Source organism: Mixophyes fleayi, chromosome 4, assembly GCF_038048845.1.
Source record: "Mixophyes fleayi isolate aMixFle1 chromosome 4, aMixFle1.hap1, whole genome shotgun sequence".
NCBI classification, from domain to species: Eukaryota; Metazoa; Chordata; class Amphibia; order Anura; family Limnodynastidae; genus Mixophyes; species Mixophyes fleayi.
Window position 1 is genome coordinate 309,302,619 of NC_134405.1, and position 66,812 is coordinate 309,369,430.

General features: G+C 41.1%; 1 protein-coding gene across 1 annotated transcript; it reads left to right on the top strand.

Moving 5' to 3' along the window:
* Positions 1–6,099: 6,099 nt before the first annotated feature.
* Positions 6,100–59,068, top strand: MAML1 (mastermind like transcriptional coactivator 1). The gene is made up of 5 exons (XM_075210017.1): positions 6,100–6,486; positions 49,809–51,242; positions 52,634–52,906; positions 54,205–54,319; positions 57,371–59,068. The coding sequence occupies exons 1-5, from the start codon at positions 6,157–6,159 to the stop codon at positions 58,366–58,368; spliced, it is 3,150 nt and encodes a 1,049-aa protein (XP_075066118.1). The 5' UTR covers positions 6,100–6,156; the 3' UTR covers positions 58,369–59,068.
* The last annotated feature ends 7,744 nt before the right edge of the window (positions 59,069–66,812 follow it).

Here is a 66,812-nt window from a genome sequence, read left to right on the forward strand (position 1 = left end):
CACGGAGGGGGCAGCAATGAGAGAGACACGGAGGGGGCAGCAATGAGAGAGACACGGAGGGGGCAGCAATGAGAGAGACACGGAGGGGGCAGCAATGAGAGAGACGCGGAGGATACAGCAATGAGAGTCACAGACAGAGGACAGCAATGAGAGAGACACGGAGGAGATAGCAATGAGAGAGACACGGAGGAGACAACAATGAGAGAGACATGGAGGAGACAGCAATGAGAGAGACACGGAGGAGACAGTAATGATTGAGACATGGAGGAGACAGCAATGAGAGACACAGACAGAGGACAGCAATGAGAGAGACGCGGAGGAGACAGCAATGAGAGAGACACGGAGGAGACAGCAATGAGAGAGACACGGAGGAGACAGCATTGAGAGAGGCGCGGAGGAGACAGCAATGAGAGAGATGCGGAGGAGACAGCAATGAGAGAGACACAGAGGGGGCAGCAATGAGAGAGACACGGAGGAGACAGCAATGAGAGAGGCGCGGAGGAGACAGCAATGAGAGAGATGTGGAGGAGACAGCAATGAGAGAGACACAGAGGGGGCAGCAATGAGAGACACACGGAGGAGGCAGCAATGAGAGAGACACGGAGGAGACAGCAATGAGAGAGGCGCGGAGGAGACAGCATTGAGAGACACGCGGAGGAGACAGCAATGAGAGAGATGCGGAGGAGACAGCAATGAGAGAGACACGGAGGAGACAGCAATGAGAGAGGCGCAGAGGAGACAACAATGAGAGAGACGCGGAGGGGACAGCAATGAGAGAGACACGGAGGGGGCAGCAAAGAGAGAGACACCGAGGAGACAGCAATGAGACAGACACGGAGGAGACAGCAATGAGAGAGGCGCGGAGGAGACAGCAATGAGAGAGACACGGAGGAGACAGCAATGAGAGAGACACGGAGGGGGCAGCAATGAGAGAGACACGGAGGATACAGCAATGAGAGAGACATTGAGGAGACAACAATGAGAGAGACGCGAAGGAGACAGCAATGAGAGAGACACGGAGGAGACAGCAATGAGAGAGACGTGGAGGAGACAGCAATGAGAGAGAAGCGGAGGAGACAGCAATGAGAGAGACGCGGAGGAGACAGCAATAAGAGAGACGCGGACGGGACAGCAATGAGAGAGACACGGAGGGGACAGCAATGAGAGAGACACAGAGGAGACAGCAATGAGAGAGACGCGGAGGAGACAGCAATGAGAGAGACGCGGAGAAGACAGCAATGAGAGAGAGACACGGAGGAGGCAGCAATGAGAGAGACACGGAGTGGGCAGCAATGAGAGAGACACGGAGGAGACAGCAATGAGAGAGACGCGGAGGAGACAGCAATGAGAGAGATGCGGAGGGGACAGCAATGAGAGAGACACGGAGGAGACAGCAATGACAGAGACACTGAGAATACAGCAATGAGAGAGACACGGAGGAGACAGCAATGAGAGAGAGACACGGAGGGGGCAGCAATGAGAGAGACACGGAGGGGGCAGCAATGAGAGAGACACGGAGGGGGCAGCAATGAGAGAGACGCGGAGGATACAGCAATGAGAGACACAGACAGAGGACAGCAATGAGAGAGACACGGAGGAGATAGCAATGAGAGAGACACGGAGGAGACAACAATGAGAGAGACATGGAGGAGACAGCAATGAGAGAGACACGGAGGAGACAGTAATGATTGAGACATGGAGGAGACAGCAATGAGAGAGACACGGAGGAGACAGCAATGAGAGAGGCGCAGGGGGAGACAGCAATGAGAGAGACGCGGAGGAGACAGCAATGAGAGAGACACAGACAGAGGACAGCAATGAGAGAGACGCGGAGGAGACAGCAATGAGAGAGACACGGAGGAGACAGCAATGAGAGAGACACGGAGGAGACAGCAATGAGAGAGGCGCGGAGGAGACAGCAATGAGAGAGACGCGGAGGAGACAGCAATGAGAGAGACACAGAGGGGGCAGCAATGAGAGAGACGCGGAGGAGACAGCAATGAGAGAGACACGGAGGAGATAGCAATGAGAGACACAGACAGAGGACAGCAATGAGAGAGACATGGAGGAGACAGCAATGAGAGAGACACGAAGGGGACAGCAATGAGAGAGACACGGTGGGGGCAGCAATGAGAGAGACACGCAGGAGACAGCAATGAGAGAGACGCGGAGGAGACAGCAATGAGAGAGCCATGGAGGAGACGGCAATGAGAGAGACACGGAGGAGACAGCAATGAGAGAGACGCGGAGGAGATAGCAATGAGAGAGACACGGAGGAGACAGCAATGAAAGACACAGACAGAGGACAGCAGTGAGAGAGACATGGAGGAGACAGCAATGAGAGAGACATTGAGGAGACAGCAATAAAAGACACAGACAGAGGACAGCAATGAGAGAGACATGGAGGAGACAGCAATGAGAGAGACATTGAGGAGACAACAATGCGAGAGACATGGAGGGGGCAGCAATGAGAGAGACTCTGAGTAGACAGCAATGAGAGAAACACAGAGGGGGCAGCAATGAGAGAGACACAGAGGGAGAGCAATTAGAGAGACATTGAGGAGACAGCAAAGAGAGACACAACGAGGGACGGCAAAGAGAGACACGGAGAGACAGCAATGAGTGAGACACGGAGGAGACAACAATGACAGAGACACGGAGGAGACAGCAATAAGAGAGACGCGGAAGAGACAGCATTGAGAGAGACACGCAGGAGACAGCAATGAGAGAGACACGGAGGAGACAGCAATGAGAGAGACGCGGAGGAGACAGCAATGAGAGAGACGCGGAGGAGACAGCAATGAGAGAGACGCGGAGGAGACAGCAATGAGAGAGACGCGGAGGAGACAGCAATGAGAGACACAGACAGAGAACAGCAATGAGAGAGACGCGGAGACAGCAATGAGAGAGATGCGGAGGAGACAGCAATGAGAGAGACGCGGAAGAGACAGCAATGAGAGAGACGCGGAGGAGACAGCAATGAGAGAGACGCGGAGGAGACAGCAATGAGAGAGACACGGAGGGGGTAGCAATGAGAGAGACACGGAGGAGACAGCAATGAGAGAGACATTGAGGAGACAGCAATGAGAGAGACACAGAGGAGACAGCAATGAAAGAGACATGGAGGAGACAGCAATGAAAGAGACATGGAGGAGACAGCAATGAGAGAGACATTGAGGATACAGCAATGAGAGAGACATTGAGGAGACAGCAATGAAAGAGACATGGAGGAGACAGCAATGAGAGAGACACGGAGGGACAGCAAAGAGAGACACAGAGGGGGTAGCAATGAGAGAGACAAGGAGGGAAAAGCAATGTGAGAGACACTGAGGGAGCAGCAATGAGAGAGACAGGGAGTAGACAGCAATGAGAGACACAGAGAGAGGACAGCAATGAGAGAGCCACGGAGGAGACAGCAATGAGAGATGCATGGAGGAGACAGCAATGAGAGAGACACGGAGGGGGCAGCAATGAAAGAGACATGGAGGAGACAGCAATGAGAGAGACACTGAGGGGGCAGCAATGAGAGAGACACAGAGCTGACAGCAATGAGAGAGACACGGAGTGGACAGCATAGAGAGAGATACGGAGGGGACAGCAATGAGACAGATAATGAGGGACAGCAATGAGAGAGACATAGAGAGATGTAATGAGAGAGGCATTTAGCGGTAATAAGAGAATAAGAGAGACACAGAATGGGCTGCAATGAGAGAGACACCTTGTGGGCTGCAATGAGAGAGACTGAGGGGGCTGTCATGAGAGAGACGCAGAGAGTGCTGCAATGAAGGAAACATGGAAAGGGAATTAGAGAGACATGAGTATAACAACAGAGTTTTTCTCTGTTGTGAATGATGATATGATGATACTATGCCCTTAATTTTAGACAATGGTGCCCCCCCCCCTTTCATTAGAGCCCTAGGCCCCCAAAGCCCTATTTCAGCTCTGGGTTCAGAACATGACGCATCTTGAGATGCCTACGACTCAGCCTATGGACGTAAATACGTTTTATCGGTAGCATTTTTTAGAGTAAATTATGCTCAACATGTATTCAACACAGTGTTAGGTTCTGAATGGCCAGCTGGGAGAGAGTATAACTGTTAATCATCGTATTACTGGCCATATTACTGTGCATATAACTAGTCATGGTACTCCTACTGTGTATATTACTCAGCACCACATATTACTGCAATTATTACTACTGCCAGCCATTTTACTGACTATATTATTACCACTGACCATATTACTAGAAATGGGCATTTAAACTGTTGGAATTCATGATCATTTTCAGGTACAAGCTCAAGATTTAAAGAATGTTCTCTGGAATTTATTTGCTTCCAACAATGTATTTCTTTTTGAATACTTACCAACAATACTGTACACGTTGGGGTAGATTTTTCCAAAACTTCTAAAAACTAAAAGTGCAGGTGTTGTCCATAGCAACCAATCAGATGCTTGCTATTGTTTTTTAGGTAAATGATAGCTAGAATCAGTTTGGTTGCTATGGGAATCACCTCCACTTTGACTTTTTAGAAGTTTTAGTAGATCAACCCCCTTGTCTGTGTATATACGTATGTATGTATATATGTAAATTGAATGTAATTTTAATACCTCTATTAAGTCTCTAGACTATATAACAATTTAATGAAGAAGGGACTAGTTTGCAACTATTATAGAGGTTTTCATTTTAAAAATTGATGTTCTACCTAAAGGAAAAGGCATTTTCAGAGGCAAGTTCTATAATTGTAGGAATCTGTGGAAAATAAGTTATACAAGGATGGATATGAAAGGACACAACCACTAAATAGGGGCCTAGAGATGGAAAAAGTTGTGGCAAAATATATGAATTGAGTTTCATGCTGTAACAGGCTGGAAAACTGAGGTACCAAATTCTGGTGCTACCATTTTTCGAGTTAGTTTTTGCGACATCATGTAATGCCATTTGCAAATTGTGTTTCTAAATTTGCATCCGTTTAATATATAATCTATGGATATAGACTATAAATCCCTCTAGACTGCAAACTCCCACGAGCAGGACTATTTCTACCCTATGTTTCGTGTCCGCTAAAACTTTGTCTATTTGTATTTGTGTGATTTGTATGCTGGCTGCCCAGCACTGCAGAATTTGTGGTGCCTTACACATAAATGTAGATGATGATGATACAGGGCTAGATTTACTAAGCTGCGGGTTTTAAAAAAATGGGGATGTTGCCTGTAGCAACCAATCAGATTCTAGCTGTCATTTTGTAGAAGGTACTAAATAAATGAAAGCTAAAATCTGATTGGTTGCTACAGGCAACATCCCCACTTTTTCAAACCCGCAGCTTAGTAAATCTAGCCCATAGTTGGGATGATGACAGTCAATTCATTCTGTGTGGTTGGTTGAAGCAAATCTGGGAACACTTAAGACCACTGGGTGAGTGCGTGAAATTTTGAGGCCAAAAAATGTATAACAAGAATATTTCACAAAACAGTTTTAAAAAAATTAGCTCATCTCTACAGGAGCCTAATGTTGAATGGAATTAGTGTGTCAGGGAAAGGGAACATAAATGATATCCAGCTAAAAATAGCTGCTGTTTTATATTGTGTGGTGCTCAGTTTGCTAATCAGAAGGAGCTGCCCTTCCTACTATTTTTAGAGCCTAAGCAGAATCTGAACTTTGTTCCAAAAAGGAAAAAAAAAAAAAAAGTTAAAGAAATAAACCACTTGTTTTGTTTTCAGCGAGGAAACTGCAACAACTTGTGGGAGGAGACAAGCTTGTCAATCAACCCGTAAAGTCACCGCCCACACGAGAAGGGCGTCAATCCTCCTCACAGAATCTTCTGATAGGCTGCAGAATGCAAATTCCCTGTTGACTCCTCCTCCTTTTTTCTCCAACACCGCCTCCCCGGCTAACAATTACGTTTACAAAACACAACGTCACTAGGTCGGTCACGCCCACGTTGGCGCCTATTGGTTGGGCGCCGAGAATGTCTCCCATGACGTCACAGTCCAGTACTGAGAGGAAAAAAAAAAAAAAAAAAAGGGGAAAAAAAAAGAAAAGCAGTTTCAAGATGGCGGCTGCGCAGATAACAATGGCGAGCGGCCGAAGAGGGTCTGGGGGATTGTTGTGAGGCGGGAGGGGTGGGGGGGAGAACAGGTTGCTCTCATATTCCCCAGATGGCGGATTTTGTGGTTCCCCGGCACAGCGCGGTGATGGAGCGCCTCCGCCGGCGGATAGAGCTGTGCCGGCGACACCACGGTAACTGTGAGTCCCGCTACGACGCGGTGGCCGGGGAGAGGCTGGAGATAGAGCGGCAGCAGACCATCCATCTGCACCAGCGCTGCCTGCAGGCCAAGGCCAAGAGAGCTGGCAAGCAGAGGCAGCAGCCCCCGCCGCCTGCCAGCACCGACGCCGCCAGGGGCAGTCAGGCCGGCACCGGCACCATGGACTCGGGTGACGGCGCCAGCAGCAACGGGGAGCAGTGCAGGAACAGCACCCTGATCGCGGTAAGAGCCCCTGTCTCTGCTCTTTGTTATCCCCGGAGGGAACCCCGGTGGAGGTGGTAACAGTCGGTGTGTTTCTGAGGCTGGAAGATATTTTACTTTTCTCAGGCTTTGTTGTGATCCAGTGGAAAGTGTATTCAGGTAGCTGATGTAGGCTACCTGTGGGCTCTCCATTGGTGGGGGAACTACAGGTCTCAGCTTGCCATTCCTGCTGACAGGACTTGCTTGGACTTGTAGTTCCACAACTGCCTAAGAACCACTAGTTGCTGAAACTTGTGTCCAGGACTTTTCAATCAGGATTGTGTGTTATTTCTGTAAGCCATGAGACATTGTTGTTATATAATATCAACTAATATTTGCATTATACAGTCCTTTGTAATTATGGTGGTTAAGAAACATGTTCATGTACAACAGTATAAAAAAAGGAACTTGTTAGCTCTTCAGCTGTTGCCTCACTACATACAACCCCTGTGTGGCCAATCCTGCTTTGTGTATTTGCTGAAATGTACAGAGAGCCACAGGTTGTCTGAGCCTGTTGTACAGCTGTGATGATGGGGAGACTGTGGGCACAGTATGTGTCTTTTTTAGTGCTAAGTTTAAAACAGAAAAGCCAGCTGAACCTTTTTGGATGTCCTCTTTAGTGATCAAACTGTCACCTCCTTAGTTTGGAAAACTTCTGAAACTCCCCTTCACTTTTATTTTGGTCACCCACATGCTTAGGACTATTTTAGCTGCCTTTTGCTTCTGATAGTGTAAGTAAGCCATCAGCGAGCGATGCCAATATTTGTTGTTTAGGGGGTGTAGCTTGCTTTTGTGACGTGCATTAATAGTTAATTCATTGTCAACAGCTCGTTAATTCGTTTAATACGGTTACTATGGTATTACTAAATATTTTGTTCAGTCATTATGGACAACCGTCATTACTGCTTTTTCCTGTCCAGGTCTGTATAACCACTTGTAGCACTCTTGAGTTATGTTGGTTGTAGATCATGGGATGGTACAAGTTGTCAAAGATTGCTAGATGCCTGCCTTTCTGCTCATGTTTACTTGCTCAGTGTGCTGGTGTAGCTGATCATTTTTACTTGCGCTTACCATTGATTGCACCAGTGTTATATGTAGTTAAATTCTGGTGCTGTTATTTATCCTTTCTGTATATAAAGCAGAACTGAACTTCCTGAAATTGTGCTGAAAGGCATCTCCGGGTGGGCGGTGAGCATTAAACTACTCATTCATAGCACAGAAAGAGTTAATATCTGATATTTTTTTTTGATGGCACTGGTGTTGAGTCAGTGCTTTGTAGCACCGAGGAAATGAGTGAAGTTTACAGTAAAGTAGCATCAGTCATTGTCTTGGTTCTGAAGGGTTAAACCAGTCATGATGTGTCAGATAACGCAGCGCAGTGAATGATTCACACACTAGGAAGTTGCACCATAGGGGTACTCCAGAGCAGGAGTGCACAGCAGCTGACAGGCCAAGTTATCAGCGTCCACCAACATTTTTTTGGTCGCGTAACGACTTTGTAGAAAATACCCAATGGTCTTTGAAATAAACCTTTTTTTTTTTTTGTTACCTTCTAATTTTTTTACTTTTTCGTGACGCTAATTAAGGTATTTAAAGCTTACTTAGGGGTTTCATTTACCAATACACATGTTTTCACACTCTGCGTGTTCAAATTTACCTGTTGACAGAATGCATTTTCCTAACACATGTCTTATCTGTTACAGCAGTATTCTCTGCCTGGCTGCTTTTTTTTCCTGTCTGAATGTATCCTGAAACCTTTTTGAATGAATGATTGTGATTCAGTGGAATATATGCACTGCCATAAGTCTCTGTAAACGTTAGTAAGATATGCTATTGAGAGTTCAGACCGATTGAGTCAGTTATTTTTGAATGTTACAGCGTGGGGCAGTGAAACAACAAGTTTCCTCCACACATTCTATATTTACAGTAAAAACAATCCACTTGATCATTTGTAACAGATCACTGACAAGCCAACATCTGTGTTTAGTATCACTTGCTGGGCCACTTTAACTCACGCGTACCTCTAAAATAAGTCTTGATGGTGTAAAATTTTATATGTTGTTCCCCAGTGTCGTTTCGTTACACACATGGCTGGTGTCACACGAATAAGTTTCGCTCCACAAGTAAAGCGCAGGGTCTAATAGCAACAAATTGAAATAATATTTATGAGTAAAACAGAGAGGATGTTGCAAACTCTTTTTTAATATACTGACAGCAGTGCTTTGGATAAGTTTTTAAAGAGCGCAATAAAAATCGTCTCCATTTAAAGTACATTATATTTAGCAGACCATATTACACAGAACATTTTAAGTGCTCCTTGTAAGCTGTGAGATGGAAAGAATCTGACACCACCCTATAATGTATAAGATCTTGTGCTTCCTTGAAACCTATCAATCAGGACTGTACACCATGTAGACACCTGTATTTGGTACAGTAGTACAATTACATTTTGTAAGTCCATATTGTCAGAGTATATACAAGTAACTACCTGGCATCAGATATTTTATCCCCTTGCAGTATCAGTCATATGTCTAAAATCTACCTGTCCTATTTTATTTACCTGTCTATTAAATATATACTTTCTTAGTGGCTAAAGTGTGTATTGGGGAAATCCCTCCCCACTTAAGATTTTTTAAGGTATACCTGACACTTGCATAAAGTGACAGAACCAATATTAAGGCCTCGGTGGTATCACTAGGTCTTGGTGGGACATAGACTACAGTCTCGTGTATATTGGTTTAGACCAGGGGTAGGCAACCTGCGGCTCTCCAGGTGTTGTGAAACTACAAATCCCAGCATGCCTTGCCACCTATCTGCTGGTTATCTACTGGCAAAGCATGCTGGGATTTGTAGTTTCACAAACACCTGGAGAGCCGCAGGTTGCCTACCCTTGGTTTAGACCATAAATGTCTGCTTCCACTGCAAGTGACTGCCACATTGTAAGACAGTCATTTGTAGCAGGTGTCTATCCAATGTAGCACAAGTAAATGCAATCAGATGTTGTAACCCTTATCAGCCAATCAGGTGTTTGTTTACATGTCTTCAATTGTACTAGGAAATTATAGAAAGTGAATTGTTGCTATAGGTTACACCACTGAATTTTTGCATGGTCACAAGTTTTTACAAATGTGTAACTCCTAGAATAGAGGTGGGCAACGGGTGTTTCTGAGCTGCTCCTGATCTGCCTAATTCCCTGCTTTGTTATAATGCAGGGAATAAGACTGAATGGGAGTAGCTGGCTTCTGTGTCATGCAACCACCCCTATACACTGCAGGGAGATTATGTAGCACACAGGAGTTGTTGGTGCAATGCATTCTGCACCATGTGTTCTCCCTCCTTGCTCTGCACAGGCAATCGTGGAGATCTGAGCTTGTGGTGGAATTTTGGAGCATGCTTGTGGGTGTGCTTCTTAGGGATGAGTGATGTGAGGTGGTGCTGGGGTTTTTTAAATTCTTGAATTTAAAGGTAATGTGCAGCACTTTTTATTTCCGGGTTGGAGGGCTGCACATACAGGTCCTTTGTCGGATTGACCATCACTGCTTTAGAATCTTTATTCAGCTACCAGTAATCTCATGGCTTATGATATTGAGGTTAACAGTAACTGTATACAGTATATTGGAGACCACCCAAGTCCAAATTAAGGTCATATTTGCAGCTTCTTCCTTTTCCCCCCCCTTTTTTTTTTTTTTACCTTTTGTTAATTTTTAATAGAAATCAAGTCTATTGAAATATGCCTGTTCGTTTTATTTCTTCTTCCATATTGATATCAGACTGGATCACATATTAGTAATGTCCCATGACAGCAGGCCTCTGCTACCCTTCTGTTTCTTTCAGAATGACTTGGCAGCCGGACCAGGCTTACATGTCTGTGTGTATGCTGGCCATCGTGTGTGATAAATGTGCCTGGGTAGACATCTTTTTGAGTGGCTGTCAGCTGTAAAGCCATGAGGTTTGTTTGCATTGGATTGGCACAGCCGGAGTTTGGCAGAGAAGCAGAGGTCTGTCTGCCCAGCATCGTTAGCAGGCTTTTCAGCTACAGCCGGACATGTAACTCATCTCAACTATCTCCTGCGAAGTTAACGAGAGTCTTGAAATGCTGGCATGGCTGCTATAAGTTGCTAGACCGCTAGATTTTGTAAACACCACCCTCCCTCTACCCCCATCATTTCATTCCCCACCTATAAATCTACTCCACTGTCGCTGGGCTGTGAATGTATTTCATTTAATAGTCTAGTTTTGTACATTTTTTAGTATAAACTTGTTGTGTTACCTAAAATGTCACATTTGAAGCTGAAGAGGAAGTTGTGTATGTTTATACTCCTGCCATGCATGTATGGAAAGTTTCTTCTGGATGCTGTGAGCCTCGCCTTCTTTACAACCTCTGACACTGTAAAAGGAAAATTAACCCTTCTCTGTATAGCCGACAGTGAGGAAATGGGTCACTTGTGTGCTTATTGCTTCATTCTGGAGCTGGTTTGGTTCATAGGCATGGAAACTCCCATTTGAGTCACCAGGAGTTTGTGTGGTCAGAAATGTTACTGTCATGATTTCCCTGATGCTTAATCCAGCCAATATGCAGAGCATTTTGGGAGTCTTTAAGAACAAGTGCTGCAAAATGATTACAAAAGTCAGGGACCTGATTAAATTGGTCATCATACCCACTACATTATGCATCGGCCTGCACCCCTCAAAAAAGAAATTAAGAAATTACAGTCCAACACCTTTCTAGTAACTAACTTTTGCAACCGCGATCAGCCTTGCTAAATGCTATTACTATAGACACTTTATTTCTGGTAGGAGTAGCTGTATTTGTTAATGAACACTATTACTATTGCCGTGTTATAGCGAAGTGCTGGGTCTGATTTTGATTGGTCCTGACAGGTGCACTGACGATGGGGCTGATCTCCGGAGAAAAGATGGACTTTCTCCGATTGCTAGGGTGCATTTTTAGTTGCTGTGGCAACCAGTATTTGTCCAGCCCTGCTCGTTGTCTGCAGAGGCAGCAATTTTGTGGCTTAACTGATATTTCTGAGCATGAAGCTTAATAATTTAGTAGTAGCCTGTCCCCTTTTAATATTGGTCATGGAGGTTTTCCCTGGCTAGTTGCATTATTTTGAATGTTTGTTAAGCCCAAAAGGGACTGCTTCTGCTGTGTGTAGGAAACATGTGCTCTTTAGACCATAGGTGTGCAACATGTGAGTCTAGGTCCCAGACTGTTTCGGGGTCCCGTGATTGTCATATATGCAGTACATTCTATTAGGAACTGCCTTTCTCGCATCCTAAAACAGTAATAAACTGACACTTAAGTTTAGAGATTAACAAAAAAGTTAGATTAAAGTTTGGGTACCATTAATTTCACTTTGTTCCCTAAAATTGTTATGTTGTATATGGCTGGAAAAATTATAGCAGTTATTTGTTGTTCTCCCCTTATTGTTCAACAATTTCAGTAGTCGTGCGAGTTCAGCATTATTTTATTTCATGTGATAGTGAGAGTTAATTCCAAGCTGTGCTGCTTGATCAACTGTACTAGAACTACTTCATATCGGATGTATAGCTTGTTCACCCGTACTAATGCTTATTCGTGTAAAGGAAACTGTCTGTACCAGTAGAGGAAGCATATGGCACAGATTTTCAGTTAGCATTAACCCTTCCATCAGCTGAATGCTGTAAATGCTGCCTTGGTGCTGTCCGTGATTAGCTTCAATTTCTCTGACAGCCATAAAATCTGTTCCTATTCCTGTAGGTGGTTAAGTGAGCATCTGGGTCAGGTTTGTGGTCCACCATACGGATTTGCCATTGATGAGGTGATGGTGTTCAGATCACCTGTAGACATAATCTCCTCTCTTCATGGTGTTATGCAGTGCTGTGGTTATAAGGGGTCAGGAGAACAGAACTTTTGTCAAGACAATCTTCTGCGCCCCCCCCCCCCCCAAAAAAATAAATAATACAATATAGTCAGAAAAGAAGAGATTGGAATTGCTGTTTTCCATAAGGGATGACCTCATCCGATGCACACCTAACTTCCTGTAGAACAGGAAATCCTTTTGTAAGGCTATGGAAGAGAGCAGAAAGAGGCCCAGGAGAACATGGTATAGAATAGTCAACTAAGACTACTCGCACACTTGGTAAAACAATAGCATTTTACCTTAGGTGCAGTTTAACTGTATGTTATACGTGTCCTCTGTACGCACCTGAGTATGGAGTCTGCTATTGCCACAGATATTAATGTCTCTGCAATGACATGCCTTCTAGTAACTGCAACATAATGCATTCAACTGCTGGGAGATTTTTGTTTTGTTTGTGTTTTTATTCCTTTCTTTTTTTTCCCCATTACCTAGGGTGTATCGTAAACCTGGTCAGACACATACAAAGATTTGATTCACCAAAAGACCCTACTATTACAGTTTGTGGCTTCACCCTGACAAATCGGCATTTGATTCATTCAGATGAGAATTGTTCTATCAGGATAGTAATGTGTGTGAGGTTATTAATGTGTTAGTGAAGGTGAGACCACAGAGACCAGATGCAGAGTGCAGTTAGCTGTCAGCAGAACTAAGAGCTGTGTGGTAAAACATCAATGCCATAGGACAGCAAGGATAATGTGGCCCATACGGGATTATGGTGGCTTGTTTGTGGCATTCAGTTCTGACTATCCCTGAAATAACTTATTCCTAAGTGTGTACTGCCACCAGTGCTCACAAAATATTCTTTCGTTTGGGGTCCATTCCTACAAATTGCAAGTATTGAAATTCTTCTCCATCACACAGTGGGATCTTCATGGCATGAGGTCTGGCTGTGTCTCTCTTCTGAGGAACATGGTGTTCCTCTTGGTTTTAATATCTTTTGATGTTTTCTAAATGATGCCTCTGGGTTATTTCCGTGGCAAGACGGCGTGAGGATACATACTGATGATCTTGCCGTGACGATGGGAAGTGGGATTTAATTTATGTAAGTAGATTTAGTCACTTCTAACTTTGAAAACTAAGCACCTTTAAAATGATAAACAAATACCTGCTAATGTGTGTGATAGATAGATAGATAGATAGATAGATATATATATATATATATATATCTATCACACACAGTTGTTTAGTACAAAAGTGCATGTGTGCTATAATAGTAGCAACTAGATATTTATTTTCATTGTCTAACGTTGATTGGTTGATGTGTACTACTGTCCTTTTCATGTGTTTGTTTTACTTATTGCACAGCCTGTTTGGTTTATACACTTCAATATCCCATTGAATATGTTGCAGAAATGTAAAAACTAGCATGATGAATTTTAATGATTAGCCTTCTCTGTATTGTCCAGTGTAGATATATTGGGGCAGCATGGTGGCTAAGTGGTTAGCTCTTCTGCCTCACAGCGCAGGGGTCTTGAGTACAATTCCCAACCATGGCCTTATCTGTGTGGAGTTTGTATGTTTCTCCCCGTGTTTGCGTGGGTTTGCTCCGGGTGCTCCGGTTTCCTCCCACACTCCAAAAACATACTGGTTGGCTAATTGGCTGCTATTAAAATTTACTCAAGTCTGTGTGTGTGTGTGTGTGTGTGTGTGTTAGGAATTTTAGACTGGGGCAGGGACTCATGTGAATGATTTCTCTGTACAGCGCTGCGGAATCAGTGGCGCTATATAAATAAATGATGATGTTCCTCAGAACAGGTTTTTTTCCCCTTTTGGGTCTGATAGCAATCATAAGGGAAACAAGAATCTGTAATTTTTCCTTTCCACAAAATAGAGCTCGGAATAATTAAGGGCTTCTTGAATCCTTCTTAATTAACACAGTGGTACGTAGAGTAACCCTCCTATGTGTCAGGAATTCACCATTTAATAGGATCTGACAAGCGCCAAAGCCCCAAACATCTGCTAGGGCTGCCGCTTTTAACATTATGCTTGCTGGTGTGTGGTGTGTTCGCTGCCATTGCTTGTTTGCCCAGTCTGCAAAACCCTCTCCAACATGTGTCATCGTTAGGATAAAGGATAGGCTTCTAAAGTTGCCTTGTGTCCTTATATCAACCCCTCACTGCACTAGGCACAGGCCCAGTACGCATTCCAGAGCTCCATGTAATCATTCATTCTCCACTGCTAAGCTTTGCTGTTAAAGGTACAGCTCCCACAGGGGACCAAAAAGGAAGCATCAGCAGTATTTATGGTGATCCGTTTTACCACTTAGAAACATTCTGGCACCCTAAAGAGTTAAATATTGCATTTGGTGTGTGGACTCTCTCCATCTCTGTGCTGAACTTGACTTACAGATAAATAAAAATATACTTTTTTTTTTTTCTTCTTTTTTGAAGGTGTCTCCCAGCGCTGATCTCTAGCCACAAACTGCTGGGATCTGATTGCGGAACCTAATTTTTTATTTGCATTTAAAAAAAAATGTATATTATTGTACAGTATAATACTATACTGAAACTATTAGGGCTCATTCAGACGTGCTCTGGGAAAAGGGCCAAACGCATGAAAACAAACGCTTTAGAATCATTTTAGTGACAGGTTTTTGACAAGTCTTCCCTGCGCTTTTAATGCTTTGCATTTTTACCAATATAATTCGGTGGGCTCCCCAGAAAATGTTGCAGCCAGGTGGCTGGATGGAGGTAGTGTAAAACTTTGCAATAATATTGAAAAATGTTGGTGGTTATTGCTCACTCCTGCCAGGACTGGTCTAAAGCTAGGTACACACTACAGAAATTTCAACCAACTTTTTATGCCGATCGACTACATGCGATCGATGGTCCGATCGCTCGGTCCATGGACTGCATACACACTAGCCTTGTTTAGGACGATAAAGGGAAGAGCGGACGTCCCTTTAGCGACTTTTTACAGCCATGTTGTCCTGAGCAATGACTGTAATTTCGTACTCACTGTTGTGGATCGGTCGGAAGTTTATACACACTACACAACGGAAACGAGATTGGAACGAAAATATTAAACGGTACGACCAACCAAATGAAGCGACAATCGTCCATTTGGGCAGACTTTCGACCATCGTGTCACTGCACACACTGACCTGACTTTTGAACGAGCGGTCGTATGTCGTATTTAGCCGATTATTGGATGAAAACTGTGTAGTGTGTACCTAGCTTAACACACACTGCTGGCTGTAGTGTTCACATGCTGCCTGTTCTAATAGGAGAAACAATGGTTTCTTCTATTATAATAGGACTCTGCTAGGCTCCAGGAGCCGGGTGACTAGTAAAAACAGCCGGGTGGAGCACCCGGGAAATAGCTGCTGGGGAATACACTGTAATTTGCAGCGAGAGTGCGCCTTAAAGATGAGAAAAAGGTTTCGTCTTGTTCTAAAACTTGAAACGTGTTGTTAAAATTTTAGTACACAATGGTGGGAACGAGCCCATAAAAACCATTCATCTGACCTTAAATGCACTTTTCAGGCATTAGTGGCTAACTAGCACATTAACAGGGGATAGGTGTGAATGAACCCTTAAAGTCCACAGGACTATTACTAATTTTCAGTAAAATATATATTTCCATTGGCATTATATAGGTAAAATACAACTTGATTCACTATAAAACTCTGTTTTTCATATTCCATTACATATTTAGTTAAGTAATGAATGCAGTATCCTAAACTAAGGAGATGTTTAGCTTCCATTTTTGCCTAGAAAAATAGCCTTCTATATGGAACACTTGCATTCAGAGCTCTAACAAGATTTTAAATAATTTGGTGTTGCTAATTTTATTCCTTTTATTTCTAATAAACTTTAATTTAGGTGTAACTTTCTGTATTCAGTAATGGTTTTCTGAATTTAGCGTATAAATGGTCCCAGGTGGCACTTGGGAATCACAATGAAAGTACAAACAAAATGTATCCAGCAGTATGAGGCAAACATGGATGCTACGTAGCTATAAAATACTCGCCCATAATGACAATATTTTTCTTCCCTCTTCTGTCAATTGTTGTGGATCGGGAGCCATAGCATGTGAGGTCCTTGCTAAAAATTCTCTAAGAGCAAATGAGACTGCTTGGTCTCTCAGATCTCCCTCCTGACACAAAGCTATATGAATTTTGCATTCTTAGACTGCAATAGAAGATAAACCTTTTTCCCATGCTCCGAAAAGTCTTTACAGCAGAGTGAAGAAACTTGTGTAACTGAGACCTTCTAAGAAAGTTCACCTTTAAAGATGTTTGCTGTAACAATTTAGACCCCTCGGCAAAGTCTTCCATGTGAAGAAGCCCAAGGCAAATAGACATACCAGCTGTAATCCAACCTATGTGTTGGTGTGCTGAAAGTCTCTATCGGGCAGTTCACACGTTTATTCTTTGTTTACACCTTCTGCTGTCTCTATTATGTCGTAAGTCAAACATCTGGCTTCAAGCTATTGTGAGCACATGGTTGTCTTCCATATTGCTCCTTTAACAGTTCTGTTACCAGATGAAAACTGGGACAGCCCTTCAGTTTCAGAGCCTGAATAACACCCACTCACCAGTGGGAAATGCCGTGCATATCTTCATAGCTGCTCACTAGCTTTGTCTTCTCTGTGGCTGGCGATCAGGTCAGTATTTTTTATTTATTTTTGTCTGAATCCTTAAGATCTTTAGAAGTCTTTCTCTCATTGGGACAGTAATCTCTATGTGGTTTCCTTTCTTTTGTTTATCCTTTTCCAGTTGTTGTTTTTTACTATTGTTCTGCATTTGTTTTAAGATGTTTATCTGATCCTTTCTTCCTGGCTGTGAAAGGTGTGTCACAGCCCAGAAAGGGTACCTATGTGCCGGGACAGCATCATACCTGTACAACATATTATGGGACACTAATAATGCTCTGATTATTGTGAATTGAAAAGCTAGGGCATCCATGCTATATGTAGTTTGTTCATAGGCCATAAAATCTCTCCCATACTTTCCTTTGACAGCCAAATCAAGTAAACGACAATAAGGACGTTTGAGAACATCAAGTACTAGATTTACTAAGCTGTGGGTTTGAAAAAGTGGGGATGTTGCCTATAGCAACCAATCAGATTATAGCTGTCATTTTGTAGAAGGTACTAAATAAATGAAAGCTAGAATCTGGTTGCTATAGGCAACATCCCCACTTTTTCAAACCCGCAGCTTAGTAAATCTAGCCCCAAGAGTCTGAATTGTGGAGAAAAATGTGAGCTTAAGTGCAAAGTAAACCGGCCCGTCTAGTAAAAACCAAGACCTGTGGGAGCACTAAAGGCTAGTACAATATGGACTGTAGGGGTTTGGAGTGTTTCTGTTAATCAGTGATAGACAGCCTGGTAGTTTTTATGGGTCTTCTATGTTGTCTTTTGCCATTCAATGTCTTTTATATTACATTTGATAGAAAAATAAAGGAGGTTTTCAAAGACCCTGTGGTTACTGGCTTTTGATATTACCCCATTATGCATAGCCATATAAGAGTAACATCCTCATACAACCAAAGCAAACAGGTCAGTGCGTGGTGCTCATTGAGCAAGAAAACAACACCATCCTTTTACAGAACAGACTATGTAAATGTACCATGCAGGCACTTATATGTCTGTAAATGAGCATTGTTTTTCAGTAGGGTCACGGGTGGACCCCTCTTTAGGGGCGTATCAGGCTCTTCTCGCCCCTGTTGCACATCAAGAGCAAAACAAACTAAAAGAAAACAAACTCAGTTCCTAGAATTTCTATAGTTAAGTGAAGCTGGGTTTCAATCTGCAATCTATAATTGGAACAGCAGTGCCATTCATATTTGTATGTCAACTACGCTGAGTGCTAACTTGTGTAACCTGCAAGACGGTGGGATTTGTGGTGGTTATTTTTTCATCCTATGTCTCGTATTCCTGCTGAAGTTTTGCAAAGTGCTTCACAATTGAATTATTTTGGGCCTTTTGTTTTTAATCTGTGCCTATTAACAATCCATGTTCCTATATTTTATAAGGCAAAACATGTTATACTTTTTGTAAGCAAAGAAATCGGCACCTGTCCTTTCCCTACCCATTAACCACTTTCCACTCTTAGCCAACGTTTAATGCGTTAATGTTTGTCATAGTTCATGTTGTATGAGAAGTAGAGGACATGATATAATTATAGTATTTTTTTTTTTTTTCCCATGTTTAAATATTTTTTTTGAGGTGTGCTAAATCACAGTCCAATAATTGTCATTGTTATTGGTGTTACACATTTGTCGGACAGCACTTGTTGCAAACACCCGCTCTTGGGGCTACATTTACTAAGCTGCGGGTTTGAAAAAGTGGGGATGTTGCCTATAGCAGACAATCAGATTCTAGGTGTCATTTTGTAGAAGGTACTAAATAAATGAAAGCTAGAATCTGATTGGTTGCTATAGGCAACATCCCCACTTTTTCAAACCGGCAGCTTAGTAAATCTAGCCCTTGGTCTATGAAAGTTGCTGAATAGATGAGATCCACTTGTTCCACTAAACCAGCCATTGGAGCACATTTTAGTGCAGGCTCTTCTAGATAGAAGGTAAAACAGAGTTCAGGTATGCGTTGTTCAGCTGCGGCACTTTGTATTGGCTTGTGCTTATCTCCGAGTTTGTACATGTCTCCGCTGCTTCGTCAACCTGAACTAGTATCCAAGTTGCTACCAGTGGCCTGCAGTCAATTTTAGCTGATCTGCGTTTTTTTCCCCATTTGCAATTGTTAGAAATTCCTCATTTGCAGGGTATCGGATTACTGCAGGCTCCTCCGAAAGACCTCTTTATATTGAGGTCTGATTCATATGCTAAACATCTTGTGTCCAACCAAATATCTTGCTTGTGCTTTCTCCAACCCCCTTTACCAGAGTCAATCTGGTGACCTGTTCAGAGAAATGTGTAAAGTTAAGCAGTCTCAAAGGATTCTGGGTACTAAAGACTTAGCTGCTGGTTGTGGGGGGTTACATATAGAATTACTCTTGCTTTGCGTGTTAGGTAGCCGCATTACATGTTACAGTTCATTTAGTTTGAAAACTGATCCCAGTGCATCCACATGTATAATTATGTTTACATGCAGAGTAATTTAAGTGCTCTGTAATGTACCTAATCATCACTTGCAAATTGTTTTGTTTTTGTTTTTTTGCATCAACTAAAATGATATTAGTTTCTAGTTTGTAAACCAGCCCTGTAATAATCACACTCGTTCATTGCAGAACATTTTTTGGCTAACAAGGAAATATTAATATAATAGAACAATAAAGCTTAATTCGTATAACATTCAGAATATCTGTAAAAACACCATATAGATCTGAAGTTACTGCTAGAAAAGGATCTGATCTTTGCCACCAGTTTGTGACTGGCTTATTGGCACTCCCAGGAATTAAGTGAGCAGGTCGAGGTCTGTTTTTATGTTCTGTGATTCTTCTACTTGGCTCAGTTTTTCTCTACCAATTCTTGTGTGGATCATGGTGAGGGGTTGTAGAGCGGGGAGGTTTTAGAATCCTGGTGCTGATAGTCTGGTCTGATTCCCTAGTCCACCCCTCTGAGGCCTGAGGCAAGATCCCAGTTTCTTCCATTTAAATCGCATACCTGAGGAATTCTGACTGTGTGGGGGAGGAGGGATTGTTTGAAAGAAAGGAAACAAAAAAACCAACATACACTAAGAACAAAACAAAAAAAAGAAACCCCAGGAAAATTAAAGCCCATTCTCTGTGTGTAGATAAAGGTACCAGATCTCTTCTCCGAAAAACCCATTATCCAGCAAGTTCTAAAATGTGAAATTAAAGTGTGTATGTAGAAGTATAAATTAGCTTGCCACTTTTTTGTGGCCTGAGACTCCCGTTGGGTCCCATACACTAGTTCTTGCCTTTTGTTTTTTGCTTGGTTTCATACTGAATGTATGAAAGTGACGTCGCTTCTTAAACCTATGAGAATAGAGAATGACACTTGTGGCCTCATCACTTCCTCTGTGACTGGCTGTTACCAGTGTTCAGGTTACTTTCTTTATTCACTGAGATGTGATTGAATATTTTTTTTATATTTGGACTCTACTGCAGGTAAAAAGTTAATGCTCAAAGCAATCACACAGAGTTAAGGGAACTTTTTGCTTCAAGCAGCAACAACTTCCTATCTTGCCCACGTTTTTTCCGTTACGCCTAGAAATCTGCATTTCTATTTGCCACAATCCCCTGGCTGAGGTTTGTACTCCTCTTCTCAGCTACCAGTTGCAATGATCAGCGTGGCTTGTCCGATGTGAGCCACAGGCGCCTGTCAGGCTCCTCCCGCAGAGCAGGGGGTAGAAGGCATGGAAGCCTTTTCTTTCTACTGCATTCCCAGACTGGACCAGTCTGCCCTTCATTCCCATTTGTGGATGTCATCAGGAGGGACTGCATTCCTTATCTCAGCTAACACTTCCTGTCTGTGTTGTATTGCACATGTGATTTGTCTGAGCTGTTGCTTCTTCCACTGTCTAACCCAGTCCTGAAATGCTTAATTGCAATTTGCATGTTACTTCTACAAAATAATGTAGGAGCAACATTCAAACTGTATGTAGCATGTAAAGTTTTAGTTGAGTTAGGCTTATTTTAGTCTGATTTTTACACTTTCAGTTTTGTACATGTTAATTAAGGTAGTTTGTTTGTTTTTTTTAAACTAATATGTAAATGACACTACCTCAGCGATCATTGCAAGATTAATTGATCTTGCTCCACCTTTTTAAGATAAACTTTTTTTTTTTTCTCAAAGTGAACCTGTCGCCTATACACCGTGGAGCCATCCATTTTGTAGGCTAATCTAACATCCTTCAAGGATCACACATCCATGCATTCATTTTACAACCCATGCATCATAAATGTCAGGACATACCTCAGTAATGTTACTATGAAATTAATGAGTTGCTTACTGGTTCAGCTCACAAATTAGATGCCTTCACTGTGTGCAGTTGACAGGAACTCTTACAAAATAGCATTTCAAGAGCAAATTTTCATGAAATCTCAGCATGTGAGGAGGCATGAGGCACAGTGTCTCGCTGATATCACTGATTTTTTTTTTGTGAACGCATAGGCTGCATTCTCATGATGATATCCTATAAAACGGTTGCCGCCACACTTTTGTAAAGGGATTCACCTAAAACAGAATAAGTTTGTAATGCCTACTACTTACCCTACCCCCACCTACCTCTACATGGCTGCATATAGGCTAGTGAGGGACAACGTAAAATAGCTGTAGAGCTGCAAGCACAGCCCTCCAGCCTTCAAAGGGGCTGAACAGAGAGCACACTGTACTCCCCCCCCCTCTGGGTATGCTGCCTGACCTCCCTGCGTTGTGCCACCTGTTGCCCACCACTGATATAGGTCTATGGGAGGCCAAAATTGCATTTAATTTAGAAAAAAAATCTGAATGGTTGTTATGAGTGACACCACCTTTATCTGTACAGCTACCTGTGGAACAGTTTTAATAAATATCCTTCTTATAGTATGGTTTCCATTGCAGTGTTTTGTTAATGTTCTAAAGTCTAATGGTCTAAAGCTAGGTACACACTACATCCCGATGTGATATCGTTAACGATTTTACCATTGACTGAAAATCCCTATCGGCGTGCCAGTTCATATGTACACACTGGCATGATTTACCCTCAGATCTGTGCTCTTCATCAGGCATAACCATCTGATGAAAAGATTGAGACTCTGTAAATTCTATGGAGATCTGCCTACACGGCGCATACACACTAGAAAAGAAGGAACGATGTCGGGCAAATTCTGCAGAGATTTTTAGTCCGTTTATAAAATCAAATGGAATGATACGATGTGCTTTACACACTAATGCAATATGGGGTCGTTTATCCTATGATTGACATGATAATCAGGTGAAAAGCCTGTAGTGTGTACCTAGCTTTAGCCTGTGAACACTCCAGAGCTCTTTGTGTGTTCTAATACAGCTATAGGCCGAACACACAGGTGAGCCCCCAGTCTAAAGCTTGGCCCTAACCTTGTCCTCTTCAGAGCTGCTAATATGGACAAAAAACAAATGTAATTGGAGCTCATGTACATGGGAAAGATAGGCTCATTGTATTTCTGATGTTAGAATAGAAATAAAATAACCATAATCTACTAATTGTGGAGACACTGGTACGAACGCAAAAACATGTTGGTCAGGCACCAATCTGTAATTATACATAGAATGTTGTGGTTTTCATCTTAAATTTGTATATATACAGTGTTCCTGTAACTTTTAAATCCAGCCAGCATATAAGCAACTGAAGATCTTCTCGCCGATCGTTGACATGAGACGTTTAACTGATGTGACTTTCCTGTGTGTTCTATAGCTAAAATAAGAAAAAGGAAGTATGTGGATGAACAATAGAGGCAGGGGAAGGCTGGATGTGTCATAAGAGGAGGGGGCACATTAAATATCCCCCCTCCCTTAATGCTCCAGATCTGTTGCCTTTATATAACGTGGAACAACTTGCTGAGGCATTGGAAAAGACAACCACCTGTATTAATGATTGAGTTGCTTATGTTAATTTGATATTATGAAAACTTTAACATTGCCGGAGATGATGGTTGTGTAACTCATGCCACTTTATGCAACAGTGTTTTGCTTTTAGTTGCGTTTGGTCATAGACAAGAGTTGTCTATTGCTCAGTATGTACATATGCACTCAATCAGTCCGTTTTCCACGTGTAGCACATCAGTTGTTTCTCACATTTTCCACAAAGCAATGTTATAACTGAATTGGTTGAGGTATGAGGTTTACCTCCTGTAAACCACTTTTTGAACTGGTTGCACAATGTGGTCGGTGATTATATCCATCAGCCTGTGCGCTGTTAATGACAGTGAAGCAGGAAGTGACCCTTTGCGATCCTGCACTTGTCAGATCTGGTCGTCAGCTGGACGTGTGTGGGCAGCTTGAGAAGCAGTTCTGCTCTTGGTGGCCCTTGTTTATTGCATTTTGTCACGGCTTGACGGAAGACTCCACATAATACAATGAAGTTTAATTCTGTAAGATTTCACAAGTCTCCCCTGCAGCCCCGCCCCTATTACTAAGTATTGAACACTGTTGAGAGTTCTGTATTAGTTGATTAGTTTAATACTGTTTGTTTTCCAATACAAGTTTTTTTTATTTTTTGTTTTGTCTTATTTGTTTTTTGTTTTTTATAGGTTAACAAAAATACTATTCCAACTTCCCAGCCTAATTTAAAATATACATTATACACATGTATATTGACTGTAATTACTGCGGCTTTTATACACAATAGAAACAAGGACATGTTAAGTGAAGAATTATTGCCACTGAAATGTGTCTGTATGTAATAGACCTATATACGGCACTGAGGACTCCTCGTGGCACCTATAATGGCATAAATGAATGAGGATAATGTACAGAGTGGCACAGATCCCAGAAGCCAGGTAGGCAGTGCTCCTAATAAATGAATGCTTGTGCCTAATTGGGAACCATTTAATTTAAGGTCATTGGATCTCCTGAACAGATCCTGCTGCTAGATCTGACTGTCTGGCTCTCTCAATCTGGTAGTAAGTTTTAGTGTGTTTACAATTATTATGGGAACCCTTTGTATAGCCGTTGCCCAGTTTTTAGAATTATTATTATTATCTTTGACTTATAAGGCCCCACAAAGGGTCCGCAGCGCCGTACATTACATATACAGAAAACTGAACCAAGACGCAACATGATACAAAAATATATACAAACACAGGTGACAGGGTAAAGCAAGCAAATTAGATAAACTCTGGGACAGATAGTGAAAGTGATGGTAGAAATCAGCGAGAAGGCCAAAGCTAGGGAAAACAGGGCTAGCGAAGCCGGCCAAGAGGTACAGAGGGTGAAGGAACAGTAGAAGGAGCACACAAGGAAAGAGGGCCCTGCTCATGAGAGCTTACATCCTAAAGAATGAGCAACTGTTAATATAATATGTAATCTAGCAGCTTCCATTTTTTTGTGACCATGGCAAAATGGCTGCTCCTTAAATAGGCACCGTTACACCCGTTTTATATCAGAAAACCATGGTTACAGGAGAGACTACACTCTATGCACAAGTTTTTTTTAGTTTTCCTTTAAAACCACACACCCAATTCCAGGGATTTCTGCATGATGAATCAATAGGGTAGATGTTTTCTGTGGTGGTAAGAAATACTGTCTAGCCTAAGGAACACCAAATCCACACACAAATAAATCAAGCTTAAGTATGCTGTAGCAGGAGAACACTGCATTATGCCTGAAAAGGAGCCTCAACCACAGAGGATAGATGAGAGGAAAGACCAGTCTTGGAGGAGGAGGATTTCACCAATAAAATGGATAGCCTTTCCAATAATTAGGCTCTTCCCTATTATACTGTCACAAAACCTGTTCTTTGATCACTTTCCCATTGTATTAGACTAGAGCCAGACAAAATCTACAACAATGACATAGTCCCTAAGGCAATGACTTCTCCTGCCCTAAAAAGATAAAGGAGGGTTTTCCCTTTTATTTCCCTTTTATTTGAGAACGTCTTGCAGGAGTAGTGGAACTGTCCATAGACCACCTTTGGCAGGGTACACACTACAGTGTTTGCAGCTAATTTTCAGGCCAATCGCCCGATAAACGAGTGTTTGGCCCGATATTGCATTAGTGTATACGCCCCAACAATGAACGAGGATCATTCCAAAGCACGTAATGTTGTTTCATTTGATTTTTAAACTGGACTAAAAATCTTGTTCGATGGAGCGACGTTCCAATCCTGCAGTGTGTAAGCACTCATGATCAGGATCTCCATAGAGTGGAGTCGCAATCTTTTCAGCCGATTGTTATGACAGATGAAGAGCACAGATCTGAAGGTAAATTGTGTATAGTGTGTACACATGAATCAGCATACAGGTACCCCCCCTCCACAGTCATTGGTAAAATCGTTATATATCGTTATTACACATTGGGAGAATGTCTGTAGTGTGTACCGAGCCTTAAGCTAGGTACACACTACACAGTTTTCATCCAATAATCGGCTAAATCAGCCGACATACGACCGCTCGTTAAAAAAGTTGGGTCAGTGTGTGCAGAGACACGACGGTCAAAAGTCTGCCCAAATGGACGATTGTCGCCTCATTTGGTTGGTCTTTCCGTTTAATATTTTCGTTCCAATCTCGTTTCCGTTGTGTAGTGTGTATAAACTTCCGACCGATCCACAACAGTACGTACGAAATTACAGTCATTGCTCACGACAACATGGCTGTAAAAAGTCGCTAAAGGGACGTCTGCTCTTCCCTTTATCGGCCTAAACAAGGCTAGTGTGTATGCAGTCCATGGACCGAGCGATCGGACCATCGGTCGCATGTAAAATCGCTCAGCATAAAAAGTTGGTTGAAATTTCTGTAGTGTGTACCCAGCTTTAGACAATATTGTACTGTGAGCACCATATATGTACACGCTTTACACTATAAATCTAGATCGGTCTCCCTTACGGCCAGAACTTTCTGTTTGGAGGTTGTTTTATTGTAACCATCATCATCATCATCATCATTTATTTATATAGCGCCAACATATTCCGTAGCGCTTTACAATTGGGGACAAACGTAATAAACTAATAAACAAACTGGGTAAAACAGACAAAGAGGTGAGAAGGCCCTGCTCGCAAGCTTACAATCTATACCAGTAAACCAATGTGGCCAATGTTATGAAAGTTATCATTTGCATGTGAATTTATACCTCATAAACCGATCTCTGCTCATCTTGTAATTCCCTGACTAGTCTTAACCGCACCCCCCCCCCCTCGCTTTGGATATTATTTTCTCTCTGAATGAGCCATTGTTGAAGACAGTCACATCAATGTTTGCAGTTCTATGGTCTTGTGACTGTATCCAGTTTTGCAGTTCCACTTTCCTGAATGTAGAAGTCATGTAGATATCTAAACCTGAACGGCGGACCTCTACACCAAGATAAGAAACGCAGAGAGTCCCCATAAATGTGCATCACTGCCTTTCCACTTTTAAAAAAAAAAAAAAAAAAAAAATATGGACACAGTTTTTTTTATTTTTAGTAAAACAACGTTGTGTATTAAAAATCAAAAACTTATTGTACAACTTTGTCTAGTGTTGGACTGTTTTTCTGCCCAGCTCTTTAGATGTAATGTGTGTTTTATTGTTTTATGTTTTGTTTATCCGAGGACTACCAGTTTTAGGCCTTTCTTCAATACAATGTGCTCCTTTAAAATTACTTGTCGTTATGCAACTAGTAGTTTACTACAAGATGTTTGGTTATTTCTCCTGTTGTGGAAGGTTCAGTGTGTTCTACTTTTGGATCTCTCCGAATATAAGCAATTGTTCTGAGTCACTGTGCTTCAAAGCCACATAATCCCGTGAGCACGAGCAAGGCTGCTTTGTGTCCAGTTTGTAAAGGTTAGCGCAGAGAAAGAGAGGTTCTGCTTAACCCTTCCACCTCCCTGTGTTTGGTACACATTTGTTAAACATGGCTCAGTGATATGGAATCTTCTTACCTGCACTACTTGCTGACTTCATATCTAAATGGGGGAGATACAATTTCTGTGTTATAAAGTGCACACACAAAACTGTACAAAAGCTTGTTCAGTGATACCTGCACTCAACTCTGCATCTTTTAACATATAAAATTATACATGTGTCATACGAAGCAATGTAACTGCATTGTTAGGCGTGTTACGATGGGGGCGTTGGTGCCCACACTTGTTGCCAAAGATATTAAAACTGCATTACAAAAATTTTGCAACTGAGCAATAAATCGGCTGCGAGGAGCCACCGGAAAATACAGTACAGAATCTCTGCACCTTTTATTCTCGCATGTCTATAGGACGAGTGGGATAACGAGCAGATTTTTGAAGACAAAATCTAGAGGATGTGTCTCCATGGACTGGCACATCACTGCTACTTAAATTTCACCCTCTGTCTTCAATACTAGTCCTTGCTTGCTTATGTTTATGCACCCTATTCTCTAGTCCTATTCATCAGCTATGACCTCAGGTCTGCCCAGTCCTGATTCTTAACTGGTACACCCAGAGCTGTACCACCCACACTACAGGGTCTCGGCCGTCTTCTAGATAGAATATGAAATATATCTCTTTGAAGGGCGTTGTGTAAGGACATGAGTGCTCCGGTGAGAAGAGCATATGAAATCCCTGTGTATCCTTTGGTCCATGGGAGACACAGAGCATGGCGACAGGACCACTGTAGCCTATCTATGTACCCCGCTTTTGGACAGTGTGTTTGCAGGAAATGTGTGATTTGTGTTGCGCAGGATACTATTCATAGCAAAAGCGCTTGAAAGCGATACGATAAGTTACTCACTCTAAAGGATGTCTGAATGCAAAATGTGATTATAGTGTTATGTTTAATATTGTGACGCGAACCAGTAGCAATTAAGCATATATACACGCATGTAGGATTTTTTATTTTTATGTAATATTTTTGCAGTCTGAGCCACCTTGTGCAGTTTCCAGAAATCTCCATGATGCACAACTTTCCGTTCAATCTGGTGCACAGAGCTTTGATAGTGAGCAGTCCCAACTGTCCTTCGAGTTCCTGCAGGCCACATAATCTAGGTCAGGGGTAATTTCTCAAGCGGTCAGTAAAAAGAGCCACCTCTTTAACTGTGTATATACGACTTTAAGGAATGCAGGTGAGTCATTAGACAAACAGTTTCTTGAGTTCTCTGAATTGTGCTATCTATGTAAGGTGATAGTTTTATCAGGAATCAACAGGTGCCTTTCAAAGTGATATTACACTTTTACTTACTGTAGTTATGGTAAGAGGTTATCTGCTCATATAGTGATAACCAAATAGGTTTTCCCAGTGACCATTTTGTCACGCCATAGGTAATATTCATAGGGATCTCTTGGAGAGCCATCCTCAAGTACCAATGGTGGATCGGATGATTGCTTGTTCTATTGGATGTTTTTGTTATTGTTTTCTAGTTATTGGGTTTTTAAGATTTTAATTTGAACACAAAATCACAAGTACAGACATCAAATACATAAAACAAACAATAACATTGAGCTGATCATCACGATAAAAATAGTAAAATTTATACATGGGGGAAGGTGATGGCAAAAATGGTGTCTACCTAAAGGATTATCATGAGGAGGAAAACCGAGGCTCCAAGATTTTACAGAAGACTGTCTGTCTAAAGCTGAGTACACATTTGTGCAATGTCTAACGATTCACAAATGAAAGATGCAGATTCATATGAATACACCTACACAATTTACCTTCAGATCTGTGATCTTCATCTCTCATATCCTCTGCTGTAAAGACATCGTTCCATCAATGATCGTGATTTGTTTTGGACGTTTAACCAAATCAACAGATGTATTTTGATAAGATAAAACATGATCATGGGAGTGTACACACACTTGCCATATATGAACTAATATTGGGGAATCATGTGATCTGCATGATGATTGCATAGATGTGTGCCCAGTTTAAAGCTACAAAGTACTCCATTAGACACGATTTATTGATTTGCTGGATAATGGAAGGCCAAGCTAGAGATACAATATACATCTCAAAGTGGCTAACTTCTGTAGATAATTGTAAATAGTCAGCTACAGTAAATATTAGACAGCATTGCCAATTCTTGACAATGTCGTGACCAAATGCCCAAAGGCTTCTTAGATTGAGGGATGTCAGGATACGGCATATATGCTCCATATTTGGTGGACATTCATTAAGGCAAAGGTGTGCAATTTGTAGGTTGGAACACCAATTAGAATCCCAGAATTGTTTTTGTGGTCCTACGAATGTCTGGGAAGGTATTTTATTAGGAGTCCCACAATAAGACTGGGCGCTAAGTGTCATTGTGCCACTGTTTTGTGCCCTTAAAATAATGGTTCCCAATTTAATGTACTGCACACTTACCAATCAAAGGACCCCAGAAATAGATTTTGGGACTCAGTTTGCACACCTCTGCCTTAAGGTTGGTAATATCTGGGATTGGACCTATTTAGATGGAGCCCTGATTCTGCTGCACCTTCTATTGGGTGCCAAAGTTTCTGAATATGATGACCCAGAAGCACTTGGTGACCTGCATATCTAAGGAGCTGTGTTTCCCTTTAGAATTACTTTACTTACTAGCCATAACTAAAGTAGGGTCTAGTCTACACTTGCATTTTGTCCTGAAGTAATATCCAGCGCACTCACAATAAATGGGTTGAGTGGCCTATAAACAAGTGTCTGTTACCTGCTTCATGTGCACTTTTATGTTGGTTTGTTGCTCTACAGAGCTGCAACACATGTTACCACAGACGGGAGCATGTGTAGCAGACTGGTCATCTGAATACCCCCCCCCCCCCCCTGTTTCAGGGATTTGTACATTGATTTTCTAGCATGCACGAACACTGTACTTACGTAAATACAATACAGATAAGACTGGTGTCATGATTGAATTTTGGAAGCAACGTTTATGTGTTTGGTAAAAAGAAGCAGGTAACTGCTATTAGTTCGTATTGCAAATATCTATGGGATCAGGTCATTGTAAGCGTTCGAATCTTTGGAAACAGCTAGTGAGCCAGCAATCTCTACATATCGTTTTCACCAAGTAGTTTAAAAAATAAACTAAACTGTTCTAGCCTGTCGCATACAAGTGGTAGAAAGCTGTTGAAGTACCAAAGCAAAGTATCACAGCAGCTAAAGACAAAACCATAAACCGAATTTTTTTATTTGTTTATAAAAAAAATAATAATATTTTCCGTGTTTGCAAGAAGCTGAAATATGCAACTTCTGTAGGCTGGTGTCACACCTGTGCAAATAAACAGAACTAAAAATATAATTACATATTCCTGAATATGATGTATACAACCATCTCAGGGTTTTCATTTTATTTGTTTTGTTAATTCAGGTTAGCTGATATCGTCACTCATATACATATACACCTCTAGGATATAATACATAGTTATGTAATTCTTGTACATAGTGTGGAATCTTGAGATTATACACACAAGGTGCAATGACGCATTCAAAAAACAATCTGCAAAAAAAGTTTAATATAGTAATGTGTTAAACAATGTACATTTTATAAGGATTTCTTGTTTTGTTTTTGTTTTTCTTTATAATATTTTGACTCAGTAGGGGAAAGAAGTAGAAATATTGAAACATTCTGCTTGACCACCCCCATTATAATGATAACATATAGGTGTCCCTTTTTCGGACTTTGTCTATTTGTGAATCAATTTAAACTGGATTCAGGGCTTGTATTTACAGGTAGTTTCCAGTGCAGATAGTACAGGCAGGAGCTTGGCACCCATTGACAAAAATTGCCTTATATGCTTAACCTGATTCTCACACGCTCGGTGTACATGGAACCTTTTCTCAACTGTGCCCAACTTACACTCATAGCATGTTTTGTGTTTGCCCATTGAAGTGAGACTTGAGCATGACTGGCTGTTTTTAACGCATACCTTATTTGATAGTGTACTTCCCAGCAGTACTTTAGAGCAGGCCTGGCCAACCTGTTGCTCTACAAGTGTTGAGAAACTACAAGTCCCAGCATACCCTGCCACCTATTGGCTGGCTCTCTATTGTGAAAGCATGCTGGGACTAGTAGTTTCACAGCACCTGCAAAGCCACAGGTTGGCCAGGACTGCTTTTAGAGCTTTTCCTGTGAATTGAACTAGCCTAAGAACTTTAATTCCACAAGAAATTCTAACCCTTATTTGTTCAAAATGTGAAACCTGAAAAGTATGTGTATTAGAGCCAAAGGGAGTAAATAAAGTACTAATTAGCGCAGTTAACAAGATACATTAGATAACAGTTCAAATCTGTTTATTCGGATAAATGATAAATACACAGGTATTCTAGTTAAAGTGTAAATGTTGTTCTCTTATTGTCTCTGTGATGAAGCAAACAAGATAAGCAGGACCTCCTACCCACCATCTCCCTTATAAAACTGAGACTGGCGTAAAATGACATTCAGAGTGATTAGCACTTCACTAGGTTTGTGTAGTTACTCATTAGCTTTTTGGGACTATTTAGGCTTATGTAATGAACTGCAATTATTTCATTTTTAATTTAAAATGTCTTTCTTGAAGATGGTATTCAACTAACAATTGCAGATAAATTTACACTATGTTCTTGCTATGTTTCATTAGTTATGTTAATCACAGTCCTTTTGCTGGCTCATTTTTTTTTTCCAGTCATTGTTTACAATCAGATTTCTAATGGACTATTCCAAGCATAGACTTTTAAGTATATAAAGTACAATGTTAAGAATTTGTTTTCGACGCAGGATGCATTGTCTGGGGGAAAAAAATAATTCTATAACCTTGTGCACAATGTCTAAAATCTACCTGATTTTATTTTATAAAAAAAAATAATTAACCTGACTTTCCCCACATCATGTCCGTGGGTGACAATCATCGGATGTTTCTTTTTTTTTTTTCTCCTTCATTTCAGTGTTTTGTTTTTTTTTAACTTTCTGACTAACAGGTTTTGAGATGAAATCCCATGCTCCTACTTTTGTTATTGTAAATTATACTATTATGGTGTCAGACAGACAGAATGTGAACGTTTCCAGGTAGAAAATTGCAAGTGTTCTTAGCACTCAAGTCGCACTGTGCGGACGTATTGAAGCAAATTCATCCACTGTCACATGGAAGCAAGTAATCGCTGAAGATCCTGCATGCTATTTGGAAATCTTAAGTATTATATGAAATAACACAACCCTATTGTAAATTATCACAAATATTAAAGTCGTTCAGAGATCTGTGACCCGTATAAATGGTTCACACTTTAAAATGTTGTGCCCGATCTAATGACCAATTTGGCCTTTTTGTTTGCTCTCTAGCTGAGAAAGTGATTGTTGTGCAGTTGCTCCTAACTACAAGGAACCTGCCATACTGGGTTAACCGAGGGCAGCCTGGCGTTCTAGGTCTGTGGCTGGTATCCAGCCTTACTGTGTATATAAAACTACTACCTTCTGTTAGCAGAACCATAGGGGTTCTATGTACGTATCCACTTTGGGTTGAGATATAACCCCCATCCGCCATATTCCCAGAGTAACAACCTAGAGAAACGTAATTTACGTGCATTGCACAGTTGTCGATGCAACTAGTTCTCGGATATGCTTATAACCTATTACACTCAGACTTCTGCAAGCTGTAGGGTGCATTACTTGTGGGTACATCTATCCAGAGCTGCAATTCCCTGTTACTTGGCTGGAGCGAGAAAGCGAAATTGTTGAAACCTCTTGGAGTTCTTCTTTAATCTTAACAGCAACATAGTGACCAACTAGTGCTAGAAATTGTATTCTGAATAAAAAACTCACATTTGTACCGTTTTATGCACTTGTATGTTCTGAAGTTGAATTCTAAGGGGCCTGTTCAATTGTTGGCGTTACACGAAAAAGTAACGTGGCGTGTTATTACTGTCATTACGGTAATAGTGTGCGTAGTTACCATTATTACGGTACCTTTAACGCTGGATTTCTGCTCGCAGCTCAGGGAGAATTACCGTAATAACTGTAATATTTTAACGCTGCGGGAAACGCCAACAATTGAATATGCCCCCAAATGTATTGCTATATTTCTCAATCAATACTTTTAGAGTTGTTTGGGAGCTTACACTGCTGAGAAATTTAGATGTTTAAACTCAATGGGCAGTAAAGTTAATGGTAAAGCAAACTGGCACCATTGTATCAGTAGCTACACCCTCACAGAGCATGCCAGGAAACAGATCTTCTATTCAGCACGGTTTCAGACTTCCCAACAGTGCAAGTGTAGTGCCACAGTGCGTGACAAGGCTGTGTGTGAGGACAGACGTCACTGGGAGAGGATCACGGGCCTACGTTTCCAAGCACGCACACTAGGATGTTGCTTAGAGGTTGGAATGAGAGAGCCTTTAGATCTTTCAGGAGAGCCGCCTAGCAGCAAGGAGAAGTTTGGGATGGGCGTGACTGCCATGGCAAGCGTCACTCTGAAAGAAACACAACAAGGCTGCAGATTGTTGTATATGTAGAAAGGATTGTCTTGTCCTGTTTGTCCAGACACATCAAATGGAACACAGGTCTTCTGTCATTCTCATTAGTGGCTAACAGTGTACAGAGCCTGTTGTATGTGTGTACACCACCAGTTCAGTCTGTTACATTCTAATGGGTAGCTGAGTGGAGCCCCCCACCCCTGGGGCTTTGGCTAGGGGGAGGGGCACCTTTAGTAAAATCCTTAAGTGCTGCCTTGTGCACTGTAAGTGTTAATAAAGCCATTTTTTCATGTACCTGTCGCTCAGGAGAGAACATACTAGCACAGCGTGTTTGGCTTTCCTTTACCTTCACATTTAGTGTGTGCTTAACATAATTATTACCAAGTTGTGGGTGGTACTCAGTTGTGTTATGTCAGGGAGAGAGTGGCTGCCTCTTTAAATAAGCAGGGTGATAGGCCTCACATAAACTGACTGTAATATGATCTGGAGGCCCACTGAGATCACCCTGGGGGCACCTGTTTTGCAATAGGACATTTACAATACAATAGTTTTCAGACAAATAACCAGACACTGCCTTGTGAATGACTGGGAGATACTGGTGATCTGTATGCTACTCTGTTTGCTCGTACGTGGTCCACTAAAGCTGCTGTTAGGTTATATAATGTGTGTATACTTGTTTTGTTGTATACTTAAGAAAATAAAATGTGTAAATACACAGCTGTGCATTAGTTAATCACTGCAGAACTGTATAGTGCTATGTGCTTTGTATATGATGAGTTTAAAAGATGAGCATTGTAATATCCTATACTATTCTCCTTACTGCTGTGCTGTGTAAATATTCCTCCTGCTGACGCTTGTGTTTATTTTCCTAATCTAGTCTTAATAAACTATATATGCAATACCCAATGCCCCCAAATTAGTTTAAGGTTCACATTGCAGACAATTGCATTGCTTCCAAATAGGTAGGTTAGCGAGTTTTGCAACGACCTGCATGGCTGCTGCTCCATATTGTGTGTTTAAATGGACTGATGATACCTGCATGGCCACATAATCGAATATACAATCTGGTACAATATAAAAATAATACATTGTATAATAGTCACAAATGTAAATTTTTAAAAGGTCCTAAACTTTGGCAGGAGTTGTTACCTTGTTATTGACCTACACTCACTGCAAGCATTTGTCCTCTGTTATCAGGCTTCTTAGATTTTGATTCTACCTGCAGTGAACAAATCCTAGGAGCCAAGTAGCCAATGAGTCCACAAATACTGTTGGTACCTGACTTTGGAGTTATTTTTTTTTTTTCAACAGATGCTCGCTCATCTCTCCTGGCTCTTATCAGTTCATGCTCACTTGTGTGTTTTGCAGAATGGCTTCCATTATGGTTTCCTTTTGCATATATATATATATATATATATATATATATATATATATATATATATATATATATATATATATATCTCACACTTAAACTTGAATGCTCTCAAGAACTTTGTTTGAAAAGTTATTTCTGTGACTGTTTAGTAACCGGGTAAATCGTTAAGTTAGTTTTGGCTTCTTAGAACAGTGACGATCTTGGTTATTGCATCACATTTCTCTCAGCACAGTGTTTTTATTTTATCTTGCTATTGAATAATGCAGCCTTTGAACATGTCTGAGTCTCATGCACTCAGAGTTCTGAGCAGACCAAGCATTACATTGCAAGTTAATGGGAGGCTGCAGGAATGCATTGTTTCGTATTTGCGTGGGTGGGGGAGAAGCAGATTTCACTGAGCAGAAAAATTTGTTCAAAGAGTGAACCATCCTGTTGGGCTGTTGGCCTGCCTACCTCATACAAATCTACAAGGGGTTAACAGGCAGGTTTGTGAACCCCAACACGCTGTCTGGGATCAGGCTCTGTATTACGGAGATATCCAAGATTTCTTTTTTTATTATCTACTTACAGATAACATCTGTAGTGGGAAGCTGCTAAACTGGTGTCACTTAATCACTCGTAAACTGGCTTGTAAACCGGCTCAGATTGCTGGTGACTTCTAGGAGATACCAGAATGAAGGGAATAGATGTGCACAAAGTTTGTAAGAGTAATAATAGTAATTCTATAAATATGGGGGTTTTAGACTTTATGACTTGGGATCAGGTAGATTCTTATTCACAATGAGAGGTTTAGAAAAGGTTGAAAGGTTAACGGATGTTGCACACATTCAGGTTAAATAACACATTTTTAGGTCATTCCATACCATAAGTTTATACATGGTGGTGCAGAACAGGTCTCCTTAGGTGAGGTATATACATGCTTATTAATGTAGTATTTCTACAAATTATTTAATGAGGTCCATATCATCACCATTTATTTATATAGCGCTACTGCTATATAAATAAATATTTATTTATATAGTACCCCGCAGGTCTGTACAGAGAATTTGTCATTCACATCCGTTCCTGCCTCTTTGGAGCTTATAGTCTAAATTCTCACACACACAAACACGCACACTAGTGTTAATTTTGTCAGCAGCCAATTAACCTACCAGCACCTGGAGGAAACAAAGCAAAGATGGGGAGAACATAAAAACTCCACACCGAATCAGGAATCAAACTCATAACCTCAGTGCTGTGAGGCAGAAGTGCTAAACACTAAGTCACCGAACCCACAACATATGCATTGTGATCTTGTATGGCCTGCAGGATCGCTTTTCCAATATAGTTGGTGGCCAAATTGGGCAGCCTTTCACGGCTTGTGCACGGGGCTAGAGCGGTCATTTTCTGACCACATTTACCAGCATGCTTGTTCACAGCCTCACCTGCTGATATCCGGTCATTTGCCAGCTTAAGCTTGCATCAGTGCCTGCTTCTTTGGAGCTTACAGTCTAAATTATCTATCACACACAGACTAGGGCTAATTTTGTCACCAATTAACCTACTAGTATGTTTTTGGAGTGTGGTAGGAAACCGGAGCACCCGGTGGAAACCCACGTAAACACTGGGAGAACATATAAACTCCAGACTGATAAGGCCATGGTCAGGAATTGAACTCATAACACCAGGGTGGTGAGGCAGAAATGCGAACAGCTGAGCCAGATTTGGATGATTTTACACACTGCATTAACGGCTGGCCCAGTTTTTATAAATATTCCAAATCAAGGATGTCCAAACGGTGGCCTAGGTCCCAGATGTGACCACCACGAGCTGCCGGTCCACAGCAGCCATCATATTTGATAATCTCCATAGACTTAAAACAATGTCACACATTAAAGAGCTGCTATAGTTATTATTGTCATTAACAGTCCTCCACGCCGCCAGACAATGACCCTACAATTTAATCACTAATGTGCACTGACTTTAGTTTGTGTGGTAGAGAATTTAGACTGCATCTCCACTGGGGCAGGGATTGATGGTATTGATTTAAACCGTCTCTATAAAGTGCTATGTAATATGTTGGTCCTACGTTAATACCTTGTCATGTACATGTTTGGAGAGCACTGATTTAATCCATTCTGTCTTCGTGGTGGTCATTTGCTGGCCTATGTAACCTGAGTGTACATGTATGTTACTTTACTGCTTCATGTACTCCACTATATTTGTTTCTTTAAAAAAGGAAGTAGTATGGTGGTTGCTGTTTTTGGTTATTTTGTTAAGCTTCCCTTTTCTTTTTGTTACACAACGATGGACAAAATAGATCTATCTTTGTTCACAAGTCACCTTAATTGTAGTCCATCACAGTACCTGCCACAGGTGATCTGTAGCCACAATGCTGTTATTGAACCAGGAAACACATTGTCACCATTTATGCTGGCCATACACTGCAAGTGTCCCAACTTTGCAGCCTGTGGCACCACTGCTGTATAGCCCAATAATTATCTGATTGAAATTCATTGGTAAACTCCTCCATGTGAAGATGATCACTAACAGACTAGCTGTGCAGTCCTCTTCCAACTGCACAAATAGGACCCAGTTATATCAGAAATAGAATCTGATGTGCATGCAGCACCCTATAGATAAATACCAGTTGGGGAAGTATCCTATACCTGGCTCCATAGAGGGGAATTCAATCCCCCCAGAATAGCGCCGCGGTAAACCTGTTACAGTTAATACGGTAATTTTAACACAGAATTCTGTGAGCAAAAAGCCAGCGTTAAAATTACTGTATTAACAGTAATTATACACCCTATTACCGTAATATCGATAATAGTGCGCAGGTCATATTGCTTTTTACAGTAACGCTGCCATTTGAATTCCCCCCTTATGTATGAATGCACAATTTGTTCCTGATGCACACAAAATATGACCATGATAGAAACGGTCAGCCCTTCAGCTTTCAATGAACTCTAACTGTAGCCTATAATGGGGTCTGGCTGCTCTGAGATTCTCTAATACATCTTTAGGAAGCTCATAGAAATCTGTCAATGTAATGACAATGGGCTAGTCTGGTGCTGAGTAACATAACTGACCCATGTACAGCTATCTGTAGAATAGCTCATCATTTATTCAAATGTGGCCTGAATTACTGTGTTTCACTGTCTGGTTATCTTTCTGTAATCCTTGTTAGCACTTAGACCCTGAGAAACATATTGATTTATTAGTAACACAAGGCAGGAAGACATTACCAATGACAGCTGTGTAGTTGTAGGACAGTGGTCAGCATGTGTTATCTCCCTTTCAGATTACTTTATACATTTATCATAGGATATCAGGTAACCATGTCAAATGACAACAAATCTCCATGTGCCATTCAGACATATATACATAGGGACTCCTAGAATCTGGGCCAAATCCAGCTACTGGGAGAAAATCTTCACCTGTTGAAAAACAAGCAAACAAAAAAAAAAAAAAAATTTTTTTTTTTTTTTTTTTTTTTATGTGGGGAGTAATTAAGGGGGGGATGGGTCACTGTCTTGCTTAACTCTAAAACGCAGATAAAAATAGAGCTGGCATGCAGTATTTGCCCTACATGCAAAACATTGTATTTGAACTCTTTGTAGTGCAACCAGGTTTGCTCGGCTGCAGACTCTGCGCCAGGGAACATTTGCAAATTCTAAATCGGTCTCATTATGTGCAAAACTTATATGTGAAATAAAATAATGGACATTGTATTTTGCTTCTAGGAAGTTAGCACAATTTCCGGTTAATCAGCTTCATGGTATAGGCACTATATTGATGTTGATGTATTTTCATACTTGATCAGCTTGAGTTCTAGGCTTTAATAAATAAGTATGTGTTTCGCCCCCATTATGTAACAGCAGGTTCCCTGTCTCTTTGCCTGAATGCTAAGCTGCAGTATCTGAGTCCATTTTGGCCAAACATGTTGGTTACTAAATTGAGCTGATCTGGAAGCAGAAGCCGAGCAACTGGATCATATGGGTCTAGTTAGTGCGGTTGGCAAGTGACCACACACAGGCAGATCAGTCATGCTATGTATACACTTTGCATCATAAATTTACATTTCATTCTTTGCTGGTTAAGCATTTGCAGTGACTTTACACATCACCCTCAATATATGGTCGTTCCCTCATCTGTAAATCACTAAAGCCCTTGTTTGCTCAAGATTGGCATCACCACAGCTGCACAGAGATGCACAGTAATTTTATTTACGGAAGGAAACTTATTGGGGGGGGGTTTTCTTTTTAAACTCTTATTTTGCTTCTGGGAGAAATAATAGAAAATCAATGATTCGTGCATCTTCTAATGTAGCATCTTGTACCAATTATACTGTAAAAATGTATAATGTAGTCTGAAGATTTTCCAACAGCCTTCATAGACAAAATGAACTAGTTTGCAAGGACAAGCTCAGTGTGTGTGTGTAGGGGGTGGATGAGGTGGGGGTTGGAGGTTACAGTTGCAGATGTTCACTCCCCCTTCCTTCCCCCCAGTGTGCACATTTATGCATTGACCTCTTTTACCACCAGAATGACCAGCTGGTCTGTGGCTGACAGCCTCCCTCCAGCAGTGGAGGGGTTAACGTGGGCCTCCGTTGCTAAAGCAACTTCTTAGCATTCTTCAGAGCCCCGCAGACAAAAGGAGAGTATTAAGGCTTAGTGTCATTCATGTTGGAACAAATAGCATGTAGCTGCAGCCCGCCTGTGTTTTGCTGCCTGTTTCCACTGATACCGAAACAAAACAGTGTACATCTTGGTATTTGTGTCCAAGTGGATGGGAAAGTGGGCACGAGTACGCATGTGCTCTCAGTGCTTAACTGTGTACGCTTAGTGCTTGCAGTTAACGGGTAAGTTTCAAGTACAAATTGAGTGTAGGGCAAAATAATGCAGGATATCAAAACCAGAATATAAACGAAGCCAAGGCACATCCATCGTTGTGCGCTTGTATTGCTTACTGTGAAGAAAGCTGGTGACATGACCGACCACATTGAGATCAAGCAATCTGAAGCCTGGCATGATCAGGACTGGCAATACGGCAGTGTACAATAATATGCAGTCTCAGATATTTGTGTATATCATTCTAGCACAGGACATTTGTCTTCTCAAGGGACATGGCGGCCTTGTTTTTTCTCTATCTTGTATTTGGAAAAACTAGCAATTCAGTAAGGAGCCAGTCTCCTTTCTTCTTTGTTTTCAATCTTTAAGAAGGATTCGTTTAAAAAAAAACAAAAAAAAAAGTAAAACAAAGTAAAGTGTCAGCTGCTAAAGCTGGGTACACACTACAGAAATTTCCACCAACTTTTTATGCTGAGCGATTTTACATGCGACTGATGGTCCGATCGCTCGGTCCATGGACTGCATACACACTAGCCTTGTTTAGGACGATAAAGGAAAAGGGCAAATGTCCCTTTAGCGACTTTTTACAGCCATGAGCAATGATTGCAATTTCGTACACACTGGTATATCGTTACATGCCCCGCAAATGTTGCTTCAAAGATATTAGCATAAAGGGGCAGAGCTTTCGCTATAGTCAACTCCCAAAACAGCATAAAAACAGAAGGCTACACTGTCTCTTCATTCATTCCGATTTGTAAACCTACAATGGCTACACTAGTACAAGAACAAGCAACTGCACTTTTCCTGCTTGCCTGTGATGTGCGGATACAGCACCACGTGGGACTGGGACAGACATCAAAAATTTACATACTCTCGCCTCCCCAGGTCGAGGAAGTATCGGAGGATTGTCGTGGATCGGTCAGAAGTTTATACACACTACACAACAGAAACGAGATTGGAACAAAAATATTAAATGGTACGACCAATCAAATGAGGCAACAATCGTCCATTTGGGCAGACTTTCGACCATCGTGTCACTACACACACTGACCCGACTTTTGAACGAGCGGTCGTTTGTCAGCTGATTGAGCCGATTATTGGACGAAAACCGTGTGGTGTGTACCTAGCTTTAGCATGACCCAACTGGTGTTCATCTTAACTTATTCCAGTGTTCATTGTCTCGGCATATTTGCACTTTGAAAGTTGTGCAATATCAAAGCAATCTCAGTCATACTGGGTGTGGCTTGATGATGCAATTTGTGTTCAGTAGATAGACCATCCATCATAAAGTCGGCCTGCATGTAGTTCATGTCATCACTCCCCTGTAGCTCTCTATGGATGTGGGAGGAGCTTGTGATTCACGTCCTGTGTCCCCATATACCTTGCGGCAAGTAAGCGCTGTCAGGGAGAATTGTCTACCCTCCTGAGAGTCGATGAGCTCCTTCCCTAATTCTAGAGTTTCCAGGACATTGGGGAAGCGTGGGAAGTATAGTTGCCTATGCACTCAGTCATATGAGAGCCATTCAGCTCTGAAGAAGCTGGATCCATGTGACTGGAAAACAGGCTTTCCCCTTTCCCGTTATGTCTCACTCTGGTTGTAACGACAGCATTTTTAAAAACTGACATTTTAATTCAAAGAGGGGAAAAAACCTGCTTGTAGCACAAAATGTTATGTTTTGTTGGTGTGAATATTACTAACGGCTCAAAGGCACAAATCTGCACTCAAGCCATAATAAGCAACCAAGCGGAGATTTGCTTTCATTGTGTAGCTTAAACTGAATAGATGAAAGCTACATGCAGATTGGTTGCTTTAATGTGTATATACACACATTATTTACACTTTTCTGGAAGCTTGGAAAATAACTGCACCATTAGCAGTATACATTCCACTCTTCATATTGTTACATTGTACAAATATAAAGGGAAAATACAAAAAGCAGTTTGTGTGCCTTTAAGGCTGCATGCAGTTACTTAAGGACCATTTGTTGCCACTCTTACATTTATCCATGTTTAACACATAGGTAGTTTATTTAATCCGTTCCAAATTGTAATTCCTGTCCTGTGTGTTGTGTACCCTTATTTATTTTTTCCTCAAGTAATCCTTCCATATATAACTGTTCCTAGTATCACCATGCTTTAGATGAAACCAAAATATTCCACAGTGCTTTACGATTGGATTATTGTCTAATTGTCCCTACTGCGGTGGAGCTTGCATACAAATGCCCCTCTACTCACAATGCTTTGTATTCCCATATGGTTTACAGAAGGACAATGTAATAGTTTATTGCGTAGTCGCCCTGATTTCTTGGTGCAGGTAATCCTGTTTTCTTTGATTCTGCGCTAGCTGGGAATGTGAATATTTAAGAGAACCAATATTTCCCCTCTTGTGGGAGACAAACCACCTTTTCAAGACTCTCCAGTTGAGGCTGTCGTTCATATGTACTTGCCCTTGACACTGCACACTTGTTATATATAATGTTAAACACTTTTGCATGTTGTATTGTAGGAAAGTAATTAGCAACAAAACACACAAATTTGCCCAGCACCTCCTACAAGCCATGTTTGGGAAAAGACTATATGGGTATTTTGGGGTCTCCAGTGTATTCTTTCTTCTGCCTATCTTCAGTGCTCGAGTCCTTGCTTAGTACCAGTTACACCACTTTATAACCACACAATGCACTCGGAATCTAGTCCTTGTGTTGTATGAAACGTTCTTTCACCATTAGATTTGTAGATTAGAGGGAATACTAGGTCCACAGCAGTGATGTTAGTGTTGCACATTGAGCAGAAAAAAATACTCCTAGTAGAAAAGATACAGTAATTGTATAGAGCAGACCGTGACTGTCATGTCACATTGTGAGTCCGCATAGGAGCTGCCTATGTAGTTTTTGCACGTGTTTTGAGTCATCCATTTTACACGGTTTTTCTTTTTTTTATTCTTTTTTTCTTGTACCCTCAGACTTTGGGTAATGTCCCTTTGTTGTGTGGAAATCATTTTTCTTTTTTTTTTAACCTTGGCAGCTTTTTATACTACACTAATAAATATATACAGAGAAATTGTGAGATGTGTAGTGAAACAGGTACGCTCCTATGTTTTACTGAACATAATAATGTGTGTATGTGTGCTTGTGGAGCCTCAGCCCCTATTCAGTGTTAACTAGGTTTTCCTCTGCAACTTTCTTAAGTTACATTTTACTTACCTGCTCCATTAGACAACTGTTGAATCTCCCACAGTGGGGTCTGATAGAGATCAAGGTGCTGATAGCTGTCACTTGAGTCTGTGACATCATTGGCTTCTCCTCTGTCTTTCAATTGACCAATCAATGTCTGCTCCTGTAGAGAATCACGTTCCTCCTAACATGGCAATCTGCTGCCGAATAGTGAGAGAGCACAAGGAGTGTGTGTGTCTCTGTCTCTATCAGGCTTTGGTACACATCTTAATATTGAACATGTAATGTCTTGCTCAATAATATGAGATCAATAATGTGCATGAAAATATTTAAAATTGCTGTTTTTTTTGTTTTGCTTTTCTTCCTAATTATTCTTTTAATGATGCACGATCATCTCCAGCGCTGCAGTATAAACTGAGAACTTTATTAGAGATGGTTACCGCAGGTTAATCAATAGAAACATAACTTGGAGAAATGTTCTATTCCTTACATGCAGCAGACTAATGAATTATTTTAAAATATTTTTATTTTTTTTCCCCTGAAAGCCAATCCCAAATCCTTTTTCTCTTCACCCACTAGTGAAACAAGTTGTTCAGGTTTGTAGACCGGATTGGGTTTCCTGGGGTGAGCCGAGAGTTGCATTGACTGAGGAGACTGCTTGTTCATCCTTAGCACTGATTAGTAATTCCGAGCTTCGCTGACCTGACAGGCTGTCCGGCGAATAACTCGCATTACTTTAACATTCAGCATATTTTACTGGTGTCTCTTGTTACCATAGATTGCACAGTCTTGCTCATGGAAGTTGTTTTTTGTTCTTAGCAAGATAAGTGTTTGGGACTTGCAAGATACTGCACTCTCTGTATTACAGGCCCAGTAACTCTGTACCCATTTTCACCAGACGTGCATCCCATGACTTGGTTGCTTTCTCCTGGGGCCCTCTGTTGCTCACGCAAGGTCAAGTATCTTATTGCATACCATGGTGTGTGTGTTTATCCAGCATTATGGCATGTACTAAATCATTTATAGAGCGCAGTAGTGTTTGTGTGCTTGAGCCCTAAGTATAATTGTACCTATAAGAAAGCACTAGATTTCAGTAATAAGACCTTTTGGGACATTTTGCCTTGGCTTCAGGAACTCTGTGCTATACTCTTATGTAACAAGGACTTGGTCAAAACAGTACTTTAAGCCACCTAAGTGCTAACAGTTCTCCAAAATACCTACCTAATTATATTTTTTAATACTTTATTAAAAATAAAAAGAATAATTGTCACTAATGCATGGTAAGCGTCCATTTAAATTTCTATTCAGAACAATTTCTCTTTTATTATGTAAACCATAATTATGTTAAATATTTCAGAGTAATCTAAGGTAGCCATGTTCCTGAGATGTTATCCCATGGTCTAACCAACCATAGCAGTTGGTTTGTTGTTCAAAGTCAACCTGGGATGCACTTATACACAAGCATGACTGTGTTCAGAAAACTAAATTATCTTTGTTTTTTGTTTTGTTTTTTTTAAAATAAGCTGCTTGCTAAGCATGATCATCTCCCCCAACGCAGTGCATTCTGAGTACTCTGCATTCAAGAAAACACAAGACCATAGAGTTCAGTGTCATCTACAACATATGAAAACAACTATCTTTTAATTCCACTTTAAGCAAGGAAAAGTAGTCTCATTAAAGCATGCTTGAAATTTCATAGACGTGAAAATTTGTGCAGCATCCATACTGTGTCATTGTTCCTTCCTATTGATATTCTCTTCTGTGAAGTTAGAAAGTGCTTAACATTGTTATTGTGGATTAGCGGTTAGTGGGGCCTGCGAGGCGGCTTCAGGATGGGTTGGAGGTCAGTATTGGGCTGCAGCAAAAACTCATCCGGTAGAGATGCATAGCCAGCAAATCTTACTGACTGCATATGTCTATCTATATTTACTATGTAAGTAAGAACTTGTTAGAAAGCCATGCTCTGGTACTTCATTTCAGAAATGATCGTAGTCTGAATTGTCTTGTTGTACCTTTAAATGGTTAGATAGTCATTTCTGTCTGATTCTCAGGAAAACCTAGCTTTCAGCTGTTACTGTGTGACACCATCCAAAAGATTGGAATTCTTTCTTTACCGTCTGCAAGTTGTTGATTAGTGCTTTATAATAGTTTTTGTGTTTAAATCTTGCCAGCACTGATTTGATCCTGCAGATCAGGACTACCAACTGTTTGCATATTTGAAGGTTTTTCTAAGATACGGTTTCAATTATTTGATTCATTTCATTATGAATGTAAAGAAATGTTTGTTTTCCACACTAATGGATACAGCTACTGAGGTGGGGGAAGCAAAAAGCTACCAAACATTAAACAAAAAAATTGTCTGCTTAGATATACTTTGAAGGAAAATTCCAGGTTCCAAAAACCATGGGGGTTCCTCTGCCAAGCCCCCATTGTTCAGCACTTGCTCACCTATGTATTCTTTAAACTCTAGCACAAGTGAGTGAGGCTGACATTCTGTCTGTAGCAATACACATCTCACAGCTGCTCGTCTGATCATCCCTGACCCGTCATGCAGACTCTACCTGGCTTGCCTTTGAAATTCCCTGTGTGGTGCAGCCTAAAAATACAGAGAGAGAGTGAGAGAGTTCCAGGAGTGAGTGGATGGGACTGATTAGCAGGGTGCACCAGGGTGGGAGGCACCTCCTGCTCTATTAGAGAAGGGGTTTTATCCACAACCGTTTTGGAGACTGAATTTATGTTTTCAAAACCATTTTTTGGGCCTATTGAGAAAATCTACAATCACATATACATGTGACACCAGCTCACTTAAGCGGGCCTTATGTGCACAAAAATGATTCATCTTCTTGTCCAGGTTGGTTGGGCTATCCCGCGGCCAATCTGGGATCAGAATTCTGACGGATGTACAGAGTGCTGATGTTATGGAGGACAGGGCTGCATATGATGGGGCAGTGTCATCATGTGAGGGGCGGGAATGGAATAAAGTAGTAATCCACATACTGAGAGGTAGACGGTAGGAATAGAAGGGCATCCACCTTTGTATACAATGATGCACACAAATGAGCGATTGCTACATTGCAGTTTAGTTCTGACAGCAGAAATAGATTGCAGAGCATGTGGGACAGTTGTAAGTATTTTGTGCTTGAATCGGACAACTAAAATACACATTCTTCAGTCTGTTTCAATATGAATATTAATCATAATTGTTAGATCCATTGGTCACCAACAGATATATTGTTCCTAAAGGGCAATTATTGGCAATGGGCGATCCTTCATCCGTGGTCCCCAGATCCTTCTGCTTTCTCGTTGTATTTGTTGCTTGTAAGGCTTGTAACACTTGTTTAAAATGCCTGCTGATATGTTATGTATCGGGGTCCCTTTCTTTGATTGAATATCCTGTTTTAACATATTACTGAAATTAAAGGCAGTGTGCAACCCTTCTGAAGGTTCTGCGGCCCGTCTGTACAATCCCTGTTTCAGTTTGCCTATGACTGCTTTAGGTGGTCATACCCTATGCCCATAGTACATTTAGTCTGAGCTGTATTCACTGCTTGGTGAACACAGATGCGTTTCAGTTAACCCTATGATGAAAGGGGTGTCGGTACACCTGAGCATTCAGAATTGAACACTAAAGCCATACATGAGTACATGCAGCATTCACCCTGTGCACTCATATGTGCCGTTTCTATTGTCTTCATTGGGCTTAATGAACTGTATCTGCAGTATCGGTTAGAATGCAGTCATCAAACGTCCCATGGGTGCAGAGAAGTGCATGTGTACGTACCCTAACAATTCTATAACAAGATTAGATTGAATGATCAATTTGTAACAGGGGCGTCCACTTTAATATGTATTTTGTACCATGTAAGTGGCTGTCTATTAAAATCTTTTACTGCACTATGGGTGACATTGATTTTGTAGTGTTTAGTCTGTTTGTTTTGCTAAAGACAGGAGATATGTTGGCACATTACTTGAAAATGGCAACAATCTAAACTGTTTTCTGTCTCTAAACAAATGTGTTTTCTGTAGTAGAAACCTAGAGGTAGTGTGAGCTTGGCCGTCTTCACTTCTGTTTGCTCTGTAATACGAGAACATTGACTGTAACAAAGTAGCTGGATTGTCTTGTGTGAGATACTAGTCTCCACATGCCCGAGGGAGGCAATCCTCTGTTCAGACTTTCCCACCTACTCCCAGGACTCTAGGATGAGTCTGCCTTCTGTGTCATTATGCATCTTACTGAAGACACCATCTTGTCAGGTCACATGATGAGAATTTTCTCAGGAACAAGTGTCTAAGTGTCTGGCTTTTATGTTTGATTTATATATTATTTTTTATTTTATTTTTTTTGCTAGGAAAATGGGAAAGATTCACACCCTTTGAGAATATACCAAAGGTATAATGGGAGATAAAGTTCCATTTATGATTGTGTGCGAGTCTATCGCACTTTAAATCACATTGCACATCTGCATGAGTTAACAGCGCTTCCAGTAGTGTGCAGTAGTATTGTCCTTTCTGCTTCCTAATGCACAGTTAGTGCACTCCTGAAGCATTCACACAGCGGAGGCAGCCATTTTGTTGACTACATTATCATACAGTCACTAGGAACTTGTAACATCATGCAATGACCCTAACAAGGCCTTTTTATAGCACAAAATGAAAATGTCAACTTCTCACTACAAATTTGTCCATGATGCTCTGAACTTATTGTTCTAACCTGAATTGTAGCACATTTTTGTGTTTAGGGAAAGGGCTCCCTCAGAAGAGCCCTAAACTTTTGAATCCTCCCACCAAGCTATAGAAGCGCTCTCGGCCTTTAATCTTGTATAAAAGTGATGTCACTCTTTCAATGTAAAGCTTGGGTTATAAAACTTATTGGGTCCAGAACAGTGATGGGGAACACGCTGCCCTCTGGGCTCATTGTCAGATTTGTTTGTTACAGCTTGTAACACTTGTTTAAAATACCTGCTGATATTGTATTACAGATGGGTGTCTTCTTTTAATGTATTACTTTAACATACATTACAGAGACTAAGGATACCGTGCGGCCTTTTTGATGGTTACAGGGCCGTCCCTGAAGTGTATCAGGTTGCTATCGCTCTTCTATAGCGTTCGGCCTTGCAGACAAAATGATGAGGAATGAATGAAGAATGCAGGCAGACTGATGAAATGTGTCCGTTAATGTTATCCACAAGGGCAGAGAAGTCTCTGTAGCTTTCTGTGAGAGATTTTGTTGCAGGTTTCGTGTGGGTGTTGACTCTTACTCATTTCACTGTTTCACACCCCATGCTTAAAATCTCCCAGCCAGAGGTGATACTATAGAGCATTAAAATGTAATGGGAGGATGTTGTTCTGGGCTGGACAAATGATTCAGGAGACGACAGACAAAATCCAGGAGCTTTGACTGTTTAAGTTGACATTATATTTACACCCACAGACACCTATAGGAATAACCCCAGAAATTCGTTTTACTTCCTGAAGTTTGTCTAAGTCTGATAACCTCGGCTGAAAGATCTGACTGTAGCAATGAGTGATCCTGATCAAATGAATTAGTCTTTCTGTGCTTCTGAGTTTAGCCTCTGCTGAAAAAATAACATTGTGTATACATTTGCTAAACCCCTATCCACTTGTTTAACGTTTTTAAGCTGGCCTGAAATCTCTGCACTTGTACAACAAACAATGGTCCGTCAGAATGATAGTCTTTCTTGAAGGTTTAATGTTCAGTTGGAAAATGCCTTAACCGCTGAGTGATTGGACCTATACAGATTGCCCATCCAAATTAGGTGTGTGTGTGTGTGTGTGTGTATAGACATCTGGCTCAATCTGAGTAAGTGGCCGCCTTCTATTGGTATGAAATTGGATAAGAACTTTATTAGTTCACGTGCTCTTGCTGTGAAATCCTTTACACGTGCACCGACTGGGTATATGTGTTTATAGCACTCTTCTATGTTGAGAAATAACAGGACATACCACAAGCAAGGCAGGGGAAACTAAGGTGAGACTGGGATCAGTCAGGGCTAGGCTATAGCAGCAAACTGGTTACCAATTAACAAGACAAATATACAGCCTGTGTAATTCATACTAATACACCATTGCTGTCTTATTGCACTAAAGTAATAAAGTGAAATTGTATTTTTACAGTCTGACCACTTGGAGCCTTTAGGCCTTGCTTTGCCAACCAAAAGCTGACGGGGTATGCTGGTATTTGTAGTTTCACAACATCGGGATGGCCACAGGTTGTCCAGACTTGCTATAGACCCTACTGAGTGAATTGTTTGCCCAGTGTTTGAGTATATAATCATTGTCCAATGTTTGCAGATTTATATATTCCCTGATGGGTTATTATTGATCATTATATAGCCTTCTCTTGTCTAATGGTTTTTATTTTTACATATTTTTAATGAAGGTAGTTTTACATACCATTTTGTTTTTGCAACAATGTAACACATTTGCTAACACTTTAAAGCATGCATATTTTCTGTGAAATCTATGGAAACCGTTGTTGAGGCAACGCAAGTTGGTTTAATAAGTACATAAAAATTGGAATGCTCAGGCAGGGACTACACGTTTATCTGAAAAGGTCACCATAACCACAGTGGAATTTATTTGGCTGATTCTGTGAGTGGAGCTTCTGTTCTATGTAGCGATGGACTGGAGTTGCCATTTAAGTCTTTATCTGTACTGCCCTCTGGTGTGTGACTGTAGAAATTGTAGTATTGTATTTTTCAATTACTGTGTTAAACATCGAAACTGCATCATATATATAGATATATCCAAACATATATAGGGGATATATTATATACTGTGCATGATTAATTTGTGGCAACATTTTTGTTATAAGCAATAGGTAAGCTTGGTGCAGTGTTAACATTCAAGTACATAACAAGAGAAAGAGCTGTCTAGGTACATAAACAGTCTTCTTAGAAGACAGTTTATGTACCTAGATTGAAAACATGAGACTGTAAGCTGTTGGGCATTAGGAGATATAAGTGCTTCAGATAGAACTTACAGCGGAGAGCATCGTCTATCTTGATGCCCACCAGTGCCAATTGATGTGTTTTACTTTTATTTTGATACACCAACACAAGTTACATATGTATTGAGTGAATTTTCTCTTTTTTTCAGCAGCTTCATGAAACCGTTAAAAGAAAGCTGGACAGCGCAGCTTCTCCTCAAAATGGGGATCAACAAAATGGATATGGAGACCTCTTCTCTGTGCCCAAGAAGCTCCGTCATGATGATGGACTAACAGGGGTGATTGGGTCATCAAATGGGGTTCCTCCAGTTTCTCCCTTGCATCAACTGGACAACAAGCCTCCCAGCGGAGATACTTTGCATTTAAATGGAAGCCATTCGATTGGACTTGAGGGCGTAAATAAAAAGTGTCTTCCTGATGCAGATTTGCAGCTGAATGGTAATGGTGATACTGATGAGTTCTCTCTTTGCTTAGGCAAAGAAATGAAACAGGAGCCTGTGGACGACTTGCCCTGTATGCTTTCTGGAGTCGGTGGTTCCATGTCTCAAAACAATTTGATGCCCGACCTAAACCTGAATGAACAGGAATGGAAGGAACTCATAGAGGAACTTAACAAATCTGTACCTGATGAAGACATGAAGGATATTTTTTTAAATGGTGACTTTGAGGACAAAAAGGACAATGATACCTCAAATTCTGTGACGCAAACGTCTTTGACACAAGACATTCATATAAAAACTGAGTTTTCTCCTGCAGCATTTGAGCAGGAGTCCCTTGGCTCACCACAAGTGAGGTCTGCATCATGTGGGCCTTTTGGTGGGACTCCTTCAGTACCTACTAGCTGCTCATCTCCAGTTGTAGGTGGTTCTCAGGCTGTGTTCCAGCAATCTGCTCAGACTGTGACAGACTCTTCCAACCAGACAACGATGCAGCCTTCAAACCAATCACAAAATGTGCAGAGACCTTTACCCAATGTGTTAATGACTGGACAGAGTGCTGGAACTACCAAAGAGATGTCTTCAGCACACCAACTTCAGCAGATTGCAGCGAAACAAAAGCGAGACCAGTTGCTGCAAAATCAGCAACAGGTCCACCAATCAAATCAGATGACTTCTTGGCCACAGTCAAGGTCTTCTCAAAGTCCCCTGGGAGTTCCGTATAGCATGGAAAAGCCAACCAGCCCTTCTGTTTACCAACAAGACTTTAATAGCCAGAAACTTATGATGCCTAACCTGAACAAGAGTTTGCCTCGTGGTGGAGGCACCTACATGCAACCCAATCATGTAAACATGATTGGCCATAAACCTTCCAACAATTTAAACCCCAACCAAGCTGCAGCTCCAAATGCCATGCTGGACTATGGAAACACCATACCCCTCTCCCATTATGAAGCTGACTGCCGTCCTGGGGTAGTGGCTCAAAACCAGAACAAAAACGTAATGATGGCATATCTTCAACAGCGACAGCAGCAGCAGCAGCCGCAGCAGCAACAGTTGCCTCCTATGACAGAGGAACAGAATCAGATGTTCATGATGAAACGTAAAGCTGGAATTCCTTATAGGCCTTTAGTATCACATGGGCAGGTATGTGGAACATTTTTTTTTTATTTATTTTTTTTGATTGTTTTTATACAAGTGCCAATACTGGCATGTAAAATACTGTGTTGTCTAGATTCTTTCTCCATGTATGTAGACACTAAACATAATAAGGGTTAAAGACATTCTTGCCGACATTAGAATTTTCCACTTTGCAGGTGCAGATGAGGATGGGGTGCCACAAATCTCGTCGTTTTGCATCTTGATGCGTCATTTTGACGCAGGAGGATGGGGCCAAAATGATGTTTCATCGTGGCTCCACTACTGCAGAATATGAGAGAATCACCTGCTCTTGCATAGTATATGTAAGACTAATGGTCACCATCTGACATTTTTATAGATTAAGAACCCATTAAAACAAAGTCAAACGTGGACCACTTCTGGTTAACTTCTTATCTGTTCTGTGTCCTTTCAGTCTCCCCATTCAGTCCTTTCTATTTATGCACAAGTGCTCCCAACATCATAGTGATATGTTTTAAATATTCTTCAGTGACCCTTGCTGTTCTACTAGCCTGGAGCAAAAATGGCTATATAAAGTGCCATGTGTATACAGCACATTCCATCTGTTTTCAAAGTACAGTTTTCCCTCCTCTCATCACCTCCTGGTTCCACCCATTTGCTCCTCTAACATTACTTGTACTTTACACCCACTGTCCACAAGGCATCTCCATCCTAACATGGCATTCTACTGCAGAGGGGGCATGTGATTCAGTGCAGTAGAAGTGGGTATATAATGGGTGTTAAACACAATTGGAGTGTCCGGTCAGCATCCTCTGACTGACTCTTGGCTGCCAGGCATATGGGGAGTGGGTTGCTGCAAATCACATCATTTTGCATCAATGATCATGCTTTTAACAGGGATCATGAGCAGAGCTTTGAAAGGGCCAGTGGCAATCAGTGCTGCAGAAGTGGGCATATGATGTGTGTTAAACTCAGATTATGTACATAGTGTGTGACAACAAGCAGCCTGTCCTTGCTAGGAGTGAAGAAAGTCTAACTCTGCCCATGACACTGCCCCGATCACATGCAGTCCTGTCCTCACCAACATGATCACATAAGTGGACAGATCACTGCCTCCCACAAGGTCAGCTCTATCTCCTACCAATCCAATGATCTGATTGGCTACAGGTTGTTCTATCCCCGCCCACTTAAAAACTGGGGACACAGACTAGCGAGAGATAAAGAATAATAACGTGAAGGTGCATATACCCTATTCAAAGACGCCTTTAAAAATGCAGAATTTCACACTAACCCTCTCAATCTCAAATGCTAAAGGGGACATGTAGGAGTGTGGCATTGGCTGTTTAGATCATTTTGGTCATTGTTAATTGTCCTTTAAATGTATCACTAATTTTCTTTTTACTCTGGAAATTCCACAGGACCAGAATCCACAGCCTAATGTGCCAACACGTGTTCCTGTTTCTGTGGGAGGACCCGGTGTGGTATCGCAGCCCCCAACCGTGTCTATGGCCGGTAACCACAGTAATGCAGCATACCTGAACAGTCAGCAGCAGGCGGTAATGAAGCAGCAGCAGCAACAACTACTCCTAGAACAGCAGAAACAGAGAGAGCAAAAGCAGTTACTTCTGGAGCAACAGAAACAGTATATATTGGGGCGACAGCAGCAACAGCAGCAGCTCCTTGCAGAACAGGTAGGCTTCATGTCATGCAGAAATGTATTGTATTGCTGGTTTGTCCAGGGAGGTTTAGCTCTAGAGAGAAGAGGAAGAGATGACATTTGTCCTGAATCCTCTGCTTCAGAAATCAGGGACAATGAAAATAAAGAAATCTGACTGATGTATGGGCATTGCTGAAAAGCACAAAGCAGGGACTGATAGGCAAAGTATGCAGTAAAAGTTGTGGGATACCTTGAATAAAACATCTAAAGGTGTAAAACACTGTTTAAGGCATTGTAATCTTAGAAATGTTTGTCTAATAGTACGTAGCACAGGTATGTTTGTATGCACAACATAGATCTATGCAGTCCCTCTGTGCCAGACTATGATTAAACTCGGGGTTGTTTCTGCAACTTCTTAGCATGATTTCAGTCATATTTTTCTTTTTCTTTTTCCCTTCACCTGGCCACACCTCTAATGAGGTTTCATATATCCTATTACATGAGGCCACACACTTAATCAGTGGTTTTGAGAGGATTACAAAACCTCTCTAACATTGACATGAGCTCTAGAGAAATCTACTGATTGGTGAGTTCTGCAAGCGGCACCATCATAGGAACTAGATAAACCTATAACAAATATCTTATTTATCCCTTAGTTATATTTTTCATTTTCACTGTGTCGATATAGAGAAATATGACCAGTCATTTGAGTAAAGGAAAGGAGCAACTAAAACCAAACGCTGTTCCAGAATGAAATTAAAAAAATAAACCATAAAAATGTAAACTTTGTGCATAATATCACCCACAATAGCTATGAACTAAACACAGCTAATGGTGGTTTAACCATAAATGGAACTTGTTCTATGTAGGTGATGGTGCCTCTCTTAACCTTGGTGGTGATATGTGTAACTGTCTGGGATTTTATGCGACCTCCCTGTCTTCTGAAAGGTTTTATGAAGGCCAATAAACATACAATCCTTTATCCAGTCAAGATTACCATCTCATTTCTGTGTCTGGGATAAACTAATTTGTTCAAGTTTCCAATAGATGAACAATGGGATTAAAAGCTGCCTAGAGCTGTTATTGTTTTATGTGTAATAAGAATATACCTTTAGCTTCAGAGTGGTATTTATGGTGAAGGTACATTCCTCACCTGGATTCTTCAACCATAGCTTTGTTTGCCATTAAATTTGTTTCTTTGGGTTGGCTCACTTAAAAGGCTCATTGTGACCTGCCAAGAGAGAACTGCAGTAACTTGTTTTTGAAACGCCACCAATTGTTAATGTTTCCCTTGTCTGATTTGTTAAACTTTTTTGTTTTTCTTTGTCACAGGAGAAGCAGCGCCACCAGCAGGAGCAACTTCAGCGGCATCTCACTAGGCCTCCCCCGCAGTACCAGGACCAGCCACAGAACGCCTATCCACAGCAGACAGTCGGCCCGTTTCCTGGTGAGCGTTTTCACAAATATAGGTTCACATGGCTTGTTAGAATTGACAGTATTTTGAGCATTGTTTACATACTTTACTGAAATCTGCGCAATCTGCTGATGATCGAGCTGTTGGAAAAAAAACAAGCAAAAAAAACATGGTGGGAGGGGGACAAGTATTGAAGAGAATCACCTATGAAGAGATTTGCAGTAAGAAGGGAATAACAGGTAGAAGCATTTTCAGTAGATTATCCACTGAGTGGTGGATGTGTGAGTCATGTAGAGGAGGTCTAAGGGGCGTATGAGAAGATCTTAGTGGCATTTTGGTCGCTGAGATGGAGTATATATGGGGACATTTTGTGGAAAATAGGGATTGGAGGACATGTGGGGCTATTGTGGAGCAAGTGGGAGGTCTGTGGCACTTGTGATGGAATATTGGAGCAAGTGTGGGACGTATGGGGACATTTTGGGGTAGTGATGTGGGCATGTATTGGGGCTGTTTCTTTTTTTCTTGAAATTAAGGGTAACGTGCGGCCGTTTTTGAAAGTTGCGGTATATCAGAGATTAAATGTATCAAATAGCAATTTTTGCAAATCTACGATATCTGGCGACTTTGCCTGGTAAATTTAAAGTGGCAATAGATTTAAAGGCTCGTTTTGCCTTTAAAGCTATCAACGCTTTAAATTTACCAGACAGTCACAAGATATCGCTGATTGTCAAAAGTCGCTATTTGATACATTTACCACCAGGTTACCATTCCCTGTACTAGTAGCTCTATAACCCCTTCAGTAGTATTGCTTGAGTCTTACATTAGCTGGCACCCATTCCCTTAGTGTTGCAAGCTGTGGCTGTTGGCCTCCATTTAAAACTAGTCAGGAGTGAGGTACCTCACTCATATGTAACTGGTGTTCAGTTGTCCTCCTGGAGACCCGAAAACTTATTAGACTCCTTGAGGAAATGTGGTATCAGAAATGGCTATCCCATGCATCATATTAATGCCTGGTGATGTGACCAGATCATCGGTCACAGTGCCCCCTATTGTCAGTAGCAGGATTAGCCTGGTATTCCACCTGTCGTTGCATGGTAAAAGGAAAAAAAATGTAAAAACCGTATGTGTATTGCATATGTACAGGTGTGTACATAGAAGTGTCTATGTGTATATTCTCTGTCTCTGACAACTACATATTGATGGCATTTAGTCTTTTCTGGTAAGATTTGTGTTCTTGCCCATGAACCATTTTCATAGATAGCCCTTTGCAGAATTTCTCACATATCTGTGTCCTGGAGATATAGCCTTGAGAACCAAACACAGTGGGATCTTGCCAATGAATAGTTGCTTCACCACCTCTTTTTCTGCTACAAACTCCTCTTCCCATGCAACCCAGCATCCTTCTGACTTTCCCTATTGCCTTACTATATCGCCTGCCAACCACAACATGAGATAAAGCCATAGATCTCTGTCCTCCTCAGCAGTTGCTGCGTACTATATTCGGCCTTTAGGATTTTTTTGAGACTCGAGGGCATTCCTCTAGTTGCCAAACTCTCTTGATGATTCCTCTAATCTACCTAGATTGTCAATAATTTGAATGACTAATCATGCTCTCAATGCTGGTACTTGCATCATTTTGTTGCTATTAGAGTATCTTGATGCTGTACTGGTGCTAAGGCACAATATGATTACTGTAGGATGATTGCTTGACAGGGGAACAACAAACCTCATTCTTCTAAACATGTAATATTATCTTGCCTTTCATTCACTCTTTGCATATTTAACACATGTTCCTTTGTCCGTGCTTGTATGTTGATGTCCTGTTTTTCATTAACAGCACAAAATACATTATTTGTCTGTCCCCAGCCTTATACACCATTGTGAGTAGCTGGTTTTAGTGTTTTATGATTGGATAGTTTCAGTCTTTCAAAGGATTCAATTCTTTTTGCTGTTTACAAATTCCATTTCAAGACCATATATATTGGGACAGATAGGTTAAAGAGTACCTCGCCCACATACACCTGCATAGAAGTGTTCTGCTGTCTGTGTAGTCATCTGTTTAAACTTATGTTACCATTTATTGCGTTTATAGCTGTTTAGTTTCCTTAGAGCTAATAAACATTCATGAGTATTATTTTGTAAATATACCATGCACTGGCAGGAACAGGTTCACTGTGACATCATTAAGTTGCCAGCTTTCAGTACATTGGCTCAGAATGGTCACATGAGGTCAGTGTCGCAGGAACTTCTTTTATTAAATCTGTACTGTTAATGTTAGATTTTTTTAAAAAGAAACTTCATAACTAATGGTTACTTTTTCATGGTTAAAAAAAATTAAAACCAATGGGGTTAATTCAATTGGCTGCCTTACTGCCGAAAGTAACGCGGCCTGCGCACTATTGCTTATATTACGATAATAGTGCGTGTAATTACCGATAATACGGTAATTGAAACGCTGGCTTTTTGCTCGCAGCTCAGGGAGGTTGAAATCACTGTAAATAACTGTAATACCTTTATCGTGGCGCTATTCTGGGGTGCCACATTGTGTTGTCAGGTTCCGGTTAAACACCGTGAAATAATGATCACATATAAAGTACTGCTAAATGAGAACCTTTTAAATGTTGATATAGGAAGCAGGGTAAACTCCATTGTCATTATCTGTTGTTGCAGTAAGTATTACCACCCCAAACCATTGGACTGCTGAAGCCCCTCCCACATATTTTGGACAGTGTGCTAATGAGACCTGATCGGTCAAAAAGCGAGATTGTCATAATTTTAAACTATTATGACCTTGCTGGCATTGCCCTTGTGTATGAATCTATTTCTGCAAAACAAGTCGGCAGGTAGAGAGTGAATGGCAGCTTGGCGGAGTTAGAGAAACACCTCCCTCCTACCAGGGCAACTGTTGTAGAAGAGTGAGAGCGCATAGTGGACATACTTAGTTAAACAAATCTTGGTTATAAAATAACTTGAATATGTGTCCCCATTATAGATATAGAAGTTCAGTGTATTTCAAACGAGGAACCTGCAGTAGGGTTGGCTCTAAATAGCAGAACTCATACTATAATGTTTCTTGTCTTTCAGGGTCATCTTCAGTTATGAGTGGGGTAAACAATATGAACCACCCGACTTCAGGAAGTCCACGCATGTTTTCACAATCGCAGGCATTGCTTCAGATGGGAGGGGGACATACGTCTGTGCCAGCCTTGTCGTCTGTTTCAACGTCTCAAGAACGTGCTGTTTCCCAATACCCCAGTATGCAGACCGTGCAGCGTGGAGGAATGTACAACATGGCACCAGGTCTCCCACAGATGGTTCCGAATCACGCAGCACAGGGTAGCATACCCAATGGACAGCCTCAGATACAGAGGCAGCCAAACCTGAGTCAAGGGAACGCTCTCCCTGCTGGTTATGGACCAAATCCCATGGCAAATCCTGCCTTGGCAGCACAGCACAACAAAGGAGGGATAAACCCTGCTCTGACTAAGGCCCAAATGACAAGAATGCCTGCTGCCATGGCATCACAAAATCCAGCATGGCAGCATCAAGGCATGCAAAACATTAACAGTCAGGCCCAAGGAAATAATGGCTTGGGTCCATTCAGTACTGCCAATGCTGGTTTTCATCTCCAGCAGAATCACCACAAAATGTCCACTCCACAATTTGCCCAGGGCATGCCACAAGTTGGTCTTGGAGCTGGTCGATCTATGACTTCACTAAACAACTCTGTCCCTGGTCAGATGATGCCAAATTTGGCCTCCCAACAAAGGACAAATCCTGCCAGTCAGCAGCCAGCACCTAACCAGCAGGTCCTACCAGTAATGAACCAAGCAGTGCCAGACTTGACAGCATTCAGCCAGAACCCAGGTCAGCAAATGGCTAACCGAGCTGGACTTCATTGTAATCAAAACTATCAGGTGAGGTCGACAAGTCAAGACCTGCCCTTTGTGTATGGCGGACAGTCTGGCAATAGCGGGTTGCAGAACTTGGCAGGGGATGCAGATTTGTTGGACTCCTTACTCAAAAACAGGACTTCGGAAGAGTGGATGAATGACTTGGATGAGCTGTTGGGAAACCATTGATACCAAGCTTGGGTTTTTGGGGTTTTTTATAATGGTTTTATGAACATTTTAGTACAGTTTTTTTTTGTAATAAAAATATAAGAAACTAAAATGTAAATGACATTTGGACCAAAAACCTGTGCCATTGAGATACTATTATCACTGAGGCTGGAAAAAAAAAAAACGGCCTGCTGCTTCCTTCCCTACCCCCGTAGATCGCTAATGCCTGGCGCATGTTTCGGTCTTTCTGCTCACCACTGCCTATCTCTGTCGTTGTTGATGGCAGGGCCCCTCTTCCTAGCTCTGCAAATGCCTTATTTTTTTTTCTAATCACTGTGGGGAGTGATGGGTCCTCAGTAGCAGAGAACCAATGAAATGCTACCATTCTGATTTGTCCTGTATTTGTAAGCTGTCTCTTTAACCTTCATCACTGTACATACCCCTGCTTGGTGCCAATTTATTCCCCCTATCCCATAACTTGTTCTACTCTGCCCACTGTGAAGTCAGCACGAGAGAGCTCTGCAAACCAGGCATTCCAGCTGTTGCAGGTGGCTGAGCATCATGGGAGATGTGGTTCACAAACATCTGGATGTCCTAAAGTTTTTTTCACTTTAGCCTTTTCCAACTTCTATTTTTTTTATCTTTGCCAAAATAACAATTGAAAAAATTGTAAGGAAAGAGTACTGAACTAGCCCTCTTACCTTTTTGTATTTTAATCCCAGTTTAAAAACATGTTCTGTGTTCTTATTTTCTTAATATCTGTTTCTACTTCTCCTTTGCTAGAAGCTACTCTCTGTCAGTAATCTTTTTAAGCAAGAGAGGACAGACTGCAGAAACTAAAGTACTGCTACTGCCAGTGCAAGCTCTTGTGTTTGGATGGTCCACCTAGTAATATTCTCTTATGTGTAACAACGGCATTGAATGTCTTTAAGAGAGATCATGAGCTAGATTTACTAAGCTGCGGGTTTGAAAAAGTGGGGATGTTGCCTATAGCAACCAATCAGATTCTAGCTTTCATTTATTTAGTACTTTCTACAAAATGACAGCTAGAATCTGATTGGTTGCTATAGACGACATCCCCACTTTTTCAAACCCGCAGCTTAGTAAATCTAGCCCCATGTCTTTACCTAATTTTCTGTCGGTCACTAACCTTTATACATTAGTGGAGGGTAATGTTTTATTTCTATGTATGATTTTTTTATTTTTTTATTTCATATGGTCACTGTTCGGTTGGATAGACTGTGATGAATTTATCCTATTGCTATCAAGATGTAGTATTTAACCGAGCCAATTATCCATGGCTGGGGGGGGGGTAAACTAGACTTTTTTAGTTTCCTTTTATACACCTTTATATCCATGATAATGAGTTGAAGACAACTATGCAAAGGCTGAATTTCCTGGTATTGTGTGTATATCACTTGAAATGGACACATCCGGTGTAACCTGTTCCACCAGATACATGATCTGTTTAATGTACTTGCACACTATGTTGCATACGGTGTGAATTTGAATGTAACACAGGTGCTGGCCCACCACTCTTTGTAGATGAATTTGGGAAAGATTTTTTTTCTATTCTTGTTTTAAAGTTCAAAGTATACAAACAGAAGAGCGGTCTATGAATAATTGTAGCACACTTTATGTTGGCTTTTTCACACCTTCAATGTAAGGGTGGCAGATTACCCCTCACTTTGGCACTTTTGACCCTAATTATTTGACTTATGTGTATTGAAGGAAATCCACCTTTTGATTACACGTTTCACGTCTCTCCCTCACCATGGGACTTAAAAAATTATAAGCAGATTTGATACCAGTTTGTTTTTCTGTTGCACCTTTTCATTGTTTGAGAAATGGGTGTCGGAAATATTGTCTACAACTCTGTGTGGATACAGACACAGAACTAGGAAACAAGTAAAGATGCTCTGTAGTAGATGTATCTTCCTTTAGATTTTTGGGGTTTTTCTTTTTTGATCTGTGCTTTGCTTACATTCCAGCAAGTCCAGGGTTAATCACCATTGTGCCTTTGCTAGCAACTGTATAAGTACTTTCATTGGAATGTTGGCTTGTACCAGGGGTTGTCTGGGCTCTCTGAAATGCCATATTAAGAATTGTAAAGAATTGATATTGACCACTGGACTTGTGACGTCTGTGGATTGAACTCGCTGCGTACTGCATCCTTTATAAGTAGAACAGTAAGGGCATCATGACTGAGTTTAGACTCAATAAGGGGGCTTTCATTATCAGTATTGATAAGTGTAGCTAGTTCAGTCATAGGAACCGCAGCCGTACACTACAGCATGATGCTTCGGTGGTGACCTTCACTTTATGCGGTGTGAACAAAAACAGCAAACTTTTCATTACTGTAATTGCAGGAAATGCACATACTACGGAATCTCATGGCTAATTGCATCCGCCCCATAGTCTCCTAGTTTTAAAGTACAGTGGTTGTCTACACACCAAAGGCCACTAATTTGTGGACTAAACTATTCATTGGAATGCAGCCTGTCAATTAAACAGAAACTATGACATCACGGAGGCATGAGGCACAATCTCGTACCTCAGCGGTGCCACTAGTTCTTTGTTAATGAACAGACTGAAGGTTAGTCCAGCCTGCAGATGGCTGCCTCAGTTGTGTGTATGATGAGTATATTCTCGACATGCAGGGAGTGTGACGCTGGCTACACATGCTCAGGTCTGATCAGCTGATTTGCAAATTTTTGGACCATATTGGACTGATGATATAACATTTGGGGGCCCCCAAAATGACAGTAATGTATGATTATGACCCAAGCATAATCCATTTGTATCGATGTGATCAGGTAGACAAAGATTGAGTTGGAAGATAACCTCTACTGGCAGGTGTGAGGTGAATGGCCAATAGAAAGCTACCGGCCTCACCAGGTTTCCATGCGTGGGCAGCTTATGATATGGAGAGGCAATATTCATGTTGCAGCTGCCTAAGGGAGTTCTCGGGCTGTTTTATCGCTACTGAACAGGTGCCACAAACGCTACTCATTTTGTAATTCCAAAGTCAAGTGATCTGGAAAGTCCCACTGCTTATTGTGAGGAGACATGCTGCATAGGGCCACTTCTACATAGATCTTGGTGCTTATTGATTGGCAGAAAAAAAAAACTAAACTTAAGATATCCTGTTAAATTCAGGTCAAGCTTATCTAAATAGCATGTGATCATTCTAAAGGCTTACAAAAGCTTGATAAACCGATGCTGTATAGCAACATGTTTCTGTGATAAAAGGTTTATTTCCCCCTTTCGTTAAATATTTTTCCTTCTATTGAGGACACATTTCCCTCTGGTGGCCCTATCTGGAGCCCCAGGGGGCTGCTATTTTTTTATTAAGTATCTGAAAAACATTACTGAGGTGGTGTGTGAGCATTAGGATCAATTATGAGCTGCATTCTTTTGGTGGTGGCTTGTGATTGGTCTTTCCACTCCCCTGATTTCTGACAGGGCTTTGAGAAGCTCTGGAGAAAACACAGCTGCACCGAGCAGCCTCCAAAAAAATGTTTCCTTGCTGCTAATGCAACTTTAACATACTTAGGAATAGCTTCATCCAGCTTCCACACTTGTTCAAAAAACAAAGTCAATACTCCAATATATGTAAAGTTACCATACAAAGTATTATTTGTATTAATATGCCTTCAGTTAGGCATAGATGACCCTCTGTGTAACTTGTCTGGTACTGCTCAGCAGAATGTGTAAGCTGAACATTCACGTTCATTATAGAAACTCCATCGGACTTCAAGTAAATCCAGCAATAAAAAGCCTTAAAAATGAATGTGTACAAAGATGGCTCAAGGTTTATACCTTATATTACACCCCTAGTGCACATGCTTGAAAAGCTAATCCTTGCAAAACGGTATTTGCCTGTGATCATGACAATTGGAGTCAGTCATTTTGTAGTCTTAACCATGATCCATAAGAATGCAGCTTTATCCATTCACCGTAAGCTGTTCCAGGTAAATGTATTGTCTGCGATCTCAGCCCTCCCGGTTCAGACTACAGAGCGTCTGCCTCCACTCGGTGTGGGTTACGGGTACACTTTAAAAGAACTCTTGTCTAAAATTGCTATAAAGTCCAGCTCGACTGTGGTGGTCTTATGCGGTTAGGTCTACAAATACTGTATTTCCTGCAAATGAAGGTTTTGTGTGAAAACATGACAGGGTTTTTACTTAGCTTGTGGGTCTTACTTCCTTTTAGTGATTTGATCAGTGTAAACGTTCATGGCTTTTCTAGGGGGTGGGGGTCTGATTTATACTATATGCAGATATACCTTGACAAAGCAGTATGGTGGTGGGGTTTTCCCCACCTTTTTGAATGTTTCATAGTGTCACTACTTATAAACCAGAATTCGGTGCCACTGAATTTATTCCATCTGAGTCAGTTTTTGTTTTTTGTCTTTATCCCATCACAAGACGTATCCATAAAACTATGTTCTAATGGAGAACTCCAGGCACATTCTTTTTTTAAACTATATGCTCTCCAGGTAACAGAACCACTGCAGTCTCATTCCCACATATCAACATGTTGAAGCTGATTGGCTGTCCCAGCTTGACTAATCCATTTTAATCAACACCCCGGTTAGTGGGAGAAGGCTTTTTGGTCAAAACTGGAGGTTTCCTTATAGGGTGTGAATCCAAAAATCATGTGATGTGAAACTTGGGTGTAATGCACAACTCCCCTTCGTACAAGCATCATGTTAATAAGTGGAATAATCCCCTGCGCTTTTTTTTGTCTCTAAATTGTTTTAGTATTTCCATTTGGGTAACTGAGAGCAGCAAGAGTTAATTTGACTGTAAAGTTAATTTTCCATTTGTTTAGCGTTTGCTCAAATAAGAATATCATGAAATCCTGCACTGCTGTGGGCTTCCAAGGAATGATTTTAATAAATCTGGCCTGTAAAGTTGCCGCGGTGGAAAGGATTTCCTACTGCCATTTTCATGCACTGAGGTCATGTTGAGTAAGGTGGCACCTGTAGGTGTAACAAATAACGGGCAGCGTTTCAGAATAAAGATTTCTTCCAAAATGAAAAGTGTTTTCTTGAAAATAAGCATAGAAATCTTTCTTGTGTTGTGTGTCTGACTTTGATGTTTTTCTATAAGTTTTGCTGCCAGTAGATCCATTCATTTCAGTACGTTTTTATTTCCTGATTGTGCGTCAATGCACTTAGCAATAAAAGACATTTATATAGGGAAGGGTTAGTGGCAAAGCAGACAGGGGTAGGGAATAGTGATCACTGTGGAGCATTAAAACTTTACCAGTGTTGGTGGCGTCTGTCAATATTAAATGCCCCCCATTGGTAAGCAAGTATTAACTGCTTATAGTGACTAGATGCGCACTCTGTGTATATTCTCTGAATACACTTCCTCTGTAAATAAATGTTTACAGTTTTATATAAAGATATTAAAAAATTAGATCCTGTCTGTATATTTTTTACTTTAATAGATTTTAAAAAAAACTGTAATTCTTTATAAATATTTTTCTGTGTGTAGTGGGGGGGGGATGTATGTAACTTTTTTTTTTTTTTTTTTTCTTCTCTCCCCTCGCTTGTAAATGGAGAGGATTTTCTGAACATTGGCCTGTTTTGTTTTGTTTGTTTTTTTATTAAGTCTTTTGAAATGTGTTAAAACAATAGTTTATTCTTGTACCACAGATATCATGGCTTACTGAAGAGAGAAAATCCACTTATGTTCTGCCATTAAAAAATAAATAAAAAAATAAAGTATTTTGCTAGAGTATTCCAACAATGTCTTTCGTCTTTATTGTTAAAAACAAACTGAGAACAGATCTATACACACTCTGAAAGGTCTATTAGGTGGCAGATGACACAGGTTACTGCTAATGATCAACTTAGATTATGTAATGATTGTGATTCACGTACATTGCTAGTAACACATTGTAACCCTGCAGACTATCCACTGATATTTCTAATAAGTACTTATGATTGTTGATGGTGTTTATGGAGAGTTTTCTGCCCCAATGTATTTACTTGTGGTGAACAGAAGTAAATGTGACAAAAAAAAATGGTGCTTCGCCATAAGTGCTCATGACCACAATTGCAGATGTGTTCCATGCCCAAACCCTTTAATGTACTTTTACTAGATAAAATACATACATCTAATAGCATGTAGGTCTATTTTGATGCCAGTGAGTATGGGGTCTCAATGGAACCGTAACCTCAAATAATGCTCTGTGCCAGAGTTTAGGGAATACATGTTGAGAAACAATCTTAACATAGTTTTATGTTCTTAGTGTGCATTGGGGGCACTGCCCAAACCAGGTACTACTGGCTCAAGAGGTGCCAGCTTAGTCACCATTTGGCCTAGCTGCAAGGACAGTTGGCAGGTATGTCCTTCACTGCTCTGCTTGTAAATGGAGAGCTGCGTGCGCCTCGCATTGCCCGTGTATTTGTCTAAAATGAAAGCCATATTAAACTAATGGCAGCACCTGTCTTAAGTACCCCAGGACCCCCAGAGCCTTAATTCAGCTCTGACCATAGGTGCCATTAACTGTCCACTGTGTGAGTGCCACAAATTATCAGACTTTAACATACAATTGTAAGTGCCAGTTTTTATTTGTAGCCCATCTGAAGTGAGGTACCCACGTTGTTTCCATAGTTGTCCATAATCATGTACTACACCCCGTGCATACTGAGAATCGGTGTGAAGGTTTACAGAGTTTTCCATAACAAGTGCGCGTGTTTTTACGAGGGCCACTAACTCAGCAACTTGGGCTGAGTATACAGAGGGTTAATGACCACTTTCGGAAAGCATATCCTGTAACTAGTGTCCCTTTGTCACTTCTTAGACAAGACTCCCCTATATAGGATACGAGATCGGTGCTGTGTAAAGGTGTCTTGTAAATCTATGCATGACATATACCGTTGTTTGCATGCAATCGTGGCTCTCCCTCATTAGTTAGAGAAGAGTGAGAGTGATGTTTCCAGAAGACCAAAGAAATTCATGTTTGGTCAGTCTGGCATAGAACATGTGCTATGTCTTTGTTTTTAGCATACGAGCAGTGTGTGGAATAGCTACATTGAGTGGTGATGCAGACGAGAGGTTCTGAGGATTCCACCACTAATTGCATCACCAGCCCTAAAACAAGGTGGGAACCCAGAGGCTACTGAATAAAGGGGTTCACTGAAATATGTAATTGCAACTGTATAAGTATCCCTAAACAAAAGCCACTTTTTCATTATCTTATAGAGTGAAAGGTTTAAAGTAGACTGGAAGAGCCAGGACAAGAAAGTACCTATCTGATATTTTGTTATTTATTTTTTTTTCATCCCATGAGCGCTGTCCTTTTGAGTGAGACCCAGAAGGGGTTGGATAACTGAAGCATAACCCCGAATACTATGGCAGCAATAGCCAGCCATATCCAAAAATGTTCTCATCTGTAGGACAGTGGAAGGTCTTGAACATGGCTTTGTTTGCAGTGTTGGAACATTCCCCTACTGAACTGTGTCCAGATAGTGAACTTCAGGTTAACAGAGTTTAAATTTTTCCATAGAGGCCTTGAGTCCCTTTTGAGCAAAATAGGAAAGTAGGAAGCTTGTAGAATTGATTCTTTGCATCTAAGATGGTGAGTCTATAGCAACAAAGCATCTATATAGTGACAAATGTGCAGAGACTGAGGGAGGCAGGTACAAGTACCCAGGCCCGAGGCTCCAACGGGTCATTCGGCCATTGTGTATGGATATAGAAGAGAAAGTGGTGTGTACTAGCTGGTACTTAACTAGCTTTAACTTGTTCCTAAACTAAGAGTGGGCAGATTGCTGACTATAATGCACTAGTTTACTTGACACATGTTGCAGTTACCCCCTTTAGATCCAAAGTGAGAAAGCCCTTGATTGACCCATTATGACCATACCATGGCTAAGTGGTCATCAACACCATTGGAATCTCCATTGACCAGGGGTTTGTTTCCTCATTTCCATAAACAAAAGGATGCCTGGGGAATAAAGATGACACAGGCGTTGCAATTTAATGTTTCCTAGTTCCTTCAAGATTTTTCACACAAACTCGGGTCCTTGGTCACTAGCTAGGGACTGGAATGCCCTTAGTAGAGTATAAAATATTTTAGCAATAGTCTGTTAAGCACTTTTCCAGGTAAGCTTCTACACACCAACTAATACGGTTAACTATAACCAAACAGTATTTATATCCTTTGGTTGGTGGAAGTTGAATAAAATCCATCTAAAAGTTGTAAAAAGTGGTCCTTTTGGTAGTGGTGCCGTCTCAGATTCCGTCGTACAGGTGCTGACCCCAATACAATATGACCAACAATTTTGCAAAAACTTTTCCTCTGCATTATTTTATAAAAGCTTAATGTATTGACCCATAGATGCATGTGAAATATGTATCCAAAATGGCAGGACAACAGGTACTTGGCTACAAATTAGTGTCAAAGGAATCTAGCAATGAAAAATGGCAGTGGCTTGATGATTG

Bases quoted from the DNA above. Each gene is read 5' to 3' on its own strand.
- MAML1 (XM_075210017.1), top strand. From the start codon at position 6,157: ATGGCGGATTTTGTGGTTCCCCGGCACAGCGCGGTGATGGAGCGCCTC. The intron at 6,487-49,808 runs GTAAGAGCCCCT...TCTTTTTTTCAG, and splicing joins GGAACAGCACCCTGATCGCG to CAGCTTCATGAAACCGTTAA. The intron at 54,320-57,370 runs GTGAGCGTTTTC...CTTGTCTTTCAG, and splicing joins GACAGTCGGCCCGTTTCCTG to GGTCATCTTCAGTTATGAGT.